Source organism: Amblyomma maculatum, chromosome 1 (genome assembly GCF_055883805.1).
Source record: "Amblyomma maculatum isolate TAMU_Amacu chromosome 1, ASM5588380v1, whole genome shotgun sequence".
Classification (NCBI taxonomy): domain Eukaryota; kingdom Metazoa; phylum Arthropoda; class Arachnida; order Ixodida; family Ixodidae; genus Amblyomma; species Amblyomma maculatum.
The window spans coordinates 78,712,745-78,784,833 of NC_139344.1; the positions used below are offsets into that span (position 1 = coordinate 78,712,745).

A 72,089-nucleotide genomic window follows, 5' to 3' on the forward strand; every position below is an offset into this window, starting at 1 on the left:
CAGACCAGCCAGCGTACACTGATCCACGAATCAGCCGTTATACCAAATATCCTAAATGTCCCGCGCGTTAAACTCTCTGTTTAGATACACTGGAACTATACTCTGTTTCGCAAGTTGTTTGCTGCACTACGAACGGTAAGGGTGCCAATCAGGGTGGCACGGACTACATGGTTGTGTCCGTAAGCTTCCGCCGCTGACGGCGGCACAGGAGGATAGGAGTACGATCATGTTGTGTGTGTCATCCTGGTTTGCTCAGATCAATCTTACTTTTCGTATTGATGCGAAGCGGAGTATAGTTTTGCGGCGAAACCTATTCTGTTGTGATTAAGCTCGCAGTAATTTTTCGGCGGGTTTTAGCACCTTACGTCGGCGCATTTATGTAACGACCCACACATCTGACAAGTGCGTCGTAATCCTTTGGGACTTAGCGATAAGTATTCCGCATTGAGAAAATTTACCGTGTAATGATTCAGAAAGCTTCTGTGTCCAATTTTTAATTATTTTTCTCGGCTTTCGAAGTATGCACAAGCGGTAAACCGCTGTGCTTCGCGCGCGTTGCCCATGTAAGCAAGTCATTGTATTCGTCTCCCAGCGCCAGCAAATCTCGTCTATCGAAAAGAGTGATTCGAGGGCGCTCGGGTGAACCTGACTCCGCTTCGAACTGAGCCGACGTGAAAAACCAATAACACAGATACCACATATGCAAATAACAAGTCCAAGAATATGCATGCGTGTGATTCGTGCGTCCTTGTTTATTACGTGCTTGTCAGTTCTGAACCATGTTCTACCAAATAAGCGAGTCCCGTCCTCGATACTGACTGTTCAAAGTGGACGCGTGTAACGTAACAAAGCCCCTCTCGACGACGCTTGCCAAACCTACCCGCAAGATTCACATGCACAACATGGAAATAGAAAGGATCGAAAAACCGATGACTGAGGGGTGGGAGGAAATGTTATATATCCAGCTTAGACCCGGACGTTCAACACGAGCTGACCGAAAGGGCAAAAGTGGCTTAAAGATCCAATGGACTCCCGGAATAGGGAAATCGCCCACTAATTTCAAATCCGGTAAATAATGTTTCTGCTATCATCATCACCATGTAGTTTGGCAATGATAAAGAACACTTAAGACCGCACGTACACGATTAGCCAAAATGAAAGTGCGAAACCGGAGCTCGTATTTTCCTAGCGCGGCCGTAGCATGTACCGAAAGCTTGCTTCACCGCACGCGGCAATGTTCTGCAAAAGAGCCGAACCTAGTTGGCACTTCTTGCGAGTCATTCGGCGTGCGCGTTCTTGAACGGCAACACTATCGGTGCGAAGCCACAACTTTGCGGCGAGAAATTGAACCGAAGTTATGAGAATAATGCTGAGCTCATAATCCCCGCAGCTTCGCTGGACTTAGCTCGGAATTTAGTCGAATCGACGTGCTACCGCGCACTAAAGGCAACTAAAGTAACGCTCGTATACACCGTGTGCGTGCATGCCGCGTTAAAGCGTGCGTGCATCGTGCATAAGCGCTCGTCGAAGCCAACTAGAACGTTTGAGAATTCCGTGCGCCGGGAGGAAAGGAGAAACGACTGTCAAAGGGCCACGTACCTGTCATTTCAAAAAGAGTGATTCGGTCTACAAGTATGGTTACAGTTGGTCTTCTAGGTGATTGAGTTCAATTTTCTTCCTGTTGTGGAACTTTCCGTAGTGACAGTGGTGGTGGTGGTGATGCTGATGGAGATAACCTGCGCCCAGACATAGCGAAGCGCGATTTTCAACCACCCCGAGAGCAACGGCACGACAGCCTGCGCCGCAGCAGCATTTTTAACGAAGGAGCACAATGAAAACGCTGTGAACCGCCCTCGACACTTGGGCGCTTTCAGACAGAAGCCGTCGCAGCTGAGGAATAATAATAATAATAATAAAAAAAGGGGTCCGCATGAATGCGAGAAAAAAAAAAAGCGAATATTACGACTGCTCGAAGTCTGTCATCTGTCACGAGAACGCACATTAAGTATCATGATAAGTGAGTAATTGCTAATCGGCATGCACCCGAGCGTAGCCATACGTACGGCTAAATAAAAAAAACTATACAGCTTTAACTACGAAAGATCTGTAGCCGTATGGGTGCGCTTGAGTGGATGCCAATGAATAACCCTCGTTACAAATCAACTCCACCTCGAGGGATTCCCCTAAATATTCGATCATCACAAGGAGTATGTGTGCCACACATAATACGAGTGCGTGGACTCAGTGCATTATTTTGACGAAACACCGACACATGCGATGATATTCGCTGTGGTGAACAGCGAAAATGGAGGTCATGTTTACTTTAACTGCGAAACAACTACATACAATATCTATAATTAAGGATAGCTTCTAATAAAAATGCCGTACAGGCGTCAAAAATAGCAAAACTTAGACGCTTCGGTGCAGGAAGTTCCTGTGTTATGTATATTGTTTATGACTTTGAAGTAAGTCTCACTGCGTCGGAGAACCATTCAGGAGCTCCTACGTGGTTTTAGCACAGCACCCCTTCACAGGAGACAGTCGCACGCGCCACACGGTTTCTCACATTCTGTTGTATCCATTACATGTAAAACCGCAGGTCCTGCCGGCGCCATCTCGCCCTCGGTCGCATTCCGCGCGTGTTTATTGGAGAGTCAGTAGTCAAAAGGCTGACCCTTTAGTTTTGTTTTTTACAACAGTGCGCCGTAATTGCTTACTTTAGGCGCTTCCAAACTTTGTTATTAAGAAAATTTTTATTTAAAGCAGAAAAAATAAAAGAGGATATATTTACGAAGTAACTATAAGACCCAAACACGTAAAAAAAAAAATAGAGCTAAGTTTGCTTAGCTTAGCTTAGTTCACGAATCAGCGAAAGATGCCATAGCTTTGGTTTATGGCATCTAATGCCCCGCATAATGCCGTGGAACCGCCACCTTCCTCCGCCCGGATCGTCGCAGTCTCCTTCCACTGTGGCCACCCTCAGTAGTTCTTCCAGTGACCTTCTGGTCGAACATTCCTCTGGTCTCATCATAACCTCCCAAGCCGTAAGGCAACTGTCGCAATTCTTTCTTTCTCTCTTCTTATCTTCCACTCTTCTGCACTGAAGTGGAAAGGGGGAGTTCCTGCCTCCACTCTGCTCACATGCTGCATGTGGCAATTAAATTAGTTAACTAAATAGTTAGGGCTTTGCGGCTAGAGCTCAAGATTCCACGGCACAATGCAGGACTATATAGATAAGAGCTCCCGTTGTAAAATTGGCTCGCAGCCTTCGCCATCCTGGTGGTGACGACGGCGATGTCAATCAACAGTAAGTATTAGCCCAGCATTAATCATGTCGGCGACTGTTGCGGCCGTGTCTCATAGTCAGAACGGAGACATACTCCACGCCCCAGAAGGCCCGTGCCCGATAGAATCTTCAATGGTAGCTTTGCTACTGCTCGCCCCTGAGTCCACGGATTATCGGAGAACACAACGCAGAGAACGCTGCCCAGCGGCACGTTCTATTACACTCTCTCAGGTTTCCCAGAAATGTATAACGCCCCGTTAGGGAAAAGTGCTTGGCGTCACATGCAACGGCACGTCTCAGGCAGAGAGGTGGCGCGGCACGGTGGGTGCTGTGCGACCATGCTGACGTTCAGGCAGAGTTGGGGCGTAGGCGATACCAGAAAGCAACTTCCCCCAACGATAGACCCTGATCATTAAAAGACATCCAAAGGCTCCCTAAGCGAAGTAACGTGCCCCACCGTGCTACTTCGAAAAAATTCTCGCGTTTTGGTGCAAATTACTGATACTGGCCGTAACCGAGCTTCGTATGCAACACAGTCCACTGCCGTGCTACCATCCAAGGGAAGCAAAACATAAATATCTAACGGTTGAGTTTTGTTAGCCAGATTAGCGATTGAAGGTTGAACACGTTCAAGCCATCCCCGCGTTGAAAGCGCCAAATTTGCGTATGTTTGAAGAACGGCAATCTAAGTTTTGCACATGCATTACGAAGTGTGCGAGGCATAAAGACGCCACTGTATCCCGTTTCTTAAATTTACCTAGGTACCACTGCTTGGTCTCCTGCTCATAAAGTACAATTATTGTGCATTTGCGGTAAGGAAGACTAATATATATATATATATATATATATATATATATATATATATATATATATATATATATATATATATATATATATATATATATATATATATATATATATATATATGAGCAGTGATAGGCCGCAAATTGAAAACGTACGCTGTCCTGCTGCACGACCCTTGGTCACAAATGCGCCGCTTTCCGTTCTCTGTACTAATGACCACGTACTAGCCCTTAGCACGCGTAGTTGATAGCAGCGCTGTCCCGTGTACGCCTCGGTCTTGTGTTCCCGTCTGTTTGGTCTGTGGTACCAATATGTGTGATTCGCACCAACTGGTCCGCATGGTCACCATGTTAAAGTCAGTAGTGGCGGCGCAGTCAGAGCCGGTCGCATTTAACCCGCTGAAGCATCGATGATCACGAATGCCCAGAAATATCTCGACGCGGAAAGTTCGTCGTCTGCCACGCTACCGCGTATCGGCGAACAGCCTCTGATGTTCAGTCACCGCGTTTTTGACGTCATGGTTTTTGTTGTGCACAGACTACGTCACTCGCTGTGATTTCAGCACGGATAAAATCGTCGAAGATCACAGACGCTGCCCAATATTGAAAATAATATTTCCACTAGATGGCTGCGATTGAAGATAAGATTATATCTTCCATCGCACTGTTAAAATTTCCAAGCCTGTATCCATCCAAAACGTTCAAGGCTGCTTGCTATATAAAGTTATATCTTTAATCCGTTCTGGAATTTTTCAAAGTCTATGTATCTCTATAAAACGCTCAAGGCTTCTTATGCGAGCGCCTTCAAGCTTGTTCGTGGTGCTGTCACTGCAATTTAATAAAAAATGTCAAAAAGAAGGAAAAACAAATATATATGCTTGATGCACTCGACTATGAATGTTTTGATGTATTTTACAGCATGCTTCATTGCTGATAAAATATCAAAACATCACTTCTTTTTTCTTTTTTTTTTTTTGTCGAATTCTTTCTGTGCATCGGTATTACCTGGCTACCCAACCATAACGCGAGAACGTTTTGAAGCATAACCCTGACCTTACACAATGTCCATACGGGCCAGTAACATGCATCAAACAAAAAATAAAAGCTTCTTCCAGCGCGCTGGCTAGCCCCCAAAACGTGGTATCCCATCCCGTTCTGCGGAGGCCGCACATCGGCGGAGGCGAAATGCAAGAACGCCTGTATGATGTGCGACGTCAGCGCACTTTAAAAACGCCTTTTGAAGCTAATATGGAGTTCTCTACTACGGTGTCTCTAGTAATCCACGTGGAGATTCGGAACTTTATAACCACGCATTAAAAGCTTTTTATTCTTTAGCAAGACCCCAATGTCCAATGTATTCAGCTCAGTAACGACAGAAACCATTGTCGATGACTAAATCGTACAAGTAGTAGCAACTGATGTGGTATGAAATATTTAAAGGAAAATGCCTACTTTGTTCCACTAACGTATCGCACGCGTAACACCAACTGCAAAGTAACTGAAACAGTCACGAACCGGGAAATACCTTGGCACATCTAAATTAAAAGAAAAACTTAAGTGACACCGCAGCCGCAGGAGCGGGCCCAGGACGATTGCTTAATTTTCTCTAGGAAAAAAAAAATGTATTGAGGCGCGGTCTGTAGAAATGAAATTGGGATATTCAGAAATTTTATGACAATTAGGACGGAGAGCAAAATCCTCGTACGTAGAACGCGTCGGAACATTCACCGCCATGCAAAGTGAGAAGCCCGCCATGAAGCATCTTTGCTATTTCATGCATTGACAGCCTCGCCGAGATTTCAACTGCTCGATTTCGAACTGCAGTGCCAAAGCTGGAACTTTAAAAAAAAAAAAAAAAGTCAAAAGGACTCATCACTAATTCTGACAGCCTTCAACTTCTCAATTCAATCCTGTGCTTCAACGCCAAAGGTAAAAAAAGTCGATTAGATTCTTTTAATTTACCTGCCGCCTTTCTTTCGTACTATGTCACGTAAATAATGGTCCGCCCTAGAGCACACTCAACCTGCACAGAAAACGGCGAACTGTCTTACATGGTTTTGAAAATGCAGATGCGCATTTAATAATTTGAAACGCCCAGTATATACACAGATGACCCTTAGAAATAGGCGGATGGTACAACCACAACCGTTGACGCTAGCAGCGTATGCCGTATACGCATCACGGTATTACGATCGTCGTCACCGGAGCGACTACCCAATGTGTGCACATCCTGTGCAGTGGATTTTCTGCTGCTGAGGTTACGTAACCAAACCCTAGTCGCGTCTGCCCTAATTGGTGTGATGTGCGGGGTGAGTGCACGGAAAAGCTTCAGGAGGTCGAACATAGAACGTAGCAGTCTACTACCGGTCTCTATGAGAGGTCATTTGCGGAGGAATCTGCGAAGATTGTGCGGCCACGGAGGACTTCCTTGAGTTTGTTCGGAAAACATAGCGCGGGTCAGTATGATTTAGGTAAATTTTGACCCAAAGGAGAAAGCACGGTAGCCACCCATCCGTGTGTAGCATCCGTCGGTAGCTGTCGTTCTTAAACCCCCCCTCGAGGTCATCCTGGGCGCACCGCAGCCGCACCATCAGCAGCAAAACACCGCTCACATCACGTGAATTTCTGAGAAAACGTGGCGAAGTGGAGAAGTGGCGAAGTGACTGCTCTACGCGTCACCCGTGACCTGTTTTTTTTTTTCCCCCAAGGACTGAATCAACTGAATCCGGAAGTGAATACTGAAGACTGAAGTGCCGTTGGAACCACGTATTTCCTTTTTGTAGAAAAAAAAAAAAAAAAGCCTTCAGCGTGGCTTTTCAATGTAAAATTCGACAAATTGAACCAGACTAAGGAGTGCTTAGCGCTCCCAATTTTAACGCTACTTTAAAGACCTCGTTCTTTCCAGCGTCGCGACAATGTGAGCGAAAAATGTGTTCTGGCACGTGGTAGTTGACAGGTGATACGGCTGGCAACTGACTGGTCGGCGGGTTGTGTGACGTCACGAGACCAAATGACATGGCGATTTGTCAGGAGCTGCCAACTCAGGTAACTCCTTTGAGAAGGGAGTCGAACCCACGGAGACCTTTTCACACCGAGTCAGACATGCTGCTCCTATGCCACGCAGGCACGTTCAGAAGGCTTGGTTAACGCGGAGCTTTATGTCGGCTGGTCTTTCACATAATGTGTTAGCATTAGTCAGATAATAGAGGCGCAAATGAAGGGAGTAATGAGGTAATGACTAAGCGAGGAGCAAAGTTCGCGCACTCTCACGAGGATCACTGTAGAGATGCATAGGGAAAGGCGAACCTGAAGTATCCCCATATTTTTTTTTTTTTGTTAAATATGCATTCGCCGGGTTCTTTCCGGACAATGGTGGCAATACGTCGAGGCAGACAAGCACACACAGTGTTCTAACAGCAGGCAGTGAAGGGCTACAATGCGAAACGGGGCCGGATTGGATTCCGTCGGCCATTTTCTTATTACGCAAAACTGCGTACATAATATGGCAGCCTCCGCCACCTCGCATTCGCCAAGCCTCACGATCTGAATTGGCGTAGTCGTATTTTGGCGCAGCCACTGATGCAACTTCATCAAAAACTAGTCATTTGTAGCAGCATGAGCGAGGTGACTGCAATCGCGAAGGTTGCCGCAAATGACGCAACATTCCCGCCACTGCATTTGAAACGTCGTCCACTAAAATCATTTCGTGATCAGAAGCAGACTAAATATACAATCGCGAGCATTCGGAAATATATATTAGCGTGTAGCTGTGTTGACAAAAATGAATACACGCAACAGTGCATTTTCTAGGTGCACATGACTGCTGCGATGACGCAAACAAAGTGATTACTGTTTATATAGGAATAATTTAGCCTACAGTTTGAAATAGAGACGTTAAGGAATATACGGCGACTGCATTCATGCATTAGTTTGCTGAAGGCATTAAAAGACACCATACGAACTGAAACAGCAACATATTAGGCTGTGAAGCCTAATACACACAACACAACAAAAGCTCTGATAGCTTCTATGGAATGACGCGTAATCCGTAAGCTATGCACCCCACCCTGACTGAGGGAAGATTGAAAAACCTCGCACAGCGGAGTCAGAGCGCCTGCCTGAAGAGGCGCTAACGTCATCGAAGAGCTGAAGTCACTGGAACTCTTGAGTTTAGGATCGAGACTCTGCCCGTCAACTTCACGAGGTAGCCATGGACACCACGTCGGAGAAGCCGAGCGGCCGGCCACACTGCAGAGTACAAAGCAGACGCCATTGCGGTGCCCTGTGCCTGAGCTCCTTGCGCACCTTGTGCTGTGTGTTCTTCGGTATTTTTTGTGTGCTGCTAACGGCTTCTGCCCTGTAACAACATCAAGTGTAGGCCATTATGCACGTGATCGTGACACGCGAAAACGGGCCAGTGAGACGTCCAACCAGGAAAATCGCTTGTGAAACGCAAAACGGGCCTGTCACTCCACGCCTCTCAGCCGTTGATGCCAACCAACTTTCGCCGATCAATGTGCTATATACATAGGCATGTAACCTTATACTCAAATATTTTTTTTTTTTTTTTTTACAGCGAAAGCTGTCATAGCTTCGTTGGCGAGCTAAAGCCGAAGTGGTATAAAGCACTACCCTTTACTCATGTAGGCTCACTAGAAAGGAGGAAAGCATCACGTAGTAAATTTTATTGAGGACATTTATCACCTAGCGGAGTCGGAGCGCCTGCCGGTAATGAGAGCAGTCGCATTACTAAAGCCCCTCCACGACGTTTTCTTCCGACCTAGCTAACAGGGACTTAGAGCTAGAGCCGCGGAAAGCCGAGCAGCGGCTAAACTCAGGCGGCCTGCTTTCAGTTGAGTGTGGCGTGGTAGCCGCGAGAATTGAATGCCACGGAGCGCTTGCCGTTTGGTGATAGTTGTTACACGCTACTTGCGATTATTGAAGCGGAAGCTTCGCTAAGCCATGTATCAGCCAACGTCAACCTATCCGGCCGCTTAACCTTCAAAAAGGTGGTGTGACCTTGACCTGATTAAGTGTAGGTGTCCACCATTCTGTGGTGTCTACCCAAAAGTGTACTACACCTTCCTAGCTGAAAAAAAAAAAAAAATGCGGATCGAACAGTCAGTGTTACAGGAGTTTTCGCGTCTACCCTCAAGATGAAGCTCGAGCGTCCCCCTAATTCCAAGCCATGCATAATCATACTTAACACAGCTTGAGCTTTCAAGTTATGCTTAAGCCCCCACAATTTTTATGCTTTCGGAACGCGCTGCGTGTTTGGTAGTGATGCAACCCTTATTACGCCGGCAGTCGGTTCACGCCTTGTCGCCTGGATTTTTCAAGCCTCACCCAGCCGTCACGTACGTCCATCCGATTTTAATTCCCACCCGCTGCGAAGTAGCCAGCCTCTGGAAATGTGAAGTAGCCAGCCCCACCCTCCCGAGACTTTTCCGTGAACCTGTTAGCCAGCCACGGACTTTGAACCCTCCTGGACTGAACCTGCCAAACTGTGTAGACATTAGCATATACAGATTGTTATGAACCGCGTATACCATAGACTATTTGAGAACAGTATATCTACATCGCGTTTCTCACTTTACGCCATCATACTGTACATAGCTATGCGCATGCGTTTCATCGCACGAAGCGCTAGGGGAGGGGAGCCTTTGTAGTGGCGCTGCCATCGGCTTCTGAGCCACCGACGAAGTGGTTGAAGCCTGGCGCCCGATCTTGTGCGCTCGCGGCTTTCGGAACAACGGAACAACCCAGCACTCGGCCACGGCAACATCGTTGATGGCTGGCTCCCATTGCTCAATTGCTACGAATCCCAGGCTGCTTCCATAAGCAGCGACGGTCTCAACAACAGGCTGCCTTCCACAATCAGCCCTGGGCCTCCACACGTTCTGTTGCGTTCGAGCACAAGCTCGTCGCCTCCATTGTGCTCGCAACGTTCGCGTTTATCTTCGAAAGCGACAGTTTAACAGCGGAAGATCTACATGCCAAACCTGAAGGCCATCTGGCGCCAGACATTTGATCTTTGAACGGCGCATCGGTATGTGACGTCATACCACGTCACTCGCCGCGCCTCCTCTTGCAGGAGCAATGCGCGGAACCAGCGGCGCTGGGTCGCCTCGCGGTAGGGTTGATAGCGTGCCCGAAGAGGAGCTCGCGCATCGAGGTACCCTACCTCGCGGTTGCGCTTGGTTGCGCTCTAGACGTGACTCGCCGCACGCCTCCGCTGCAGGTGCGACGCGCACAGCCGGCGACGTAGCTCGCCTCGCGAAACCACGGATGTGCAAAACGTTTAAACCAAACACATCAAACGTGTCTAACCATGCTTAACTGAGCTTCCGCTCTGCATAACTATGTTAAGCCGAATTGAACCACAGCTATTTTTTTAGTTGGCTTGTCGCGCGTGTGTGTGTGTCGAGTTCAAGCGCTATCGCCCTCGTGGCTTGCATCCGTGAGACCATAGAGTTCAGTAAGACCGACCTCACCTGCCAGTCGTGACTGAACCAAAAGCGGAATCGGGCCGAGTAGGTACGTCATTCAATGACACGGGGAACGACTGCCCAAGCGGGCAGTCGTTTCTGGAACACCAAAACAGGCCTGCCTCTCGGAGCCTCTCGGCCGCTAATGCCAACTGGCTTCCACTAACTAATGCACTATCCCGTAAACCTGGCTTTACTCATTTTTCTCTTGGTTGTTGCAACAAAAAAATGTTAAATGCTAACGGATTAACTTCATGGATCATAATGGGTAAATTTCATAAATTTCAAATTTTATATATCGCTCGTCACTTTCCCATTGGTGCTTCAAATATAGTCAGAAGTTTCTGCAAACAAGCAAGGGGGGGGGGGGGGGAGAGAGAGAGAGAGAGAGAGAGAGAGAGAGAAAGAAAGAAAGAAATAAACTCCAACTCCAAGGTGCATGTCTGCGGTGGCCGCCCAAGCATGACGCGGCAGCCTATGCGAATAGCACATCGTTCAGCGACGGGCCCGCCAGCGTCAAGCCATGGTGACAAACTCTCCAGACAAAAGCTCCAAGCAGATCCCGCAATTGAAGCAATAAAAATTTTCTGTTTTGTGTAGTGCTCGACAGGGCAGGTTATGTACGGAAATTTCGATCTGTATCATCGAATTGATACGGAAGTGTTGGGCACCGTTAAATGTACATACTCAATACGAAATGGCTAGTCGGTTCATTGGAAATTCATTATATCCCATTGCTGCAGAGAAAATTTTGCTTCGTAAAAACGAGGCCCGTTTACACGGGTTAGTATGGGAGCTTCAAATGGGAATGACTATCCTTTCGTTAAATCCGTTATTTTGTTGCTACAAAACATTTAGATGTAGCAAGGTTTTACTGTATACTCCCAAACACTTTAGGAACAGGCACATTTAATGCGAGAGCGCTAAAGCCCCCCTTCCAGTAAGAAAAAAAAAGGCTAGCATTGGCAGAGTGAGCGAAAGTGAGATGGGGCATTGATTAGTCGTAGTGCTATGCGACATTGTGTGACCACATGGTGTAACCGATTAGGCAGGAGCTGCAAACACGAGCTTCTCAATTCAGATGAGAGGGCAAGAGGAATCGAACCTTCCAAGACTCTTGCTTCCCTTTGGCCATACAGGCGCGTTCAAACGGCTTGGTTAAGTGGGCTTTATATCTAAGCAGGGTGGTCTTTCACATAATTGCTAGCTTACTGCTGTATGCTAATGAGTATGTGTGCGATAACAGAGGAGCAGGTTAAAGGATTAGAGAGTAAGCGAGTAGCAGAGTGGATGTAGGCAAACGAGGATCCAGAAAGGGTGCCACAAACAGAAGCATCCAAAGGCCTTTGGGTGCTTCTCTTTGGGAGACTCCACCTGTGGAGTTTAAATGTCTCCCAAAAGTTTTCTACATGCGCTCAGAATAACAACACACTTGGAAAGTCCTCAGTTCTAGGCATTAGTGCTATAAGGAATGCTACCAATGAAAGGTTTACTTATTATGGGGGTATAAGGTTTAACATCCCAAAGTGAGTCATATTAGGAAGGATGCCGTCGAGGAAGCCTACGTAAATTTCAACCACCTGGGGTTCTTTAACGTGCACTGACATCACATAGGATACAGGCGCTTTGGTTTTCACCTCCATTGAAAAGTGGCTGCCATAGCTGGGATTTGTCCTGTGTCCTCGGACTCGGGAGCCCAGTGCCGTAACCACTGAGCCACAGCCACACGTAAAATGTGGCGCTGGTTTTTGTGGGGCCCCGCGGCCCTTCTTAGTGCTTCAGTGCGCATGAGCGAGTAGTCAATAGAGATACTTAGTTTATCTACCGTGACCCTCTACCGCGCGTGGACGGGACGCACAAGCTGATTGGTCCCGACGCGGCAGGTCATGGTGCCGACACCTAGGGCAATCTAGGCACCCTAACGACATCCATCTATCGGTGTCCAGAGGATCTGGGCAAGCGTAGTGGAACGCGCGGTGGCGGATCACGGTAGCGGATCACGGTAGCGCGGAGCGTTATCAGCGCGGAACAAGGGTAGATAATGGCGTCTGAAGCCCTTCGAGGGGCAGTTTGCGCGGTCGGCGAGCGCTATGAACAGATGGTGGAGCGAAGCCTTGCCCAGAAGACTGAATAGGTGTCTCCAGAAATGGGTTAGTAGTTTCTTCCTGAGTTGCTGCCACGCGACAGGTGACGTTCATTATACCGCTCGGAATCCTTCGGCCGCGCTGTATCGGGCTATTCGCGCCTGTATTTTATCTTGCCGCGTTAAAGCCGTGGCCCCCGTTTTGTTTTATTAACGTGTTAAATTGGGCGAGTTGGTGCATGTCTTGAACAAATATATGGCAGCGCAAAGAAACAAGGACAAGACGCCGACATCAGCGCCGTTCTTGTCGTCTCGTCTTGTCCTTGTCTCTGCGCTGCCATATGTTTTATTCTCGATATTGCGTTGTCGCAAGTCTCGACCGCATGTTTGTAGCGCAGTGGTGTCCGGTGTTTTCTTTGCCGAGTGTCTTTCGTTTATCTAGAATAAACCGGTGTTTTGTTGACAGTCTGGATTTGTCACTCATCGGGCGAGGCCATGGCTTGCTGACTCGTTCTCTAAAATTCATCTCAGCCCGGCTAGTTCAGTCGGTAGAGCATGACTCTCTAATCTCAAGATCGCGGGTTCGGGCCCCAAGTTGGGCGCCAGATGAAAGCCCCACCACCTAGAGAACGGGAAAGGGTAGAAAATGATGCTCTATGGGCATCGTGCAGAAACCCACTCTCGCGGCTAGAATCAATCGATAATTTTCAGAGTACCGCTATTCTTTTCTCCGCGCCGCTGCGTCACTGATTGGTCAGCATGGGTCACGTGGTGCGCTTTCGCCATCTAGCTTCCAAACAGTTGCAGCGAGGACGCCTTCCACCGCATTGCATTGCGGAAGTTGCTGTATTTCGAGCCTAGGTTTTGTTGCTCGGGTTTTTTTTTTTTTTTTTTTTTCCTTGTAAGAATTACTTAGCGGCAGAATGCCAGGCTACATACAGCTGCGCTTTCTGCTGCAGCAACCTGCATGAGTCCGAAAAGCTTTTTAAGGCGAAAACCTTTATAGGCTAGCTCGTTTAGCGAAAATGTGTGCGCATGATTTGTGCACTAATGCGTCGCTCGCAAATAGCGGACATGTGAGGAGGGAGATAAGGAATGAAAAGGATTGACGGTGATAAGTACGAACAGAAGTTATAGACTCGATATGTTTAATGACTAATAAAGATGGTCAATCATACTTCTAATGACCAGTATGTCAAACTTCAACTTGTAATGAACGCACCTCATTGGAAATTAGTTAAATGCTTAGCGATGTGTGGTAATGACTACAATTACTAGTCATGGCTCATCATGAATGCTAATGATTACAAAACGACCAATATGACAAACGATGGCTTGTAATGACCGCAACTGAAAATCAGTAAAAATGCCTATAAGTGGTATAATGACTCATCATGACTACGAAACGAACAATATGCAAAACGACGACTTGAAAAAAAAACGCAACTGATGAGAAATTAGTAAAATTGCTTATCTATGAGTGGTAATGACTGCAATGACGAGGCATGACGCATCATGACTTCGAAACGACCAATACGTCAAACGACTTGAATGACCGCAACTGACTGGAAACGAGTAACAATGCTGAGCGGTGAATGATAATGATAATTTCGTTGCGTCAATAAAGATGTCTTACAAGCAGGCACTAGTGAGCTTGCGTCAAAGTGTACGCGTATGTGCGACGACGTACAGTTCGCATCTGCATCGTCATAGAATCATTCAATATGATTATTTAACGGTGGTAATCGAGGAAGACAAAAAAGTGCGAGTGATTACAATACCATGAAAATCCCAACAGAATAGCAAGGTGTCGAATTAACCGATAGAGCTCTTTTTCAGGACTGGAATGATCCGCATGCAGACCACCGCTCAGCCTTGCAAGGTTATCGTACACAGTTCGCGAATTCTACTGTTTCTAAAGCAGCTGCGGTGCTCCACAAGGCAATGCACAGGCAAATGCTTATGCCGCTTTCAAAATGTCCTCTGCGTTTGGCGAATATAGCCGCGCCAAAGGCGCGCCTCGAGCAGTTGGAAGCTTGCTTCTTCTAGGGATTCTACTTGCTTCATGGCCGCGCCGGTCATGGTTGCCAACACGCGAGGGGACCTTCGCTAGCCACTGTATCTTCGCTTCGCGGTACTTTGAAAATTACCGAGTGATTCTACTCGCGGCGAACAGGCAGCGCCACTAGTGAACGCCGGAACACTTTCGTAGTGGCTCACGCGGCCGCCTGGGCAGGGCGCGCGCTTGAAAAAGGCGGCCTGCGCAGCGAAATGGTGGCAGTTTCAGCCAGCTGGAGCTACGTACCGAAGCACAAGCAATGAGCCACAAGACGGAGAGATAGGGACGAGCCCTGGCCGCCCGCTGGGAGTTTATTTTTAGGCTGGAAATAAGCGACGACAGGAGACGCGCGCGCAGTTGGAATAGGCCGAGCAAAAGACACGGTAAAAATGTAGCAAATACAAAAAACATTTGTGGCGAACAGCCCTCCTACCAAGTGTGGTACAGCTTCACAAAGGCCAGCCGCGAACACTCCAGCTGGGGTGGCTGAGAAAAAAAAAAAAAAAGCTGCGGGGAATCAAGCGGCCGAGGATGTAACAGTAGTATGGGAGAAGAATAGGAATTAATGAAGCTGGAGTCGAAGAAGAGAAAAAAAAAAGCCTAAAAAAAAGTGACAAGCCTGAAAACTCGAGAACGCTATTACCGGGGCCTGAAAATGCCGTAGGAACTTATATTACGCAGACGGCTTTTGAAGAACTTTAGTTGTTTTCTGGTAAGGCGGTTGCCACTTTTCTCGACGATAAAGAAAAGGGTAGCAGATGGCACACGGTCGTTGATGCAGCGACACAGCTATGAGAATGGAAACTCCCTTACAGCACGGCACAATAAGCCATCTAGTTTCTAATACACATGCATGTCTTTCTCTCAGTCACATGTCAGAATTGTAGCATACCTAATTTTCTCTTTCGTTGAAAAACGTCCTGCCTCAAATCCCGACTTGAATGCTAGTTTGCTTTCTTTTTTTTTTTTTTTAGCGATCCTTATTGCCTTTTTAAGGGTACTTTCAAGTCTTCTGGCACAAAGTTTTGACAGAGGAGGGTAACTGGTGGCAGCCAGCCGCTCGGCCACTTGTTTGCAGCAGCTAGGATGGCGTGTAATGAATGCAAGATCTGTTCAGAGCATCCACGCATTAAAAAAAAAAAAAAAAAAAATGACGTTTATTCTTTTTTTACTTATTTTTACTACAGTCCCGATTGAGCAGTATGGCATGAGAAACAGCTCATCATTCGAGGTTCAATAGCTCAGTAGACATCGAAATGTCATTAACACAACTAAATGAATAAAGCGTAAATTCACTCAAACGAGTTTCCTACGTGGTAAGGAAGTCGTGGCGAACTATGCGGCGTGTTAGTGTCGCTTAGGTTGCTAAAAAAAAAAAAAAAAAATGCGCCGCGAGCTCCTCATGCATGAGGTCCGACAACGACACATGGACAGCCGCTAGTATATGACGGGATCCCAAGGAAATATGGCTAGCTATAGAGTCGCACAGCGGAAAACCATCTCGGCTAAAAAAACTGACAGAGCAGGCAAAGAGAAAAGTTTACAGTTAAAAGTGCTTACTTTAGTAAAGAGCGGGAAAGGGGGGGGGGGGGGAAGCGAAGGATAGCGAGAGAAAAAGAAAAAAAAAAACGTCAGGCTGGGATACGGACAAAGGAAACCGCTCAAGAGGAGAAGGAAAGTAGCGGCATAAGCGTGGAAGGAAAAAAAAAAAAAAAAGGAACGAGCTGAGAGGGAGGAAAACAATGAAAGCAAGCAAGCAAAAAAAAAAAAGTTGCCAAGCCAAATTCGAGAAACTAAGCGCCAGACAAAGTAAATGCGCAATTAAAATGGCCCCATGTAGATAGCGCTGATGCCTATGAGTTGCCCAATTTATGTAAATATATCTTTTTTCGGGGTGAGAAAGGAATATAATGCAGGTGAAGGTAGAGTGTGCTCTTTCGGAAAAAATGTTTCGCGGTAAATCTGGAAGCGGCAATACCCGGGCATGACTGCCAGCTCATTGCTCGTTGGACGGCAGCGATCCAAACTTATCGCCGCTTCGCTTCGTAAAGCTTATTCGGTGACATATATATTTTATCAGGCCAGTGAAAATGTGTGCAACAGCAGCAACCCAGGGACTGCAACCTAGCAATTAATTTGTGACCATTGAATGCCGCGAATCGAAAGAACGAACGGCGAATGCGCCCCACGCACAGCAGATCTGCCGCGTCTCCGCTGCACGGCCGGCACACGGGCCACTACGAAAATCTCCTTCCCGCCACAAGGGAGGGGCGCGTCGCGCCAGGAGTTGCTCCTGCACGGTGCCCATAGAGCATCTTTGATGGAAATCAATGCTCCCTTTGTGTTGTGATAGTGCTTTGAGCATTTCTTACTAGATGGTGCCACAGAGTTTTGCATTTCTTTGTAGAAACCAGTCTACTAAAACTTATCGATGAGGCATACATAGCTTTGGGTATAGGAACCCAGGCGAACGCTCTGTTGTACTTACTGTTACTTAGTATTACCTTTCAGTACTTCCCTTCTGCTGGCACGCAATCGCTGTCACACTTGCCGATCATTATTTCCACACTGAGGATATACAAAACTGGGTGCATCCAATTATAGAAACATTCATAATAATTTTTCACCTATTCACAATAAAACAGTAGTGGAATTGGACATCCTGGTGACATCAGTCTTCCACTGGTACAAAGAAAAAAAAGTCACAACTAAGTTGCCAGTTCCTTTAAAGGTTATAACGCTATTTCTTATGTAGGCTTTATATCTATGCAGGTTGATCTTTCACATAATGTGTTAGCTAACCATCACACTAACCTGTAATTTACCGAGACTTAAAACTAGAGCAATACTTCACGTCAAAACTACACTCTCCAGACAGTATTTCTCATCAAATAAGCACTATCGCTGGCTCTCTAAATTCAGAAGAGATATTAGAACTAGATTTTTAGAGCCAGAAGTAGAAAAAATAAGACAATTTGGCAAATTTTTTACGAACACTGGATACAAGGCTTCACATTGCTCACACTGCAAAATGCTCAAGTTTGCATTAGCAGGAGGATGGAAGAAATCTACCACAGCTGCAGCACTCAACTTGTCTGTGCTTTTCACAATGCAACATACATCAGTTACTTTTCTGGCACCACTGTGCCTCCCAGAATGTGTTAAAGCCTGAGGTGTTTGTTTTTAATAATTTCACACACTGCATACAGAAGATACAAAAAAGCAATATATTACAGCAAGCCCTGAATTAAAAAAAGTTGCATGTACTAACTAGAACTTGGACTGACAAACCAAAAGTAACGCTACTTCTCTAACATACTTGTTTCTAAGGGCTGCAGTTCACACGTGTAATTAGCCCACAAGCTGTTAAGTCAGCCCTGAAAAACTGCATCCTGAAGCCACTTGTTTCTGGAAGGCAAATGAACTTCAATGCCAGTGCTGCCAGCAAATCATGCGGAGAATGTTCCGTCTGTGAATAAAAACACAAATGCACTTGAGAAAGGAAACAGAACAGAACAAAATGTGTAAATCAAACAGTTTATTGAAAAATCAAACAATGTCTATTAACGGAAACAAAACATACAGGCTGATGTGAAGAAACAAAACATTCAACTGGTTATACCAGATATTGAGCCACCTCATTCCTGTCCCCCCCCCCCCCCCCCCCCCCCCCATAAAAAGAAGTAAAAACGCTTCTCTTCACAACCAAAGGAACCCTTCAGCAGCAGACACTATAAAGCCCCCACAAGTTCCCTACAAGAAGTCTGCACAGCATTTGGCAGCATTTCCATTTGGAGGCAACATTTTTATTTACCCATCTCTAATGCCTTGTTAAGACCACTTGCTCTAGACTGTCACTCAAATTTATATGTGAACAGAAATAGTTTTCATTTCAACAACTGAAACTGTACGATATCATGCCCATGTAAAAATAAATGTAAAATTTACAAATGCGGAGAGTTCAAGATACTGCAAGCAATACGAACAAGTCACTTATGTGATGGGGTTCTGAGAAGCAATGGAGTTGAGGCAGAGTACTATAAAATGGGGCTGGTGAGGAATCTTGAAGTTTCTTTAATACTGATTAATTGAAATGTTAGTGAAATGCATCAGATGTAGCCCATCAACTTTGCCATTCTTTAAAAATATAGTTTTCAAAATGCTTCATAATCAATTGCAAACCAACTGGCCCACTTATCTGCTTTACTAAAAATATTTGAAAACAGTCTTCTTCATGTGTTCAAAATTTCCTCTTTTGCATCTTAAATACAAATGGCTATAAAAATAAAGCACTTCAAACATTAAAACAAGTGCCAACCGCACCAGCCTTGATATGTTGCAAAGCAGGAAAAAAAAATAAAATTCAATAGTTTTAAGCCACTGGACATTTGAAAGTGTTCAAGAATGTGCATATTGGTTGTGCACAAGGCAGGTTTCAAGATGAACATGTCTACAAACTGAAATGCACTTCAAAGGTACAGGTATGTAAGACAAATATTCATAACCGAAATCTCTTAAGCTACAAAAGAAAGGCAAGCCTCACATTTACAAAAATGTCCTCAGCACTTGGTATATTTTTTCACATATTACACTGTCAAGCCTATATATTGTTTTCATCATATAGGCGTATATCCTACAACAAGTACCAAGGTTAACTGTGCGAGACCTGTGCTCAGGAAAAATCACTGGCTACTTCATTTGTATCTATGGCAGGATCAAGGTAGACTAAACAGATATAGAAGGGCAATGCTGGAGATGTACAGCCTTTATCAAAAGTTTACAGCCCAGAGGGTTTGCTTTTAAGTCGTATAATATGACTTCTGTAATAATGGTGGAAGTCCTAGCCATTGGAGAAGGTAGGACGAAAAATCTTCTTGCCTTCAGCAAGTATGGAAACCTGAAAATGCATTACAAGCCACATAGTATCGTAAACTTTTGATAAAGGCTGTACATGTTACCAATACAGCTGAAGTGGTCAAACTTTTTCACTAGGCCTTTGAAGAAGGCAGTAATGTTTGCTTCGTCCAATGAGCTCCCTTTAGTACCAAGATCTATGCCTGTATTCAGTATATAATTGAGCATAAATTTTGTTTCTATGCTCACCAGCTAGCTAGAATTCTATGGTAGGAGTATTAAATATTTCTTACCGACAGTGAAAATCAAGTATGCTAACAGAGCTGTCAAAGCTCAAGTAAAGACTGCACACTGAAAGGACACTACCTTTATGTGCAGCACCATCCCAGCCATTACGTACAGCTTACTGTAGAGGAGTAGAAAATTTTGTATAAATATGTAAATTATGTTCAAACTATTTTGTAAATATAGTGGCTAAGGATGAGCGCAACCAACAGATTACCTCTAAATCTAATTACTGTGTAAAATTTCAGCTCAATCAAGCAAGAGGCTAGGCTGAGCGAAAAATTTTCTGTAAGCTGCACAACGGTTAGTTATAAAAATGCTATGCCCGAATAGAAGCTACTTATTGGCTTGTCTCGACATGTACCAGTTGCATTCACAAATTTCTGCCAAGTGTACAGTCTGGACAGCAGCCTCCGGGTGGTTCCTATTGTTTGGAGGACAGAGGGAGGCACAAAACACACACAAATAGTAGTTTGTGCTATTTGTATGAAATAGATAATTGTGAAGAAGCTGCCTGCAGTACTTGTACCCTAACGCTTTTGTTCTAGCCAAATGGCTGAGGTCGTTTTACTGCTACAGATAGTAAATATCTTTCATTCTGAAATCAACTGCCCTTTGAGGATTTCTTCTAAACACATAGCACTGACTGTGAAAAGTGGAATGTGAAAAGTGAATTCTTGTTTCTACTGAGTTGGTGCAAAATTGGCAAGACTTTATTTGTGGAATGCGCACGAAGAGTAGACATCACAAACTAGTTGTAACTCATGTTATCCATGAGCCATCTAGCACATTACAAGAATTAAAGTTACGCTCTTCTTTTACATATATAATTCAAAAGCAAAATTCAACTCATACATGCTATATATTAACTATAACAAAAAATGTAAGAAACAAAGAACAGACCCGTGTAAAAAATGTATACAATGCGCAGTCAAAAAATAAACCAAGTGAAGACTGCAGCAAAATGTAATACCTTACATTTGAAGTACATTATTTACAAAATGTTCAGGAAAATCAGCATGCTTTATGGCTTAGGCTTGCATTAGGCAATATTCTGTAATTGCCTAGCTTCAGGAAGCGCACTTGCCAACATGAAATGTAAAGATCTAGTAATCTCATAAAAGCAGGTCATGTCATAAATGAAAGCACAGTCCTGTCATGTTCTATGAATATATAACATCAAGTGATGCAGATTATATGGGCATTTGGCATATTGCAATGAACAGTACCACAAAACAATCCCAAATCTGTAGCCAAAATTTTGATACCTTTAAGGGATAATATACTGCATGCACAGCAATATGCGCACTGGGCAGTTTGCATGGCTTCAGCAGGAAGTTCACTTTTATTATTTGTTCTCATGGCTTATACCTCACATTCTGTGTGACCGAAATGTAACTAATTCATAAAATAAATAGAGATTGAGTTGCTTTTCTTAGTTTTTAGCACCCATAAGCAGAAAAAGAGTATTGCGCACAGAACATAAAATGATCAACATAACAAAAATTCCATGTTATTGTATTAACTGGGAACCAACTCAATATAGACTGCTTAGAAAAGCAGCTGTTTAACGTAACTATATAAACACAGCACGCACACACACAAAAAAAAACATGAGCTTGGCACAGTTCGCAGAGTAAAAATAAAACATAACGCACCCGCCACTTTTAGCAGCAAAAGAAGCCTGCATTCGTTGCCACAACTGATTTTCCTAATGCTTGAATCAGGGACAGCAAGTTCCACACAACTGTACATACAATTACACCATTTAAAATACACCAAAAAATTCTGAATCCGAAAGTAATCTTGTACAATTAAGCTCATTCTGTGAATGTTTACCAAGCAACAGTAGCACCACTGAACGTCTTCCAGATAAGCAGAACAAGAAAAAGGGAATGGATGTTTTGTCTAGTATGAAGATTAAGAACTAAAGAAGGCATATAGCCGCTATTGTTGCTGTGAAAGGAAACAGTGGCAGATAAGCATCAAGGTTTTAATCAAATGATAGCACTCTATCCAGGCTTCTCTAACCTTATGCACTTCATCCACAATATGGAACATTAGCTCCAAAATTGTCAAAGCTTTTCACATTCAGTGAAACGTCTTTTTCCTTTATTGACTGGCTATATGGCTATCCCTTGCAGTGATCAAAACTAGTGATTTGTTTAAACTTGCTGTCTGTGAACATAAAGCACTAATGTGTCTGTGCTGATTAGTAAGTTATTATTAGTTACATGGTAGCAAGAAAATATGATCTCAGCTTTGTTCTTCAACAGGTTACATCCAACATATCACCTTTTACTCCTTCGTGTTGCCATTCACAGAGAATTTCATCAAGCAATACAGCTCTACCAAGATAAAATTATAAAAGAAACCCAAGATTCCTGTAACAAGGAAAGCAGTATAAAAAAATGAGCAGAAAACATTCAACCTTTTTTGAAAAATCTGCCCAAGTACTTTCCTGCAGGGACAGATTCTGTTATGCAGTTGAGAGGTATACAATACATGGACTTCAATGTTTTTCATTAAAATCTACAAAAATCTCATTGCACAATGTGCACCTATGTGTGCCCCTGCTGCAAAATATGCTTCAGGATCAGAAATAAATTTCCATCCACCTTTAACAAGCTTTAGGGTAAAATTGACAGCTGCAAGAGTTTTTCATGCAGACAGGTATCGTCAAGTGGCATGCAGCAGAAACATGTCATCTGTTGTGTGGTATTCAGCAGGACTATAACTTACATGTCTCTGGCTTTTCCTCATACACAGCATCCTGGCCAGGCGCCAGAGAGTTGCGCCGTGTGCCCATCCCATTGATGCTGACTACGTCGTCCCTCCTGAAGAGGGCAGCGATTTCCTCGAAAGTTCTGTTCTTCGTCTCTGGAACTTTTTTGTACGTGAATGTCCAGAAGAAGCCCAGCAGTAGAGTAAATGGCAGGAAAGTGTAGTTTCCAAGAGCTGCCTACAGATTAAGAAAAAAAGCAGAGATGATGTCAGGATTACACAAGTCATTCACTTTCATCGACTTTTAAACTGTTCAAAAAGAGCATACACGATTTATACTATATACACTAAAATCTTGTTAATTTGGCCCATTAGTTGGAAATTCGGATAATTCTGACTAGGAGCACGGTCCCAGCCGATGCCCATGCAAGTCTATGGCATCTGACTCGCTTCAGTTAATTCGAACGGTAGATCACGCCGAGGTACGAACCGCGCGGCCAGCAATCACAGAAATACACTGCTTCGAACCTGCTCAAACATCAATTGCAAGAAACACTGCTGCCCACGCACATTTTGCACCATATGGAAGGCACGAAGAAGACTGGAAGTCCCCGATTTCCAAAACATAGCGCAGTCATATAGTTTAGGTTCTTTCTGTAACTTCACGCTATCCCGTGGCTATGATCAGGCACGCGCAACGGCTATTCACACTGTTTGAGATGCTCCTTGGCATGTCACTGTTCTCTTTTCATATTGCAATGGCGTCATGCTGTTTCTAATGGCTATGCATATATGCTTCGCGTGCATCCACATGCTGCATCCGGTATGCTGAAACTGTGAGATGGGCATGCAATTTCACCGCACTGCACGCTTCACCTCAACGCTTCACCAAGTTTACTGTGCGTTGAATCACCTTAAAACGCGATGGGGCTATTTTGTAAAGAGAACCACTACTACTGCATCACACAGCAACAAGGGTAGCAGAGGCCTTTATATGATTTTGGAGCACTTCTTCGGCGTTCTTGACAGTGTGTGCAAAGTAAAGCGCTTGACGAAACCGGGAAAAACGATCATTGTCGCTTTGGTTTTATTCTAAATGTAGACAATCATCACATGGGTGTTCATCACATAAAAGTACTGTGATGAAAACCATTTTTGGCTGCTTTTTCAGGCCCATTCCATAATTAGAACGTTCAATAAACTTGGACATTTTTTCAGATTCCTTGAAGACCGAATGAACGAGTTCACTATATGCTGTGTAGCCAAAGCGATGCTATGTGAGCACCATGTTTTCTCTCATTCAAACTTCATCTCACTCTTCTACAGCCCTTGAGTCACATACACCGTGAGAAGCATGCGTATTTCCATAAAGCGTAGCCACGGCCGCTCAATGGAGGAGCACTTGGGTGCGGCCCGTCGCGTCGCCCAGAAGAGCCGTATTGCGCCTAGTTCTCATCGCCACCGCTGCGGCGCCACCGCTCCGGGACGAGTCCGGGCGGAGAGCTGCGCGCAGCGGCCGTGGCTGTACTTTCGTTTCGGCGTCCGCGTGGTCGGCGCTTGCTCAATTTAGGATTTATGAGCGGCGTTTCACACATTATGTGATGCTACGTGGAAGTTTGCTATTGATAAGGTGATAGCGGCATATCATCAGCACTGGGCTTTTCCAAGTCATTCGTGGTCTTCCGTTTACAACGAGAATCGAGGCAGTCGTGTGCTTCGCTGAGTGGGCACCCATTTAGTTTCGTTTCAACCACTATAATAACGTATTAGATATTACAATCTTGAAATCGGGACAAGGTTTGGGGCTATTTATTCAGTGCGCACTTTTCTGGAAACTTACAATTGAGGACGTAGCGTTCAACATTATTGTTCAGCCAGTTCCTCCGATTTCACTGGAAATAATATTCAAGTGGGTACCACCACCTAAACATACTAGCTAACACAAACTGTTGCAAAAGAAACAACACAAGACAGCCAGTTCATCGACACGCCCGCAAGCTCAGGCATTTTTTTTTTTCGTTTGATTATGAAGTCGCGTGATGCACAGAAGGCACGCAAGCTTAGTTTACAAGCGAAGAACTTTCCTCGAAAAAGGTTTGTGTGCAAGCGTGATTTTTTCCACTGTCAGATTGATGTTGCCTGTCCAGTTGGTCAGCAGTGGTCGCATTAGTTTGGTTAGGTCCTTAGTGTGACTGTAGTCTTCTCTCTCGCAAATCAACTCCGGAAATTTCACAAAATAGGGAAGAAGGGATGAAACTAACATGTTGCATAGCTTGCTGCTTCTTATGACCTCCGGCCACTTCACCACCTTGCTAACAAAGGTGCATGGTGATTTTCAGATACCTTAGGCATCCGTCATCAAGAATTTTGATAAGTCGAGGGTTTTGCAAAAATCACAAGGCACAAAGTTAATAAATGGATGGGGACTAATAAAATAAAATTATTGACACTCTAAAGTAAGCACTAGAAGTTATTTAAACTTTGGTAATATATCAATAATGAAAACATGGGCAGGCACTGAAAACAATAAATAAAAATGTTTCATGAGATTCTGTAAAACTATTCATACTTTCTCTTCAAATGGACGTGCAAGGTAACCAGCCAGAAATGCAATCGGTGCTAACTCTATGTCAGCTGCTGGTTCAGACCACACATGAATGAATCCAAGCTGACTCGAAAACTCTCTCGCAGCAGACGTGATATGGCAGTTGGCAAGGTACGACTTTCATAATCACGAATTCCAAGTTTTATAGCTGCCTATTGTTGATAGGTGCATTTGCAGACCGATGCTTGCAAGTTGCCAACGTGCACAAAGCATGGCAAAATGTGTATAATCTCAGTCGATATATTTTTTTTTTCGCTTGGTACCTTCAGTATTTTCTCCGAGGGGAAAACGGCAGCCCTTGTGTCAACTTTGTTGTTCCCGTCTTTGAATTCCCTTAGGCTGCTAAAAAGCGATACTAGAGGCCCGCTGTTGAGGGCTTGCTTTAGGGCGTATCGGAAGCTGAAAATAAGATTCGGTTAAATGCAATGCACTAGCGAGGCACACAGAAGACATTGTTGCAAGATACTTGATGGGATTTAGAAGGTACTTAATTTGCGCCACTGTGGATCTGGTTGTCATGATTGTTGCTTCGTACGTTTGTTTGGTTAGCCTTTGCTTCGACGTGCCTCCTTGGACCTGAATGTCTTCGATATGGCAAAGTCCAACTCTAACCAAGAGAGTCGCTCGTCATCTGACAAATAGAGCGGCTCCTCTTAGTGTCTCCATGGCTTCACTTATGCGATGTTGGGCAAGGTATACCATTTTGATATCATCGTGATAAAAGTGATTGTGGCGCAGCTATCTTGAAACACACATGCTTCAGGATGACACGGGGGGTTGTCCAGGAGGAAATGAAGTGTAGCTATAACAAGTGGGGAAAATAAAGCTATTGACCTGCGCACATTAATTTTTTCAAGGTTGTTTGGCTCAACATGAGCCCGCGTGAGTAACTTGTAATGTGGGCAGTTCGGGAACACGGAGGGGACAGCTGAAGGAAGCAGGATCTTCAGTTTTATGTTCTTCCTGTAATCGTCATCTGTGAAGTGCAGTGAAGTATACCAGTGACTTGTCACTCAGCTTCCACCGGCTTCCTTTTCCGTCCTAGCCCTCCCGAAAGGTGTTTTTCAGCCATGCTGCTCGACGTTGTGAATCGCACGGGAACTCATGGTAACCGATCTTTTCTTGCTTTCGTGGTGCACAGCGGCACACAGCAGTTGTCTGGCATGGTGCTGCATACGCTTAGGACGCTGTTATGCTGAGTAATCAAAACGATAAGATGTGCCAACCCAGCCAGCGCTCTCCTTCCGCGTCGTCTGCTTGTCCGTGCCGGCGGCGTCTTGTCCTGGAGTGGTGGCGCCCCCGCGGAGAATGACGGCGGAAACTGTAACTTCTCCCAATACGCGCTTCCCCAGCCATTGAGGCTCGACGCGACGGGCCGCACCAAGTGCGCCTCCATTGAGCGGCCGTGGCGTAGCACTGACTCTTTGAATGAACATCCTTTCTTTACCATCACTGACTTGTCATTAACGGCATATAATCTTGCATGCAATCCCCTGACAATGCTCAAATGTGCTAGTAAAAACAACAGTCCTTCGGGACTGTACACGAAGATGAAAAGCTATTAGTATTTAAAATGTTCTGAGCCTCGCCTAACTACAGCACAGCCAACAGTCTCGGCCAGCCCTATGACAGCCCAGTATGTCTCATTAACACAGCTGTCAAGCACCTGGTAGCACATGTGCATGTTTTTCTTTTTTTGGTAGCATAATATACAGAGCATTCATGCAGTAAATGCCATCATCAAGAATACCAGCTTCCATGGTTTCATGCATAGGACAGCATTGCTTTCCTAGGAGAGTCATGCATCAAATGACCCGATATTTCTGGTCTGTAATGCCCATGAATGAAAAAGGTCAGGCACTTTCTCTCTTAGATGCAGTTTCACAGCAAATGCTGTTTGCTAGGCCATATAATATTGGCTCCTATTTTTTTTTTTATGTCGATCATAGGTGGGTAAACACAATGCTAGCTACTAGTACATATAGCCTCTCCTACAGCGCCTGTGTGTCCTTGCTCATTTCCTTGTGTCCGTCAATTGTGCTGTCCCTTCCCTATGCAGAACCAACTAGCCGCCAATTCACTCCTACAATGAATTCAGACTTCGTTGCAGAGAATGATAGTAGAAATTGCAACATGCACTGCAGTCCTTTCAAAAGCAGTCCTGCTGCAAATTTAATTCAACTCCATCAGTCCTTTTGACAACTAGTATCACTTAGTAACCGTTTGTGCCTCAGTTCAGATGCATTATACACTGATAAAAATTGCTTATTTCTGTAGAAAATAAGTTTGTAGAATTTTCAATAATGTTTTTTTCACCCACTTCTTTAACATCCTACAAAGACGATAAAATAAATTTGAAGAAATTACAATGTGCACTTTGGATGTCATCTGAAAGGGCCACTGTTTTAAGCTCTCAGTTGATGATTAGCTGCTCCCAGTTCAGTAACAAAATGGACCACAGATGGTTCCAGTTGCAGGTCTACTTGGAGCAAATTTCACGGAAAAATTTACACAGGGCTGGTTGGCACTGGGCTAGTTTCGGCTGTGAAGTCTATTATGAAACTAATGAAAATAGTTAAATGCAGTTCCTCTGACACCATTCCTGCCTTAACGGCACCAGCTTGGCTACTAAAGGAACCCCTTAATAACAACCTGTTTACTGAAACTATTCTAAAGGACATTGGTGCGATAAACCATGTTATGGAACATCTGAATTACAAAGGAATAGTCTGACTTAAGTACACTTGGAAATGACCATGTAATAATGTGATAATTGACTATAGCAAAACTGTAACAATAAATTCAAAGCTGGTTATTAAAAGTGTAGCTTTACTTCATTTATGTGTCTAATCAAACTGCAAGATAGTGCTCGAAGATCGGGAGAAAAAAAATCAAATAATGAAAGGCTCTCTTGAATTAGGATAGAATGCTGAACAGGTTGAAATCAAGAAATTTCACAAGTCACATGGCACTCCGGTTTTATTAATAATGCTACTTCCATACTACATGTATCGGCGACCAAAGCAACAACCCAACTCAATCGTTTATCGGGGCAGCGCATCCCCAAGTTCCCAAGGTCAGGGTCCCGGACCTGCTGCTAAACATGAACGGCCGCAATGACGAGACCATCAACAAGATTACCATTAAGGCAATGGACGCCATCCGGCTCATACAACGAGTTTAGACACAATGGGAAGGCATGCGTGAAAGCAGTCTTCTGCGCCTCGTCCAGTCGTTCGTGATCAGTCACATCGCCTACGTTGCGGCCTACCTCAACTGGCAGGTCACTGACAGGACAAAGATAAACATGCTGATCAGACGGGTTTACAAGACGGTGCTGGGATTGCTGGAGTGGCCATTCCGAGTGGTGGTTCGAAACAAAGGACCGAATGACCAGTTACGAGGAAGTTACTAAGTGTTACCGCCTAGCTCAATGGACAATGCCGCCTCCTCACCCGGCCCTTAGTCGGGAGGAGGCGGTCATCCTAAGGCAAATACAAACCGGGTCACTCCTTTCCCCGGCAGTGCTACACGTCCTTCAACCAGACATCTACACGAGTGATGTGTGCGGTGTATGTGAAGTGCGTCTGGCAAACCAATGGCACATCATGTGGGACTGTGCCAGGTTCCCGACTGAAGCTGCATCCAAGACATACCTGCCCGAACTTCAAAGTGCTGTGCAAAGTACAGACAAGGACTGTCACCTATGGGCCGCCCAGCAGGCCTGGGGTGCGCTTGAAAAGCACAAGCCTCACGGCCCACCTCAAATGGGCCAAAATGAGGTAATGCAGAGTAGGGCATAACCCCGGGTAAAAGCTGGGCCAGCGTCATGACGCATTAAACCGTCGTTTGCCGGCATCTCAATAAAGTTATACATGCCATACCATACCATAGCAGTAAGCTTACTGCGAAAGCTCCTATTACAGGAGTGCTGGAATCTACAAGGATATAAAAAGTTTGATAGTGCTTGTAATGCTTTCTTGTAACAATCACCAATAGTAGATCCCAATGCAGAATTTATAACTCAGCAGCAATCACTGAAAGATTGTTTTCTATGATATGGTGCTAACTTCCTAAAGTTCTGAACCTATTGCAATTTATGGAAGAGCACACAAATTATAGCAGTTATGCTAGCGCATTTTTATGAAGAATGAAAACCTTGCCTGTCATCTTTAAGTTTGTCTTCCCTGGTAGTTATTTACACGACCTCAAATCTTTTCTATGTACTCGAAGCATCATGTCAACATAAAATTAACAAGCCTTAAAAACTAAAATGCACATATTGTGGTTTGAAAAGCTCACAGCCACAACTAGGCGCAGTGAGACAGATGCAACTCTCTTGTGCAACCATAGCGTTTAATGCAGCCTCAATGCTACCTGGGCGGTGTGCTTTATGTCAGCTGCTTAACACTATTCGTTGTTCTTGGGCTACTAAATGCAATGAATATTGCAGTCTCAAGCACTTTTCTATGCTGCTTTCAAATGCTTAATCACTTTTCTGCTAAGTCAATTAGCATTCAAGATATTACATTTTCACTTTGTCCAAAACTGAAAAAAAAAATCTTCTGATCAGGAAACTATCAACATATGGCTAGATAGTATACAGTAGAAGTAATAAAAGGAGACGAAAATTTTCATATCACCCGAAATTTCGTATCACCAAAAAACGAGCAAAATCCGTTTTCAAACCTTCCAAGAGGTACGAAATATTTATTTTCGTTGAAAGAAGTCGCGTATATCTTTCTGCACCTTCTTTTCCGTGAGATCTGATAACAGAGTTTTGAAAACTGAAAAATTGGGCCTGCTGTCTTCTCCCGCACAGACTCTGAGGTCACTGCGCGCCACAGAACATCGATGGCGTGCATCATTTCTGCTGCAGTCGGCGGTGGGTCATCAACGCTTTGGTCGTCGTCATTTTTGTCACTGCATGGAATGCCAGGCTGTGATGACGCTTCCTCCGCAATATCTTCAACCGTGCGGAGACCACGGGTGGCGAGGTCATCGTTCGCGGTGACGAAATCGTCAACGCAACAGTCGACGTCAAGTTGATTCCAGACATCGATGGGAATCAGGTCTGGCGCTTGCGAGGCAGTAGCCACAGCGGATTTGAAAATCCCACACTTCATGAAACAATTGGCGATGGTCATAGGAACGACGCGATCCCAGGCAATTGCAAGAAAATGCACAGTGTCCAGAAGACTGATCTGGAGATTCGCGTCCTTCCTTTCAATCTTCGCGAGGAGGCGGCGCACCAACAAAGCTTTGAAATGGTGCTTAACATTCCTTATAATCCTAGCATCCCGTGGTTGCAAATGACTTGCTGCGTTCGGGGGCAGGAACACCACCTTAACACTCTGTAGTGTCATTTGTTTTGGATGGGCGGTGCACTGGTCCTGCAGCAAAACAATTTTTCTGTTGTGGCAAGACATCATGCGGTCGAGGTATGTGACGAATTCCATAAACAAAGAAGACGTCATCCATGCTTTTTTGTTCGCCTTGTAGACGCAGGGCAATCGACCGGCTGCCTTAAAGCATCGGAGCTTTCGATACTTGCCAATGACTGTCAGTGGCATCTTTTCTGATCCGTCCGCGTTGCAACAAAACAAAACTGTAATACGCTGTTTGCTCTTTTGTCCGCCCCAGGAGGCATCGCCTTTTAAGCACAAACTTTTTTTGGGCTGGAGATTGTAAAACAGCCCTGCTTTATCTACATTAAAACATCACGTGCTCATATCTCGCTTTGTAAGACGGCAGTGTAGTTGTCATCCAGTCTTCCACGACGGAGACGTCGACTTTTTTTCCTTCGCCACAAACAGTCTTGTATGAAAGATTATGACGCACCTTGAACCGGAGAACCCATCCACCGGAGGCCTGAAAGTCATCAATTCCAAGTGCGAGTGCGATGTCCGCTGCCTTCTCACGAAACACTTTTCCGTCTATGTTGATGCCGGCCGCCGTGACCTCTCTGAACCATGTTAGTAGAACCTCTTCCAACTTCACATGGTGAGCAGTTTTGGCTTCTTCAGAATTCATCGCAAGGTGCTGCACATTCTGCATAATTTGGTCGCGCTGACCAACGATCGTTGACAACGTTGACAGTGTGACATTGCAGTATCCTTTCGTGTTGCCGAGATGATCACAAAACGACGCACTATCAAGGCGTTGTCAGCCTCAACAAACGAGAAAATGAAGCAACGTGCTGCCGCTGCAGCGGAGACTCCAGAAAGCGGAAGAGCGTGGCCTACGGCTACGGGGCGGCGGAGAAATGTGGAGAGGGCCGCAACGCCGTGCGCACAACACCAATTGGCAGAGAGCAACAACGAGATAAAAAAAATGCGAGGGGAGGGGAGAGAAAGAGAGAGAGCGGGAGGGGGGGGGGGGGGGGGGGGGGGCAAGATATCCCCGCCGTCAACAGTGCTCTTTCGCCAACTTCGCTGCTGCCGCGGGTTGCCAAGCCGGTTCTTTCCTGCTGTATTTTTCTTTCGCGCGTGTGTGCATGATCCGTGCTATCAGTGCTAAGCCGCTGCGCACGCGTTTCTCGCTGTGCGTGTGTGCGTGGGCTTCGACCGGTCGTGATACCGAAGTTCGTATAACCCGTAGCGAAGAGAAAAAGTGTTCGGAACATCCGTGTTTTGCCCACTGAACGCAATGCAATTCGGCCGGGGAATTTTATGAATTCGTATCACACCGAATTTCGTATCAGCCGAGTTCGTATCACCGAGATTCTACTGTAAGTACTTTTTGATTAAGCCAAGATTTATTTCACAACTCGAACCTCAGTGCATGGAGGCTTGCTTGACGAGCAGTTTTAATTAAAGAGCACAAAAAAATTAGCAAGCAAAAATAATAAATTCTGTTCTCAACACTGTATACTTAATCACTTAGTTGCATGCTGCAATAAAAATTATTTCTTTATCTGCTCTTGATGAAAAAATAACCTTTGTGTTTTGAGGAAATAAGCAAAAACAAAAGATGTGAGGTTCGTTCAGCCTTATAAAATAAAATTACAGCAAAAATACTGACCCAGGGAATCAAAAAAATTGAATTAAATTTGCAGCTACGCAAAAAAAAGGCTGTAGATTTTGAAAATGCCATTTTCAAAGCATCAATCTTTTTCACAATTTTTGCATCCTCAAGCAGCCCGTCGCCCCCTACAGGGACCACAAACAGGTATAGTTACAAAAACTAGGAAACGTGCGCGGACTATCAGTATTCCATCAACCCTCTTCAGAATGCAATAATTTTTAAACTTCATTAACACCGAAGGTATCTGCAATAAGAAACTATGCTTGTCACTCCCCTCAACTCACTGCATATCTGTGCACAATTAAAAAGGAGAGAAACTGAAAGGGATGGGGTGCCCAATTTGGCCGCTCAACTTGGGAGAACCCAAAAAGCCCCTTTGACATCAACTTGAAGGGGACAGCTCCAAATGGGTTATGAGGAGTCACCAAAATTGATTGTGAGCAGTCACCAGAAGCACTGTTTAGACTATTTTTACATTCTAGAGCACGTGCAGAGCTTCTAAATTGACTAATATACTAACATATCAGCTATACAAATCTTCTGCATTAGAATATAATTAACAGTGTTACAGTGTCCCTTTAAGTTGCCTAATGATGTTACATTAAATACCAGACAACACTACGAAAACTGAAATTCCCAGCAGGAAATTCAGATTGATTTTTCATGTGCCCGAATAACATTGTGGACTATGAGGCACGCCAAAATAGTGGGATCTGAATTGACTTCGATCACTTGGGGTTCTTTACTATGCACTGAAATCGTCCAACACATAGCAGCCCACTTCAATCTTGCCTCTCTGCTCTCCCATACTCCTTGGCAATAGCAGTTTTTCATCACAAAAAATCAGGCCCACCGGACCACCACTTCAACTTCAACTTTTCAAAACAATGACTCAAAGATCTGGCACACTAAAGTTATCACACTTTCCACTAAGCGAGTGAGAGGAATAAAAGGTGTGAGGAAGGGGGAATACACACCTGCATTGGGGGGAAAATGAGGCTCACGATGAAATTGGCTGACCAGTTAATGAGGACACCTATGCTCATGGCGGCTGGCCGAGGCCCCTGGGAGAATAGCTCAGCCATGAGCATCCAGGGAATTGTTCCTGTGTTAGAGGGGAAAAAAAAAAAAAATTATTTTCTACCTTGTTGCATGCCGCTCAGAGCTGGTTACGCACAGTTGCTAACCCTGCACATGCTTCCAGAATAAACCTAAGACACAGTTATACAACTTGACCTCGTATAGGTGCCCTTTTGCAGCTACACAAGTCTAAATAAATAAATTAATGCTAAATTAATGATTTAGCATGTCTTTGGTAGCTGTGTATATCGTAAACAGGAATCTGCATATTTAGCCCCTCAAGTTACAGCAATAGTGAATGTGAGCAAGCTGTTAGCAGCAGGGGTGCACGAATATTCAGAACTCTGAATAGCTTGCAAATAGTATATTTACCATTGGATTCAATACACACTACATTTTCACTACATGACCCTCCTAGACATTCAGAAATTACCAATGCATTTGTTTAACTTGAGGCAAAGCGCCATAACATTTCCAACCAGCAGTATCTACCACTTGTCACAAGAGTTACTAATTTGCTCTTGATGCACAGAGCCAACTGCCAACACATGGCGAAATCCTGTGCATAAGAATCCTAGACCTGGCACAACATCTATGCTCTGATGTCCATCGACAGCCGCCACCGTGCACTCAAAGTCGAGCGTCGAACATGTACATTGGACAGTCGCACAGTTTCGGACACTGCTTTGTGCGTCATTGGTCTTTGTTTTGCTTTGGCATGTCGTCTAGCAGTTCTTATGCCTACGCGCATCTTCTGCCTTTGCTGCATCCACATGATCACTCTGCTGTTCAAGTGTTCTGAAGTGTCGCATTTTGAGGATGCTGCACCGCACAGTGAGCGGTGAAGTGTCGGTCAAGCATCTTCCAAACGCAACGGCACAGTTTGTGAAGAGACACCACTGCTACCGCATCGCACTATGAAAAGGGCCGAGGAGGACCCAAGATTTTGAAGCAATTCTTTAACATTGCCGACAGTGTGCTCAAAGCAAAGCACTTGACCAAACCATGAAAAATTTTCGTTGTCCCTTAATATTCATTTCAAATGTATAGACAACTGTATTCCAAGAGTTCCTAGATAGAATTACTGTGATGCAAATGGTTCTCAGCAGTTATTTAGGTACAAACAATAATTCGAACATTTTTTCTGATCCCTCGAAGCCTGAATTAACAAGCTTTACTGTACATGATTCTCTGTTTTCTGAACGCCTAATAGGCCTTACAGATCAGTAAATTATGTCGACTGTCAGAAACAAAATTTACAATATCTCTGCATTTCTTCTCCAAATGCATGTCTTTAGTTTAGTGTATGGTTCCTAGGGGTTTCATGTCCCAAAGCAACTTTGGCTATGAGGGGTGCCGTAGTGCAGGGCTCAAGAAATTTCAACCACCTAGGGTTTTTTTACGGTGCATAGGCATCGCATCGTACATGAGCATTTTGCATTTCACATACATCGAAATGCAGCTGCTGCAGCTGCAATCGAACACAAGCCCTCCAGCTCAGCAGTCACATGCCCTAAAAACAAAGCCACCATGACGGGCCTTTGTCTTCAGTGAAGCAGTAGCAGTGATTATCAAAGTTATTCGAAACTATTTGAAAATATCAGAATCGATGCGCAACCAAATTTTATTATTTGCATTTGCGTTGCAACTGAAAATTTTATGGATGTGCACACCTTTAAATAGTATACCTCAAAAACTGCAGACGTAGAACAGACATTCGTATCTCATTAGTGCACTAGAGAAGTGGGCTTTGTAAGGCGTGGAACAGACATTTTGTATACTTTTCAGTGCATACAACAGGCTGGAGTCAGAAAAACCATGAACACACAGTCTCAAAGTCATACTTTGCAGACATGCACTAGAGTAATGTATCTCACACTGATGTCTAGGTTTTTCGGTTTTTTTTTTTTGGAATATGCCACCCTTCCTTTGGCATGATCACTGCAGTCATGCCTCAAGTACAACCCTGGTTTACCCGTGTGACCTTGTCATAGGCTGCAAATCTTTGTCGAAGTCCAACGTGGGCAAATTCGCGACAGAAGCTTTGCTCTTTACAACACATTCATATAACAAATTACCTAGATGGGACCTCAGGCCAGAGCTTGACTTTTCACTGAAGTGAAAGCAGACATGAATATATAGTGCTCACAAGATTTGGCTGGTCGACTACTACACCAAAGCCATAACAAAAGCAAGGCATTGGTGGTATGGTGGAAGCACCTGGGCAAGTGTGTTTTTTGCCAGACCTAAGATTCCACCCAAAAGAGAGGTGACAAGTGCACCTACACATTTCTTGGGATTCCAGAACTTCAGCTATGTTCCTTCCTGAGCTGCAGGTGACTTTGGCAAAACGCTAAGCCAAGCACTACCAGATGCAAAACACGCAAGGACTGAAGGTAGCTACCTCTAAGTAAGGACAAAATGCGAGGCCAAGTAGGCTCAACTCGGAGCTATGAGGATATGTAGAGCGAAAGTAAGCCCACAGCAATGGCTTGAAGTTTGGGTCTCCAGGGGTACTTAGTGTTGTGTAAGTGAACCGACGCACAGCCACCCCATCTCCTAGCAAATGGACACACGGCTGCTCCAGTTGCAATGCCTCCTTGCACGCGCAAGCCGGCCGCTTCGGAGAGACCAGCCCCCCTTGCCCACAATGACCACGAAGTGCGGTCAACAAAACCTGAGCAATGAGTTTTCTTGAACTCGACCGTCCTTGGACCGTGTGCACGACCAAGGCATGAGAAGCAATGTTTTCTTTACAAGCGCTAGCATTTATTTTTTCTCTCTTCTCCTCTCTCCCAAAGGCGCAATAAATGCAGTCTCTACCCAGCAACTGAATCGAGAGGTTCCTCGCTCATGGAGCTCCCATGCCCTGAACATAACACTTAGAACCAATGACAATCTCACGTTTGTAACACAGGGTACATGAGAGATCAATAACTGCAAAAGATCATAAATAAAAGAGTGGGCAGCCTTTAATGCAGAAAGGAACTGCCACCCACCGGCACTGGAAATGTCCCCATAGTTTTGCAAGTGACCATGAAGGTATGATGTAGATACATGTAATTGCAGTATAAACGATTAATGATTGAGCTGGAAGCTTGCAGTGCTAATCAAGGCATTAGAGCATGAGGTACAGTCCCACAGTGTGCAAACTATGAAGCGAATCTCACTGCTGTCCATTTGCAGAGTGACCGCATTTCTACCTTCGGTCCTTCTACACAAGTATACTTTCATCAAATGGAGGTAAGCAGAGTTGTTAAAGAATGTCTAGTGCAAGGACTCACCTTACTTTGAATAAACTGAAAAGTTTGTATATTTAAGTGTGCCATCCAATTAATAGTAGTATAGTACGGAAAGGTCTATCCAGAAATTTGGAGAGTACTAAACAAAACAAATAAAAACAGATTTTAATATATACCTTCATTCTAATTTCGTTTCCAAGTGCTAAAAAAAAAAAAATTCCAAAGGGCCTTTCTTTTCTTTTCATTTACTGCACTACAAAACTTTAGAATAAAAGTATCACTATAAAAATTTTGCACCTAGATGTTACACTCAATATTGTGCAACTCGTTAAATATTTCAATAAACACATCTTCGCCAGCAGTGGGGCCAGAGCCCAGCACAGACGCGTTGTGCAATGTGCATATCAAGGGCTTTTAAAAAAAGACTTATTTTAATTAATAAAGACTAATGCAGGGCAGTCCCCTCCCAATTACAGCATTACATAACTAATCATTAGGTGCTGACCAACTCCAGTAGATTATTTACATTGTGTTGGAATGAAAAGTAAGGATGAAAAAAAGACTCACCTGGACCAATTGCAAAAAAGACTACAAAGCACAAAGTGCTCACTACGCTCATGTAGGTGATCCACTGGTACAAGAACTGCAAAGAAAGGATTCACAAGCAAGTTCTAGTATGCACTCCATGAGAAAAGATAAAGATCAATTATCACAATAAATGACTAAACTGTCAAGAGCAGATTCACTATAAAGCTTTAGCTGTCTCTGTTGTTCATCACAGATGAAAACCTAATGAGACTATTAATGCATGAACACAAGAATGCAAAAATAACTACAAAGATTAAACACAAATGTAGGTCATTGTTAATCTGGAAGAGCAGCCACTGCACTTTAAAAACAATACTATGCAATTATTTCATTCTTCTTTAGTTAAAATCCCCTTATTTGCTGCTATTGTCCACTGATGTGTTCATGCTTCGTCTGATGTCAACAGTACCAAACGAGCATTGCGCAGCTTTTTTTTGCTCTGTGAATGGCATCAAACTTCACACCGTTAATGAAAGAAAATCTGCTCACATGCGTGCTCCCATGCAAACATACATTACTCAAATATGTGGCAAACCAACATGTACTATCAGAGAAAAAAATTAAACCAATTTTTGCATTTGCATTCACTGAAATGTCATGCAGAACGTGCAAAGCATGCTGTGTTCACACCCAAGCATGTCAGAGGCAAGACTGCTCACAAGTGCACTGCACCTCCTAATCAACACAGCAATCCTAATAAACACAGCCTCAAGTTATCCAACACTAATGTGACCCATTTACCTGATTTAGTTAAGGAAGCAGCATCACATAATAACTAATACCAAATAAACTAACATTACTCAGACAGCATAATGGGTACATGCATTCACTGCAAAAGGAAAAGAAAGAGGTACCCACGAAAATTCTTGAAACAATGAAGACAAAATAAAAGAATACTTCTCACTACCTCGAGACTGGGACTGACAATGAAGGATGCACTGTGCAGACTGTGTAGAGGAATGCAGAGTGCATGCTTCAGTTCTTAGCTGCATGCTTACAGTGGCAAGCAGTTGAGCTTTTTTAGCAATTTTGGTGTTCCAAAACCATTTGCGGGGATCTGTACATATGAGCAATAGCATCATGTCTAAGATGATATCTGGAGCAGCTGATACGAGGAGCACAGTGATCAACAACTGCAAACTTGGTAGCACTTTGCATGAAAGAAGACCAAGTGACAGAAAGCAGCCTCAAATACAATCAGTCAGTGCTCTTCAAAAAGAGCCTAGAAAGCCAGACAGCCTCGCCTTACCTTGACCAGCAGGGAGATTGTGATGAAGATGCTGAAGATGAACATGCCCCCCAGGCCATACAAGTGGAGTGTGCGCCGACCCGCCCGATCCATCAGCGGGATCGAAACTAGTGTCATAACCACCATGACCACACCAACTCCAATGGTGGCATACTTGGCAGTGCTCGGTGGCAGGCCAGCTGCCTCAAACAGTCGCACAGAGTAGTAGAACACCTGGGGACAGAGCAAACAAAGAGGCGGCTGCAACCACTGCAAAGTCAATGCTTGGGGAAAGCATTGTAGGTACAGCGTTGCAGCGTGCAACTACAGAAAAATTTTTAGGCGTCTGGTTTGAAGAAACCATGTCGTGGAACACACATGTTAGCAAGCTGGCGACAGAATTAAGCAAAACAGTTGGCTGTCTCTATAAGCTGAGAGAATTACTTCCAGTGAGGCTCAAAAAAGCAATATATTTTGCTAATTTCTACTCTCGTCTTTCATATTGCATTTTAGTTTGGGGAGTTACAACCATCCATAATTATAAACTCGAGCGGCTACAAAAAAAGGTGTTACGAATTCTTGAAAAATTTTATGGAAACCCTAGCCAGCTATCTACTGATCCCTTGTTTACTAAACATAGTATGCTTAAAGCAACTAAATTATATGATTACAAAATGTCTCTCTATATGCATAAACATAACCTTCCCAATGATACGCACCGTCCCTTACATGCTTACAGCTTATGCAGGGAACTAACGCCAGTGCCACATACACGAACAAATTATGGCCGGGCCACTCTTGACTACCGCATACCATCATTTTATAATAAACTTAAAGCCCACATTGACTTTACTGCCCCGCTTAACACATTTAGACACGAATTAACAAATTTTATGATGAGGCAATGAATAAATACTGCGATGTTCATATTCATTTCTGATATCTGATGTGTGTATAATTCTTTTGATTTTGATCTCATGTACATATCCATTTTTTGACTGTGTTGTGAAATCCTCTGCGATATGCTGCCTGTAGGCCCCCAGGGCCCAGTCAAGCTGTCTGTGACAGCTTTTTCCCTGGGGGCCCCCAACTTGTAGGTTGGAAATAAAGTGGATTTGGATTTGGATAAGTACAGAGGAAAGCCCTAAAGGTGGCACATGCCTAAGTTTTGCAAGATCTCTTTGACATCAACGTTTCAGCAAAATGTAGCTACTGCTACTTCACACACATGTTAGTTTGGTTTAGTTTTGGAGTTTAATGTCCCAAAGCGACTCAGGCTACGAGAGACGCCGTGGTGGAGGACTCCGGAAATTTCAACCACCTGGGGTTCTTTAACGTGCACTGACATCGCACAGCACACGGGCGTCTGGCTTTTTGCCTCCACCGAAAAGCGGCTGCCAAGACCGAGATTCAATCCCCCATCCGTGGGCACAGTAGTCAAGCGCCCTAACCACTGTGCCACCCTGCCGGGGTCACATATGTTGATGTAAGAATCGTAGTGTGGGGGAAAGAAAAACCTAGGCAATAACTTTGAAGACACAAGACAAAACTTCAGGTGGTAAGCTTGACAGGCACCCCAGCTCTCACAACGGACAAAGAATTAAAAAAACGGCTAAATAGTGGCAGCTGTGCACTCAGCTTCTAGTAAGAAAATGTGATAAAATTGATGACTTGAAAGTGGATGTGAAATGACCCTCTTCTGCTTTTCTCTGCATTTCTTCCGCTCTTCTCTTACCTCCCTCTGCACCATTTTTCAAGATTCACTTGTATTCCATCAAACCACACAGAACACAGCCACTGGCCAGTGTTACACATGCAGCTGGTTAATCATCGGGAGTGTTGCATGTACAGCACTGGGTTGTACATGAGCTTGGGTTTTGTCCCAGACAAGTTCCGTGGCTGTACTTTCTAACTCACACTAATGCTGAGAGGAGAAACAAACATGAATATGAAGAAATGCCAGAGTCTGAGAAGCATGTTTCAGAACGTCTTCACAATAGTGTGCTTTTTTATGAAAATGCAGAAGCACCACATCCCAGTGTTTTTTGAACATCATCAATACTATACCTCTGTATAACAATAATTTTACTTTATCCCTCCTCTGAAAAATTTTGCACTGCTTTGTCTGCAACTTGATGGCATGGCTTTACCTCTAGCCACAATACAGCTAAATTGGCGGCATAAAGAATTGCATCAATATGCATTCGCCCACATAAGTAAACTTGCGTGTGAACACACATTTTCCCAATTTCACCTTTAGCCCCTTAATTTACAGCAGCAGTTTAATGAGTAACTAATTAATGCTTTTGTTGCATCCCAGTTAAGTATTCCCATGCTGCTCCAGTTACACTGCAGTCATGATGGTAGAATGGCCTAAAGACAGAATAGCAGAAGACTACTCACAGCAATGATGCCAGAGAGCTGCTGTGAGAGATGCATCAGCACTCCAATCAGAAGTGGGAGCTGGAGCGACCTGGTCGTTATCACTTGCATCATAGTTACCTGGAAAAATTGTATGCCTTTGCATGCAGTCACACAGCAGCAATTTTTTTAATGTTTTGGGTTCCTAATAAGTCATGCTATGCATTCCTGTACTCTAGTTTCTACCAAAGAGAGAAAGCACATGAAACACCAAAATAGTTTCTCAACTCACGGTTAATCATACAAAAAATTCAAGCGTGAACATACTTTAGCCTCTTGCTGTTGAGCTTGCTCCTCAGTTTTCATCTCTTCAATGTCATCTTCAACCACACTTGAGCATCTCAGCTTTTGTAGAGCTGTAAGTAACAAGAAAAGTTTACCAAAAAGGCCCATTTCAAGTACAAGAGATAATGTTCAAAATATAGTGCACATCCTAAATTTCTGTGAAACACTGGTATATATAGCGGTGCATGTGGAGTTGAAAGCCCAAACAGTACACAGACTATGAAGGAAATCATACATAGTAGCCAGAGGATTCGGGATTAATTTCAGTTCTAACACTGCACAGCACACGGGCATTTTGGATTTAATCTCCACCAAAATGCGGCCACTATAGCCAGGCCACTGCTGAAAACAGCTGCTAAGCCACTGCTGCAGGTACACTAATACTATATGCCTGACCATGTTGAGAGGTTATTTTGCTCTGCAAAGTAGAGGTGCAGCTTGTTGAAACTGCCGAGAGCTGCTGAAAAAATTCGCAACTAAGGCACCGTGGCTGCTTAGCCTCTAGCTATATATATATATTGTTTATGCACAATACTGGCCTTTCACGATACCTTGGTGGTTTTAGCATGCTACTGGTGAGAATGATGTCACAGATTCAAACCAGGTTGTAGTGTTTAGATTTCAACAGAGGTGAAATGCAAGAGTGTACTAACTGATTTCAGTGCATGTAACGAGCCCCACAGGGTGAAATCGGCCCAGTGTTGGCCATTAAAGTGTGCCTCAGAGCCCACAGTGCAGGTCTGACATGTAAAAATGCCAATTTAATGACAAGTACCACTTGCATACATGTGCTCAGAATCATCTGAATAATATAAGCAGCTACCAGCAAAACCAATGCTGTTGCCATTTACTATCTACCACATGAGAGTTTTTCACTAACTGATGCTTTGTAACAAACTATCACTGAATCGTCGTCAGAGACGTCCAAATAATATATTTGTCAAAATCTCTATTCCGAACTTTGCATGACAATGAACAAAAGTATGAGATGGAACAATAAACTGAATAGAATTGTCAGGCTATGTATGACATTGCCAAACAAATTTCCTATATTTTGAGAGTACATTACCACTTTTCAGCTTATTAACATGCTCACAGGACTGTGAAAGGTTTTCTACCCGCTGTGGTGGCCCAGTGGCCATGGCGTTCGGACGCAGAGTTCCACGTCACAGGATCAAATTTCATCTGCGCCAGCTACATTTTGATGAAGGTGAAATGCAAGATAACTAGTATGCTGTGCAATGTCAGCAACCACAAAAGAATCATGGACGACAAAATCAGTTTGGAGCACACCACCAGGGTGTCCTCCTAACCCTACTGCACCATGCGCAACTGTGGAACATTAAACCTCCCACCTCACATAAAATATAATACAAAGCAGGTTTGCAAGACAATCATTTTTAGGCTTTTCAGAAGCATATCAGCAATAGAAGCCAGCCAGAAATTGAAGACTTACCTTCCCGTGCTAAAGATTCTTGCTGCTTTGAAATGAGCAAATATCGTGGACTTTCGGGGCAGAAGGGCAGCAGCACTAACTGCAGCACAGCTGGAATGACTGCAATTGCTGGAATTTAAGCAGAAGACGAGACACAGAAGCCCCAAAAGATAGTGTGTAAGGAATGGTAACCATATTTTGGAAGTAAAGCTACGTTTATAACTTCATGCCTCTGCAACTAAGTTTGTACAAATAACTAGCAAGTTCAGAAACTATTGCTGCCCTTTACTTATAACAAGGCCAAGAGCACTGTTTGTGAATACCGAAAGTTAAAATCAATCGGTTTCATTACAAAAAATCAGATTAAAACATTCAAGATTAAAAACTTGCACAGACCCCATACCAGTGACGGCAATTTTCTAAACATGCTGAAACAACATAGCATATCTCACTACTTATCAATGTTTCAGCCAATCAATCAATTTCCCATTGAACTATATACATGCTCACCTTCCCTTTAGTTTTTCTAATGTAGCTAAAGATAACTCACTTTGCTCTTGACTACCTTATTCCCAAACCCCAACGTGAACAAATTAACATCTAATGCATGTGGAGGCTGACTGCTGTTTGGAATGACCAATGTCTTGTAAAATGCTCTGCCCTTTCAAAAGATGCACTTCTGTAAATAATGACACACAGTGACCTCTAATTGTACCAAAAGCAAGTGCAGTTAAAAGTTACCATTAATGAAGGCAACATTAGGAGTTCTGCCTATTTTTGAATATTTTTCTTTAATGAAAATGGTGTGTTGCATGTATATAAGTAGGGTTGTTTCTAAAAGCGCTGTATGTAAACAGAGCATCATGGACTTACATTTGTTTTATGCCAGTGTTCTGGTTCACAGCAACAAATAGTGCAATTAGGCCTACAAACTACAGATTTCACTTCTTGGGCCACCTTCATTTATTTTTTCTGAGTGTCAGAAGCAAAGCCCTTATGTAGGCCAAGGCCCACGCCTACTTCATTCTTGCTACTGCATTTCTAGCTGCATTCTGAACTGCAATGCACGAGACTATTTTCACACATCTTTGCTAAATGCATGCAAAGAACAAATAATGCCAGGGTCTCTCACCAAGCAGGTACGGCCACCCTTCTTCTGTGCCTAAGATGACTTCAATACCTAATATTTGAGAAAGCAGCATCCCCACTGTGACTCCTACTTGACTGACAGTGCCTGTAAACAGAGCCAAGTGGGCCAAAGAAATAAGTTTCATAAAGAGCGATGAAAATGAGGACAAGACTGAATTTAAGCTGCACTGTCAGGACCACAATAGCTAATGAACACGACACTTGTTAGAATATGCTGTTTGTTTCCTTTGGATGAGTGAAACAAGGTCACACAAACTGTAAAAGATGTTTGATAAATTTGGCAACCCTGTAAGAAATGCCACCACAATTTGCACAGTAAGATTATGGCTGGCAAGTGCTGCACGGCTCACATCTGATGCATTTGAACCAAGCCTGTCAGCACTTTCCATGAAAATGGAGATGAGTGATAAACATCTGTATTTTGATCAACTGGACAGCCATGCAGAAGAATGCAGAGTTGGATGAAGTTCATGAAAATTGCACTAACACTGAAAAAGCTTTGTTTTTGACTACTGAACTTGGACATAAATGGACATGGACTAGGGCAGAGAATTCTCTACACGTGGAGTTACAGGGAAAGTTTATTTACTTTTCTACAATCGTTTTTTTTTCTAGCGTCAATATAAAGCTCCTCATCCAATTAAGCAAATACCCAGCAGTGGTACTGAAATAACAATTTAAATCAATTTTTCCACGTGGTAGTCTCATTTCCTCATTGGTATACAGCATCTTCAAACACTGACATCGGGGACACAAAATGTATCTGTAGTATAGAAACTCTATGCAACTATATGGACACGACTGCCCTGCATGCAGTGTCAATAGTATTGAGCATCTCATTAGCCAATATGCACTGATTTTCTTAAAGCTACAACTGAAGGTACTAAGGCAGTTTCAAATAAAATAAAATGAATAAATGAAGTACCTAAAACTGATGATATTTATCACAGATACCAACAAGTTTTTGCCTGTAGCATTGCTGTCAATGGCAGTGCCCCTATAAGCATAGCAGCATGTTCGGTTGTGCGATTTCTATTTTGAAAGAATTAACTCTTTCACTATTGCGCCCATAGGCCATCCGACATAACCATCAAATGACCTCACGCACTGCAATCAAGTGGCACAATTTTATGAGTACCTGAACAACAAAAATTTTTTGTTTCAAGAATGCACATTTTTTGCACTTTTGTTATGAAGAACTTTATCAGAGGCAAATCTTCAGTCCGTTTATGCAGCTTTTGTAAACAAACACTGTTTACTACTTATACACAGGCACAAAATGAAAAGTACACAGTCAAAGATTTCGTGGTGCTTCAACTAAATTTTTGAATTTAAGTGGCAGCAAAGAGCCTATTGATGATGCAGGAAGCACTGATTTCAATTCACATGCTGAACGGATAAGACTAGCAGCTAGCTATCAGCACAGGAACGTATTGAAACTTGTGCCAGAGACGAAGTCTGGGTGCCCGCCTAGGAGAGGCGACGCGAGCGGCTCTCAAGAGCAGCCCCTCCTCGAAGGCTCATGGAGATGCCGAACGGCTTGGGCGGGGGTGCTGTCTTCGCTCGAGTGGTCGTGAGGTCGCTTCGTCGTGGGGTCGGTCCGGTCAGCTTTGGGCTCTTCGTGGTCGTCGTGTGTTGTGGTCAGGGCTGCGGACAGGGCTGAGGAGAGCGGCTGGTCGGGTCGGAGCAAAAAGGGTTGGGACAGAGCTGGGCGGCGATCTCCACAGGCTTTCGGCCAATGGACCCGGCGTACTGTTGGCTTCGACGGTGCAAGGCGAGGATGGGGATGAACCGCACCTCCAACCAAATGTTACGTGGTGACATGACAAGCGATGTAACACGGCGACACAACAGAAACAGAATGACGTGATGACATGACGATGAAATATGCTTTTATGGCCAGCGGGCCTAGCGCGAGCACTCCGCCTCGCGCCACTGCCCGCTTCATTCTCTTCGTAGCAATATATACGAGCGGGCCGAACATGGGGACATGCAACACGAAAAACTAAAACAGTGCCGATCACCCTCCACGATGCCTTCTCTGCAGTGCTGAGTACACGGGGAAAAGCACTGAAGAAAAACGAGAAGCCAACATATAAGAGGCTCGTTCCCACATGACTTGAAGAGGAGAAACGCAGCAGCTTCTTTGCAGTGCCTTAAGGGCAAGGGGGCACCACTTCAGAACTAAAACTATGCGCTTACATAAGAGTGGCCCCGGGTGAAGGGAACATATCACAAAGAGCAAGCCCACAGTTAGTCAGCCATCGCAATGGCTTCTCCGTGCAACATTTACTGTAAGGGGCTAAGCCTCCAGAAACAATGCTGAAGCTATTTCAACTCCGCATCGCAGTCAACATATCAAATTTACGGCTCAATTTCCTTCACACTTAGGACTACGCTAGTGCGTGTGAGCACTAACGAAGGAGCTGTTAATGCTTTATGCCAAGAAGTTCTAACTTACACTTTCATGCTATGAAAGTGTAAATTCTAAATGCTTTTATAGCTCATTTAATTGCTACATTATTCAAAATCAGACAGCTTGGATCACAGGCTTTCTCAGGTAGCTTTTTTTTTTCGGGTTGTTGTTTTTTTTTTTTTTTTCAAACATAGGTATCAATGTTGGTTTACTGTATATATAAACTTACACTTAAATTTCGTACTGAATGGCTTCACACATACCTAAGCCTCCCCTGAGTGGCACAGGAGATATCTCTAGCAGGTACATTGGCACTAGTGCAGTGTTGAGACCTGTAAAATATAAACACTTTCATAAGAAGCTGCACTCCTATAAAAAGGCGGCCAGAGGCAAATTTCGCAAAACCCATCTGCAGTGCAATAAACAATGAAGACAAGGAAACTTACCACAATTGATTCCAATGATAAGGCGACCAAAAATGAGCAACTCTATGCTTCTAGAGGCATTGCTGAAACCCATCAGTGAGCCTCCAAGAATGCCCAAAATATTGTTTATGAGCATACCCCCTTTCCTGGAAAAGACAGTAACCAGGCATAATAGTCAGGCATGCCACTATGCATAAGCATTTGTCTCAGAGCTGGTAAAACGATATGGTCTTCTAGAAATTGGTACAGTAAACAGTGCAGAAGTAATCATGCTATTATTTCTGCATCCTAGTATCCACAGCACAGAACTGAAAACATAGCTCTTGTTCCACCAGTGTCATTCACTTTCCAGTTCTTATTTCTTTTTGTCCGTTTCAGCCCTGCATTACCTAATTTTGTAAGGGTTATTCATTTCATTCTTTTTCTAATATATTTGCTCAGCAATGATCTTCCTAGCCTTTCCTAATACACTACAGATTAATGCTTCAGGAACAGCCAATTGCTATACATACATTTCCTCAGGTAGACACTGATGAGAGTTTTCTTTTTTTTTGCACTTCTCTCAGCGAAGTTACTCCTCATGAACCTCTCATAACCACAAACAGAACTACATAACCATCACAACGATACAACCTCAAGTGTAATGAACATTAGAAGGTTAGAGGTTTGGTCACACCTAATGCAAGGCCTTGAAGTTTTGGCAAATGGCCAAGTGCATGAGTGGTCAATGTTAAGGAACTTGGACTATGTACCATAGTGCATCAGCATATAAGTACTATGATCGAATATCAGCAAATTGCACCTCCTAAATTATGCTCTATGTGCATCAATACAGCTAAACTACCGCATCATTATTTACTTTTGCATTCACTTGAATACGGTATCAGTGGAAAGCGCCAAACTGTAACACACCTCACCTTTCACATGCATGCATGCATACACACACAATCCCAGTGCTCAACTCTTAGCAGTGCTCATATTTGGCTTGCATTGACTGTCCCCACCTCTGCCACCTCAAATATAAAAACTCTGAGCTTCCCCCCCCCCCCCCCCCTTCCCTGCCCAGAAAGAAATAAATCATGGTAACATGTCCATCAATTGTGGTGCCACTGGCGACACAATGACTTGGTTCCGAACTTTTAAAGCCAATATGTAAAGGGTGTTCCATTCTAAGACTGTCAGCAATTTTTAAAAACAGCCTTTTTGATATAGAAGAACACTGTCTTTGCCATAGCAGTGTCAGCTGTCACGTGCATCAGAATACAGCTATGACATGTCAACTAGCAGGCTGGTTAAATAATATTAAATAACTTTTTTTAACTACAACTGTTAGGCTCTATTGAGAGGCTTGAAGGCCATCATAAGCATCATCCGTATCAGCTTTTATATTTTCAAAAATGTCATTCACGTTGCCACAGTTTGAGGAATTTTGAAGCTGTATTTTGGTAAAAGTGAAATTAAGCCACCAAGCACACACAGCAGCGCACCTGTCCTGTGGCCTCCTTTCCCAGCGTCCACGTGGGAGCAGCGGGCAGGCGAGCACATTTACATACATGATTACACATGTGAAGCAAAAATTCACTTTTAAGGACCTATCTCAAATATTTTTTTCATAGCTTCAAATTCTTTCAAGGTATACATGCAACGGAGAAAACCTACACCAATCACATACACACAAACAAACAAAAACAGCCGTACAACTTACCTCCCAAAACGATTTGCCATCATACCTCCAGAAATGCCACCAACCATGCCTCCAATAGCAAATACAGCAACAGTGATTGCCCACAACCAGTCTTTAAAGTTCTTGGGTATTTCTGCATCCATTCGCTCAGCATATACAGCTGAAATGAACTCTTCTAATACCTGGGCATGGAAAAAGAAGTCAGAAATATGAATAAATGCCCAGAAACCTAACAGAACACTGCAATTCCTGGCCCCTTTTAATGATGCTCTGTTGGCTCTAAAATACTGTGCAGACATGCCAGTTTTCCACTGTGATCACTATCTGTCTCATTTCAAAAGCAGTATACGAATGCAAGATGGCAATACAAAAAATTTCTGCATCAACCAAAATAAAACCACAGCAACAATACAAATACCAATGTTTGCCAGCATGTAATACCTGAAGACATAATTACTACGAAAGACACCTCTACCCTGTCTCAGGCAAGAAGTGACATTGCTGGTACAGCTATTGTTTTTTGGCTCAGTGTTGCTGCAGATGATGGTACGGTCGATTCATTCAGATTGAATCAAGAAAGGACCATGCCCAATTGTAATATCAAACAGAACTGGTCATATAGTGACACCTCTATGCGAAAATTCAGTGCGAACGAGCCGGCAGTTTAGTTGGGAGGAGCGTTCCAGAAGCTGTGATGTAACAGTCTGTAAAAATTCAAAGTAGTTCATTCCAAATGGTACAAACTGTGCACACACATCACCAAGGGCAATGCCTTAAAATGCCAAAGCTCAAGCATGCAAGCTATAAACAACTTTATTTGATCCTAAAGTGGCAAATGCTCTGCACTTAAACATTCGTGATCTAATAGGCATTGTGCATTACTGAGAGCATGCGTGAGAGACCTCTGCCAGCGCGTGCCGACGCATGCAGGTGCCAAGCACCGCTGATGAGGAGAGTGGGTGCAGTCTACCACCTGACTAAGCACTCACATGTGCTGCACTGGTCTAAACATCAAAATTCTTCGTCAGGTGGTGCACACGTGCAGTTTGATGTACATCATCTGCATGCACTGGCAGGGGTCTCTTACTTTCCATGATAGTACATGAGAAGATTTTGACCACATCAGTACACAGCTTGATTAAATGTTACTTGACCCACAGTACACCACCAGCCTATGCTGGTGCTGCCACAGAGAAAAGACAAGATGGCTATTGCAAGATTCAAGCAGCCAATTGTGGGACAAGGGCTAGTGCAATGAAACAGATGCTATCTGTGCATGTGTGATGCTTCAGTAGGGCTTCCAGACCTCTTCAACAAAAATGAAGATTAAATACTGTTAATCTAGACACTTAATTGGGCTACCTTTACTACAGAAAGCTCTCAATGCAGTCTATTAATGTAAACTGATAGCAACACAAGGCAGTATTCCCACAGCTATTGTGCCTGACAATGTTCATCCTCTGTAGAACTGCCCACAGCTAAACCTCCAGATTTTTACACTTAACAATGAAATGGCCAGACAAAACAAGCTGTGCCAACATGAAAAACCTGAAGAGTAAATGCAAATTAGATGGGAACAGCATATAAGTGGGCCTCTGCAATTTAAAAAAATGCACAAGTAAACAACTGGGGTCATCCACACAGAAGCTCCTCAGCTTCTCTTCAGATAAGAATGTTACTTTCCATTAGACAAACCAAAGCTATGCTACACATGACAAATGTTTATAAGGCTATAGCTTCTGCATGTTCAAAAACATGATGTGTCAACCTCCTTGTACTGTGTTTATGCAATGTTTCCTCTCACAACGTTTTTATATCAGGCTCCATTATTTCGATTGACCTTGTTCGCATACTGTGCAAGCTTGGAAGGGCCTCATGACCTCACAAGATCTTAGTTTATCAAATGCAACTATATCTTAGCTGGTCTAACTGGTTTAAGGAACAAATTCCCAGTTGATCCCAGTTAAATTCCAGTTGGGGATCCATTGTTATTCAACTGAGAACCAATTGGGATGAACTGGAAATTTGTTCCCTAAACCAGTTAGACCAGCTAGGATTTTAACCTGGACTGTTCTTACACACAGTACATTAATGTGCCAGTGCTGAGCTGCTCAACCACTAGGTTGAGCAGCCCAATACTGAGACTATTAGTAACACTGTCAAGCCAGAATGGTATACTGTACGTGTTCAACCATAGGGTGTTATCCACAATTATACACACATTACTACGTCTTGGTATCAGCCACCATTTTGTATTTATGCAATTATCATTGCCTTTTATGCCACATGGCTGATGCCAGCCCTAACAAGAAGGAATCTATACCTACCTTTTGCGGAGCATTGATTACACCTAGATTATAGCCGAACTGGAACATCCCTAGGACGGAAGCGAAAATGGCTAGGACCAGCATACATGTCAGGCCCTGAAAGTATACATAGAGGCTACAAATTCGAGCGCGAACCGGTAACAATGCACCAGCAAGTTTCATTTTCATTCCAATTGCAGCATATAGCGTGAATCGTGAATAAACTTTCAACTTACCTCTGGGCACCGACAGCAACTGCTGCACCTACACCAACACATGAAGTCCCCGGGATCCTCGCCACTGCCTGGAACAACGTGCAAACATTTATTACTCATAATGCAAACCTCGCAGCTCAGCTCGCGCACACGGATGCGTTTTCGACGCCTCACGCAAACCTTGCTTCCTATATTTCTCAGCACACGCCTTACATTTCAGCTACTGCCAGAACGAGCATAACTAAACACGCAATACGTTCACAGATGCGTTGTTGGTGACGCAACTCGCGAAACGTAGCCAACGCCTGGGGGCATCTGAATGGGTGGCCTCCGCAGGTAAACAAATCACAGGCGCCTAATTTTGCTTGTCTTGTGTTGCTGACTCCCAACTATCGTGTTCGGTTGCAATCAGAGCACAGAGAGAGACAGTAGCTACAACGCTATACAGTCAAAGCACTTACTTTATCTGCCAGCGCCAAAACAGCCCACCGCGCGACAACTTGTGTGCCCTGCCCCAGCGCGCAGCACACGCCCACCACCACCGCTCCTCGAACAATTTCAGGATAACGCGCCCATGTGACCGACCGAAACACTCCCTCCACTCCATGTATCACATCGGTTCCAGCGCATGGCCCAGCGCATAGAATGTAGTCGGGCTCGGCCGAACTGAGCAGGTGGCCGCGAGCAGATAGGAAATGGCGGGAAAATTCAAATTAGCAATCGGCCAACTTGGATAAGGTGCTGTACTAGGTTCTTTCCACGTGTATGTTCCGTTCATTCTATTTTTGCACATGCAAGACAGTGATTTCATTCTTCTTATACGATGGTACTACCTAATACGAAAAAGAAAAAGTATTAATAATACATTACAGCCATACCGAACGTAGAGGGCACTACACTGCCTTTGCGATTCGGGCGGATGTAGTACATCAACGATCTTGGATGTGCATATCGAATAATAAGGCCTTTCTTTTTATGTAAGCAAATGAGTTCGATAGCAATGAGCGGAGTGTAGTCATTTGTGCGTTTGTTCATATCTACGTGGAAAGGGAAATTGGAATGATCAGCCGCAATTATGGAATAGGAGGATACTGCGGATGCGCCCTCGGGCACTGCTGGCGCTGCTTGGGACAAAATCAAATAACGCCGAGTGCAGCTGTAAAAAATATTAGAAAAAACTTGGTCCAGCTGCTCTATGTCCGTTTTGTAGCCAAAAAAAAAAAGAAAGACAAACTATGAGGAACATAAAACGATGATGACGTTCACAGCGGAATATATTGCATATGCCTTCGTGTTTTCAACTGTGACTTGCATGCGCACACTGCCCCAGATGCACAGAGGCAGCTGTTTCCCAGCTACAATAGCATACACATACAAGCAGTTTATGGTTTACATGGCAGTCGAGCCAAGATGGCTACCGTGGGAAGGATCCTGGGCGTAATGTGAATTAGTTTCCTTGACTGCCTGACCCTGCTTTCACTTCAGTCTTGAGCAGGGTCGGCAATCCGTTATGGCATGGGCAGTACTGCCCTTGGTACTGCCTTTTGCTCCCCGTGCCTGCCTGGGTCAACCACAATGAATGCAGAATAAATTATTATTATTATTATTATTATTATTATTATTATTATTATTATTATTATTATTATTATTATTATTATTATTATTATTATTATTATTATTATTATTATCATCATCATCATCATCATCATTAATTGTTTGCAACGCTGCAGCGCTATGCTGCGGAAAGAAATCATAGCACATGACTGCCTCGTTAACTGCAAGGCGCTTATCCCTTGCGTTTATTTCTAGCTCCAGCGCATGCACCAACCGCGAAACCCGACACCTGCTGTAAAATTTTGCTTTGTTTAATCTGCAGAGGACGGCGCGAGCCGTCAACGCAGTAGTGTGGCGGTAGTCTGCTCCTTCTTCCACTTGTCAATAATCCGATTCTAGCTGTGGCGCAAAACAGGTTGGGTGAAATGTACCAATCGGGTCTAGCGTCTAAACCTACCTCCCCGCGGCGCGTTAACTCGACTTGCCTTTCCGCTTTGCCGCTTTTTCTTGCGCACGCGTCAACTCGATAGTTTCTCAAATTCGCTCGTCTCACGCCGCTCCGATCTCTTTCATTTCATGCTTTATTTTGCGGACCATGAGACACGATCGTTCAGAATAAACAAGCGCAGATATGAGAGAGTATAAACCGCAGAGAGGAAAAAAATGAAATCCCGCGGTGCTTTTATTGCAGCTCGGTTACGACGAGGCAGAATTTTGCAAGCGTTACGGTTGGATCGCGGCCGCATTTACAGCGACCAGTCAAAATTATCTCTCCACTCGTTCCATAAAAAGAGAACGAAGTTATAAATACGCCAACGAAAATCACTCAAAAAGGAGCACACAAGCGGGATTTAGACTATAGTTCGCTGCGCTGCCGCAGCGTGGCGTCGATCAGACAGACGAAACAGTTAAGAGGCGACTTGAGGATTAGTGGAAAAGGTCAAGGGAGTAGTGGACTGTGCAGAGGAAATAATCAATTAACCTCAAAAATATATTGAGCACTCAACATATTACGAGCTAGATGACACTTATCTCCCCTCCCCCCCCCCCCCCCCTCGTTAAAAAGGGAATGCTAATAATTATCTATCTATCATTAAATCAGAAGCTGTGGGCAGGTGATAGCGGATAGGGTCTTGGTGATGATGGCGGGGTCATAACGGTAGAAGGCCTGTTGCGTTGTGCGAAGCTGCAGAAGTCTAAAGAGAATGCAGAAAACAAAGAAAACATTATAGCCCGATTGCCCTGAGGGCAAAACACCCGTCCCAAAAGACCCGTCCATGCGGCGATGACTTTTCCAGCACGCAATTCCTATCTGCCAAAGCAACGCAACACGTGAAAAAAGTCCCGTACCAGAATCTCCGTGACAAATGCGCCAAATCGAAATTTTCAAGCGACAGCCCTGCAGCCCCGGAAGGCTGTGTGGGTGTATGCTGCGTGTAAATGCCTGGTTTCTTAATTTTTGTACACACCCACACATAGCGAGAGAGATAGAGAGAACGAAACTTCATCGACAGTTGGCTTTTTTTATATGCCATGAAAGGCACCTATTCAAATTTGTGTCATTGAGTGCTATTCACTTGACTTTTCTCATTGTCAACAGTGTAACGATCTTTCCTTACTTATTGCTGCGCATTTAATTTTTATACGTTTACGGTTTCAATGCTGTTGCACCATGTGCTGTTCATTTAGTTTTTTTCTTTTTTTGGTGACATTGTACGGCTCGTGTTTTCAAAATGTGCGACCCATTTTAGTTGGAAGCGCAGTTTTGTACGCACCGTATATTGGACCCATCGAGGGCATTTTATGCCTTTATACCTTTTTTTTTCTTTTTTTTTTTTTTTTTTTTTTTGGTTGTGTACGCCTGCTTTTCGAGGCGGTAAGGGATCTAATGCTTTTCTTACTAAGGGTTTCTGAATTATCAAAGCAGAACAACACCGTCCTTCACACAAATCCACTCAAGAACATGGGGCACACAGAATTACCTCCACGCAGCTGTCATTGTATACGCGTAGAGAACGAAAAAAAAAAAAGAAAGAAAACAGTTGCGGAGGAGGGCAGCCAGCGAACACGAGCAAAGCTGGAGAACAATTATGTGCGAGAATAATTTTTTTTTTTGTTTATTGGAAAGACGATTCGAAATCACCATTTTTTTTTTACCTTTTTTTAGAGGCAGAAAGTCACTGCAATGCATTGAGCAAATAGAATAACCTCCCCACCCTCCACCCCTCCCACCGCCTCCTCCAAGTTTCGCCCATAAATCCGTGCCTGCCGCACCGCCGTAATACATATAGCGTATTGGTGACATCATGTAAAGGCTATTGAACTCGGAGATTCGACAGCCCCGGACTGCCCCTCCCTCCCCCCTCCCTCCCACGCACACACACAGACATATTATGCTATATAATTGAAGAAAGGGGGCGCTTTTGAGACAGTTATTGACGACGTTTCGGCCAGAGCCCGCCCTTTGTCAGGACTACGGTTATATCGCTTCAGCTTAGCTTTTTAAAGGGTTCGAAACTGGAGACAAAAGACAAACAGACAAAACAAGGAGAGGACGAGAACGGGGAAAAGAAAAAGTGGGAGGACAGCGGTGCGGGCACGAGCGGCTAAGCCGACCGTGGGAGAGGGGAACAGGGGGAATTGGCCACAGATGAAAGCAGAAAAAGGAACGAATAAGATGAAAAGACTATTCGCAATAGCTCAGACGCTCGGCTACTGGACCGAAGTACCCGGGTTCGAACCCAACCGTGGCGAAACGGAAAGACGTCCTTGTGTTGTGCGATGTCAGCGCGCGTTAAAGATATCCACGTGGTCTAAATCTTTCCGCAGCCCTCCACTACGGCAACTCTTTCTCCCTTCTTTCACTCATACCTTCCTCCCTTCCCAATAATTTCCTATAAGCCAATTTGCACTTACAATAAAATAAAAAAGACGGGTGGTCGATGAGTGCGTATATTTTTGAGCGTGACAAATATTCCGTAAATATATCGTCAAATATACAACATTCGAAACAATACAGTCGTCTCCACGTTACCCAAAAAAGAAAAATCTTAATAAAGTCTACTGGCATGCGGTAGAGGTATTATGTTGCTTGTACGTGACGTCACTTCGGGCTCGCTGCTGCGGCAGCTATGCTTCCTCTTGGCTGCCTAATGCGCTATAGACGCGATAAACAGCCTCGTTACGTCGTCATAAGCGATAATCAAGGTCATGGCGGTGACAGTTCCTTGCTGCAGCCAGCTCCAAACCATTCATTCGCCTAATTTTTTAATTTTTTCGGTTGTTTGTGCGTGCGTGCGTGCGTGTGTGTGTGCGTGTGTGTGCGTGTGTGTGTGTGTGTGTGCGTGTGCGTGTGCGTGTGCGTGTGCGTGTGTGTGTGTGTGTGTGTGTGTGTGTGTGTGTGTGTGTGTGTGTGTGTGTGTGTGTGTGTGTGTGTGTGTGTGTGTGTGTGTGTGTGTGTGTGTGTGTGTGTGTGTGTGTGTGTGTGTGTGTGTGTGTGTGTGTGTGTGTGTGTGGAGGGGGGGGGCGGGGGGATTGCTGCCTTTTCCTCCGAGTGCGTAGCCCTTTCATTAGGTCTACAAATAGAAACTGATTGTATCAGCGCGTGTTCGGAGCGAGGAGGAGATTTGATATGCGACAACATCGACTCCTCTCGATGCGCCAGAAGCAAGTGCCTTGTTTTTTATAAGCCTCTTTTGCCAAGGTATTACTTAGTCACATGCTAAGCTGCTTTCTCATCCTTAAATGAATTAACTATATCTGCATTATATTTACCTCTTTACTGCGGAGGTTTTCAGAATTTCAGCTACCGGAAGACGACGGAATGTCCCTACGCGGAGAGGTCAGCGAGAAAAAACTTTATTTCTTTCTTAAAAAAAAAAAAAAAAAAACCTATTAAATGGTTGTACTTATCTCGAAAAGTGAGCTGCTGTACATCACTGCCCATAACTGTTAGCTCCTTTTCAGCTCGCTGGATTCTAAAGCACACTTCACAGAAACGTTGATTTCGCCAGTCATGCCGATGACAGTTGTAATTGGGCTTTATAGGAGCTTGAAGATTGTTGCCGTTTTCGCGGTCGAAGTTGCACACGTTTCATGCGCGCACGCGTGCAAGTTCCGTGATCAGCGCGCATTAGTTCGCACTGGCGTTCCTCGGATATACCGTGCAGAGAACGCCATGTTCGTCGGAAGCTTCCCTCCGCGATTACCGCGGCGCTTGGAGCAACCAAATATCGTGCACGGCATCCGTGCTGAAACGACGCGGAATGCAGCTCTGGTTCATAAACGTGGTACACGCATATCCCAGGATTCTTTTCAATGACGTCAGTTTGAGCTACATAGTTAACACTAGGGCTAGCCAAGCGAGTTGCGTGATGATAGATTATTAGGGGAATAACAGTGCAACAGACTTGACCGAAGGAAGAAACACAGGACGAGCTTTGATGTGGGTTAGGACAAGTAATACAATCCGAATTAATAGAAAGAAGGGCTAGTTGGTGATGCATCATTAGGGCAACAACACAACAGATGACAGCGCTCGTCCTGTGTTCGTTCTTTCGCCCACGTTTGTTGCGCTGTAATTGGCCTAAAAGGAGGTTCGTAGTTCCCTTTTTTTAAGCCCCTTTTTTCGTCTATCGATTTGAAAAGTGGATGACAGATCAAAGTGGATGAGCGAGACCGAGAGAACACCGCGTTTATAACACCGGATGTCATATATGAGTTCAAGGTGATGCCGTTTGGCTTATGTACAGCGCCCGCGACATTTCAACGCGTCATGGACACTGTTCTCGTCGGACTGAAGTGGCAGACGTGTCTAGTTTATCTTGATGACGTCGTTATCTTTTCACTTGTGCGCCTCGAAGCAGTTCTTCGCGCTATACGTGACGCCGGACTCACTCTCAAGCCTTCGAAATGTCGGTTCGCATATGGTGAGCTGAAGTTTTTTAGACATATAGTCAGCCACAGAGGCATGAAACCAGATCCCGAGAAAACAGCTGCCGTGGCGTCCTTCCCACCATCGTCGGACAAGGAAACTGTCAGAAGCTTTCTTGGTCTCTGTGCTTACTTCAGACGTTTCGTTCACAACTTCGCCCAGATCTCAGCGCCGCTTATCCGCCTTACGAAAGACAGCTTCGACTTTGTGTGGAATGAAGAGCAAGAGTTAGCATTCAGGCAACTAAAGCGAGCCCTTTTGTCACCACCTATATTAGGCCACTTTGATCAAAATGCCTACACTGAACTCCACACGGACGCCATTAACAAAGGACTAGGGGCAGTGCTTGTACAATTCCAAGCTGGCGCTGAGCGGGTTATTGCGTACGCAAGCCGAACTCTTTCCAAGGCGGAAGACAATTACTCGACAACAGAAAAAGAGTGCCTCGCCGTCATCTGGACCATAACCAAGTTTCGACCTTATCTGTACGGCCGCCCGTTTCGTGTGGTCACCAAGCCTTTTTTTAAGCGGGCGATGGAGCCGATCGAGTGTGTCGTCGATTCGGGGCAGTGGATATACATCCTTCTTTGTCACCTTGTTGAGTCGCCTGTAGTCCACACAAAACCGAAGCATCCCGTCTTTTTTCTTTACCAGCACAACAGGTGCGGCCCACGGACTGTTTGAAGGCTGGATAACATCGTCATGTAGCATTTCATGCATTTGTACTTGTATTGCTTCTCTTTCCTTCGAAGAAACTCGGCACGGCGGCTGGCGAATCGGGTGGGCCGCGCCATCGACAATAATTCTGTTTCGCGACGGGCGTCTGGCGAACCCTGGACGTCGTTGAAAAACACCCGCGGTAGCGATACAATTCGCTTGTCTGGGACGACTCAAGGTTTTTGTCGATGTTCAGTTGCAAGGGGTTTTCCTCGTGCGGTTCGGGCGGAATATCACTCCCAGGCAACACAGCAGCCTGACGAGCGAACTGCCCCTTTTGTCACGTACTGCGGTTCGTTCTTAAAATTCGTCACGAAGATGTTGGCACGTCCTTTCTGAACATTGGCTATTCCCCTCGCAACACCAATTCCCTTCGAAAGCAACATTTGTACATTTTCTTCCAGGAGGCCTTCGCCACATGCGGAGGTTTCGGCTCGGACAGATAGAAATACTGTCGAAATCGGTGGCAAGTTCCCATGCCCGGCATCAACTTTAAGCGCAACTGGAGTGGCTGTACCAAACCTTGGCGATGGAGAACGTGCTCGGAGGGTCAACTTATTCTGCCCTAGATCGATATGACTGCACCATATTTACGGAGAGAGTCCATTCCGAGAATAACATCCTTGGAGCCATTCTCTAAGATCACAAATTTGGCGGGACACGTCTCACCATGAATTTCGACGCGGGCGGTTCATTTTCCAACAGGAAATACGAGGTGACCTGCTGCGGTTCGTATCGGAGGCCCATCCCACTTGGTGGTCACCTTGCGACGTCGGTGACATAACTTTCCGCTGAATACCGAGCAGTCGGCGCCAGTGTCAACGAGTGCAGTGACCGCGTGACCATCGATTATAACGCCTACATTACTAGCGGCCGCAAAACTGTTTTAGTTTCCGCGTGTGCCGCCCTCTTTAATCCCCTTATCCCTTTTCCCCAGTGTAGGGTAGCCAACCGGAGGCCTTTCCTTCCTTCCATCCTCATTTCTATCTATCTTTAAGGGGAAAACCTTTAATGTCCCATACTGCGTCCGTTCGGTCACACTATAGCTGCCAATCATGATGACTTAGCCACGCCGGGCTTGTGAGAAACTTATCTTTTGTCTAGCGTCATGCCAGCGCGGTTGCCATGGAGATAGCCGCCCCTAGTTAGTAGTAGATAGTGACCGATATTGATAGTTAGTGACATTGACAGTGATGATGATAATGACAGAGATGACCATGCCTATGACGCCATCCCCTGGTGACGTCATGACAAGTCGTGACGTCACGACCGGATGTGACATCAGTGCAGTGCAGCAGACATCAGCGGCGTTTCAAATGATTTACAGGAAAGAAAAGGCGCAGTATCTGTCACAGTTCTCCGTGGACACCTTAACCGAGCCGTAAGGAAAAAGAGGAAGGTGGGAGTAAGCCGTAGTGGAGGGCTTCGGACCAACGAGAAATAGAGGCTTTCGCCTCATCGCAGTTTAGGGATCCAAAGTGCCCCCGAGAATTTTCCAGAACGAAATAGAATACGATTAGCGTAGATTTGACACCAAATCGGTTACGAATAGTTCAGATGAAATTGATCTGAATACAAATTGAATAGTGAGAGAACGGAATCGAATACGAATAGATAATTTTTACGTAGATTTGCTACTTGTGTGAATATTCAGCGAGAAAGCGGTAGCGGTGGCGCTGCGGTGTGGCGCTATTACGTATGCAGTTATAGATTAAACACACAACGCTGCAGACTTTCATTAGTGGGTCGCAACGCGACGTCAGTAAATTGATTCTATCATCGGCGAGGTTACCAGCATATAGGAAATAAATAATGATAGTATCTACGGAAGAAGCGCTACGTATCAGTACACGAGAGGGGCTAAAACTACGTATCAGTCATGGCCTTCGATATCTTAATCTGATGAACCGCCCTGAGCCCTGACGCGTAGTCCAATATCTATGAGAGCATGCATGAGCATTACGAACCCTCCACGTGAATGGACCGTGGCTCTGAAGTTTTCACCCCGTACATACCGATCGCGGAAGCATGAATGGGAAGACGGGTATGGTCCCTGGTTTTGGAGTAGTCGCGGAAGAAAAAAAAAAAAAAAAAAAGCAGGCGTTATTAGAACTTTAGAACTTCAAATTATTCGAAAAGTGTTCGAAAAAAGTAATTAAATTGGTTCCTAAAAAGGAATTAGGTCAGCACTGTTTGTTTCGTTCAATGAACTTGATACAAGGGCATTTGATTCATCATTGGCAATTTTTGAACGATCTCACGGACGTATCGAGCTTGAAACTCAGAGCATAGTTTCAGTTGAACTCGGTGGCCAAACTGTAATGAAAGCATATAGAGTCTCAGTTACTCTCATAAGGTTGTATTGTCCGAGCTAATAATAATAATAATAATAATAATAATAATAATAATAATAATAATAATAATAATAATAATAATAATAATAATAATAATAATAATAATAATAATAATAATAATAATTGGTTCACAGAAAAGCAAAGGCGCAGCATCTGTAACACTTGTTCTATGGACACCTGAACCGCGCCGTAAGGAAAGGGAGGAAGGTGGGAGAGAAAGCGGAAAGATAGGGAGAGGGGGGTGCCGTAGTGGAGGGTTCCGGAGTAATTTCGACCACCTGGGGATCTTTAACGTGCACTGACATTGCATAGCTCACGGACGCCTCCATCGAAACGCAGCAGCCGGCGGTCGGGATCGAAACCAGGTACTGCGGCACAGTAGGCGGGCGTCTTACCATTAATCAGTCTAAATTTATGGCGGCTTCGGTTGAAACGCGCTGCATGTTAGTAGGACGCCCCTGCTTACGCGCCTCCGCTGAACGAGCGAAACACTCGCACAGTGCCCTTTTGCTCACAGCGCATATATCTCTGAGGCGGCCGACAACAGCAGTTAGAGATTTGTCCAGTTACCAAGGAGTACCTTTTTGGTAACGCGACTTTATCAGCTGAGTGCATATTTGTTTTCTTTTCTTCACTGGCTGCTGGCGCGTAAAACTGACTGCACAGTATCATGATGGCTGACGGCATTCTTGCAGTTGTGTAGTTGTGTAGCGCACTTGTGCGATGCCGTACGTTCGGCTGGTCATCACTCGTGCGACGGCTGCTGAATACATTTCCAGCGGGCGGCCGTGCTCATGCAGTGCCGTGAGTGCAGCTGCGATACGATGGCGGAGCTTTGGAGCGCGGTGCAGCCCTATCATGCAGCGCACGCTGTCAGACGTCTCGAGCAGACGACGCTGATGGCGCACCTGTTTTTTCGTTAAGGCAGGAGAGGGTCCAGAGATATGCTTCGGCGAAGTATCTCAAGTGGAAATTTTAAAGGAACGTTGAATATGATAGTCTCTACGACGAATTTACGAATTTATATTTATTTTAACTGACCTCACACATCAACCCATGTGCTTTCAGGGTTCGAGTTAAAATATTTTCACACCTTAGCTGATGCAGTGGTCAGCTTAGTATTATGTTATGACACCGTGCTTTCAGACAACGTAAACGAGCGTAAATGATGTAAAAAAAAAAAAAAAACACTGATAGTGCTCAATCTCCGTGTATGTGACGCTAGCATAGCTCGATATATCCAGGGTGGAAGACTAATGAGTAAACACAAATGAAAATGAGGAATGAAGCCTCAGAGATGAAGCGGATCGCTAATTGGGATTTGTGACCCTCCGCAGAGCCCAGAAAGTGTCGGATGACCGGCAAAGACAGCCGTTGTCTGTTAGCAGAACATTTTCGAAGCCTATGTGTGCCTGGACGCCAGTTAAATTTCGCGGTGGCTCGACGTCAACAGCCAGACGAAAAAAAAAAAAAAGAATTCTAAAGCACCGATACAAGCAGTCTATACGTGTTGACAATGGATCCTTTGTGAGGCTGATATCATTTAGGTGAATATATCTATTGCTACTCGGCCCCAGAATTCCAGTGAAGAAACGAAGCTTCAGACATGTCAGGAACGCACCGATAACCGATGCCCCTGGAGATTTCAAGGGCAATAAATACGAAACGATATTGGCGCAACGCCCCTCAGCGAGTGCGGGGCTCAGCGCCTCAGGCGTTCGGCTGCTCAGTAGCGAGGTTCGATTGTCGCCCGCTATGGCTGCATTTAAATTACTCTTATAATGAGGGTTTGGTTTGATTTGGCTTATAAGACTTAACGTCCGAAGTGGCTCAGGCTATGGGGGACGCCGTAAAGGATTACTCCAGAAATTTCTACTAGCAGGGATTATTTAACGTGCATTTAAGTCGTTCAGTACTCAGGCATTTTGTTTTTCGCCTCCATCGAAAAGCGGCCGCCGCTGCCGGGATTCGATCCCGCGCCCTTGGGATCAGCAGTCGAGCACAGGGGCTATTGCTACAGCCGCCCTAGTGGGGCTAATGTACTGCGATTTATTAAAAAAAAGATAAAAAAAACACAAGAGCCCTTCATTACGGTGTGCTTCATAGCGCTGTTGCTTCAACAGGTAAATATTCATTAATTAATTGATTTGATTCTTGCTGCCTTTCTCAAGCCTCAGATCTGTGTGAACTTTAGATTTTGAAATTTTTCCGCGTCATTTTTGTTTACTTTTAAATTGTCCCATTTAGTTTTCAATTTATGCAGAATGAAACCGATTATTGCAAATGAAAGTAATATTGTATATAGCGGAATGACGAAACAAACGTACATTCAAGGGAGAGGAGTGAATTTCGGCCACGTTTGCTTGGTTTCTCGCAAAGCTGCGCGAGTACTTTGGGCCACATATCAGGTTAGAGCTCAAAACTCATAATGTTACGGAGGTGAAGAAGTGTCAAGCAGAGCCAGGAAAAAGGAAGAAGAGCATCGAAGTGTGCTCGTTCCGTTGGACCTCTTCTTGTGGTGCCTGTATCGCTGTTGCGCTGTCGGTGTGAAGTTGGCCTGTCAAACATGCCAGGTATATATCCACGGTCACGTTACGGACGTGAGAATAGTATATTCAGTCAATATCACAGTATGGGAAGAACAGATTTTCCAACTGCTTTTCCCGCGAGAATCCTCAAAGAATGTCCCCGCACTGGTGCATCTAGACTGCTTTTTATTCGCATGTGCCTTGTTCTCATCATATTCACGTTATATGGGACCACACAAGTTTCAATAAAAGATCGATCAAAATGTTAGGGCCGCCAAGGTACCTTGGGGCCGCCTTTACTAAAATAAATACTAGAGAGCAAAATGTTTAGTGAGCATCTTGTGTCACTTATAAATGACACAGAATGGGTGACAGATAAAGGGAGTAAAAATCTTTAACTGAGCGTGCATTGCTCAGGAGCGGAACATTTCATGCGCTGCTCTCAGCATGCCTGTGTTGCGGAAACGGTGTCCTATCCGCTCTGTGTATGCCGAAAATAACGAAGGTAACAAGGCAAAAGAAACTTCGTCCAAAATGGGTTGAGAGATAGTGGAAGGTAATATGTGCGGGACTGAAATCATAAATTTATGTACAAGACACGACTAAGCGAATCGAAGACAGCCGCAAGGAATTATTTTACAGCTTTGCATCATACCCCAGTTCTGCCCTATCTAATTACAGTTCTGCAAAATTATGTTTGAAAACCCAGAACAGTTATCTGTTCAAATAGTTGGTTGCAGGCTTGCCAATTTCGCACTAAAAAAGGAGGAAGTTGCCTTGGTTTCACCTTGCTTTATTAACGAACCTAACTAAACATTTATTTCACTGATACTGGGCGTTTTGTTGCCTTTCTATTTTTATGTTTCACTCACAATTTCTGTGTGGCTAATCATAACATTCAGTTAACGATGCTAGGGCCGGTAGGTACGCTCTAAATATTATTCCAACTTTTATGCTTGCCGTGAACAGGCAGCTGCATTTCTTGATAATAATTGTCAACCGAGGTAAGGGCCCCTTATCTTCCTCTATTTGCATCAACGATCTGCCGTATAGTCTTGCATCTTCAAAATTTATATTTCATATACAATGATGACACCCATAGATTTTTCACCCGACAAATCTTTAATATGTTTACTTCTAAAATGACCAATGAGTTTGCGAATTTTTTGGTAAGGTTTAATCCTCAATCCTTGTAATAATCGCTGCATGACGTTTAGGACAGCTGACACACAGTGTTAATTTCATCGGAAGCAAATTTAAATGGTCATCCCTAAAAACCTGCATTTCAAGCAATACTCCATCTGATCAGCGTATCTAGTCGAGCCACTTTTTTTTTTTTATCAACATGAATCAGGGATTTACAATACGTTGAATACTGTCGGTATTTTTTTTAGTGCTTATATGATAATGATAATGACATTTGGTTCACAGGAAGAGAAAGGCGCAGTATCTGTCACACTTACTCTGTGGACACCTGAACCGCGCCGTAAGGGAAGGGAGGAAGGTGGGAGTGAAAGTGGAAGGAGAGAAAGGGGAGCCGTAGTGGAGGGCTACGGAGTAATTTCGACCACCTGGGGATTGGCGCAGATGCCTATATGGGAAAAGTTTCGACGTTGATAAATGAAAAAAAAAAAAAATCCTTCTGCCTAAAAGGGTCGTGGAAATATAATGTTGTTTCGCTTTCGGATTCCGTGTATGCATACGGATTACCTTGCCAATCGACTAGGGTGAGCACTGTGTCAATGCCGGCTTTTGTTAGCCCGAACTATGCATTTCATCATTTCATGTGAAGTCCAATGCACATTAGTACTCATTTAATGGCCTCATTTTATTTTCTCCCCTTTTTTATTTCTTTTATTTTACTTTTTCCGCACATTTCTTCTTCCGTCTTTCACGCCTCGATTCCCTTTCTTCTAAACGCCGACTGAAATCTTGTTTTTCATTAAAAGGTTTCTCCCTCCCTTCCTCCCTCCATTTCTCTCTCTCTCAATCTCTCCGTGTCTCTAACTAACCCATTCAACCATGTTAACCACGCTTCTACCGTGATATGAACAGCCGAGAAGTGCGAAATGTCCAGTTTACTGCTGCTCTCGTCATCTGCAATTCCAACGCTGAAGTTTAAAAAAAAAAAATAAAAATAAAAATAATAATAATAATGCTATCTTCGATCTCTCGGTATGAAGAGACTAATCCTTGTATTCGATTGAACGAATTAATTAGTGTGCTTCGAAAATTATTCCAATCAAATATGCTATGAACTGTTCAGATACTTTTCGAATAATTCGCATGTGGCTGGAATAAGGCCCACCGTAGAGTTTCCTTCTACGACAGTTCGAAAAACCGTCCACAGCGACGCTGTGCAACATCCTGCAGCGATCACTTTGAGCAGGATGAAGTGCTAATAGTCGCTGCGCGGTCCAATCATCTGGCAGCGTTAATAGCGCTAAATAAGATTTGGGGGCGCTCAAGCTCTGCCTGTAAGGGTATGATGTGACAGCGTTATTGGCTCCGGCTCTCCTCCCTTTTGTGCATCCTCGTTCGCGTACATTCCCTTTGCTGCTCGCTTGATCATTAATCCCTTAATCTGTGTCTCTGTCTTATTGCACATGTATTCATTAACATGTGGTCGCAAGCTACTACATTATATAAACTACCAGCCGATATAGATACCGTTTTTTTTTTGAAAGGCCCAAAAAGTTTTTTAAAAAGGTAACTGACTTTGGATTAAGTTTGTCCCTGGAGCTATATAGGGGCTACAGTGAACACCGTGTTAGAGGCAGAAGGCTTCAAATAGTTCACCAATTGCCTAAATACGTTAATTAACCTTTTAATATCATTTTAGGGGCATGTGGCATTTGAGGAATTAGTGATCGTCTTTTAACTAGTATAGCCACGAAAAATTATTTTCTAAAAAAAAAAAATATTGTAGTGGATGTCACGAGGTCCACAGTTGTGACCCTGACTGGTGGTTTCATCCACTAACACAGCGCCAGCGGCGCGTCCGGCGTAGATTGTTCGATCAATGCACGCTTTGAGGCCGGACTGCAAGCGCAATCTTTCATCACCAATCCGAAAAGATAATTTTTCTACACGAATAACTTGATTGTCATAAAATGAACGCATTGAATCCACGTTTACCGCCTTATGGAGATTGGTGTACCTTCATTTACAGATTTATACCTTGGCAGAGGTAGCGTTTTTAGTACAAATATACGACTCTCATCTGATTCGGTGCCATATACTATACTACTCGACTCGTATTCGATTCTGTAGGATAGTGTGCTGTTTGCACTCACGGAGGTACATTATTTGTATTCAATTCGGTTCAAAAAAAAAAAAAAACTACTATACCAACTAGCTCAACAACTAACTCCACTGAAGGACCGTTGCAATGCTGATGTAAAGGTAAAAATTAAAGCTATCAATTGGGGGATCGATCGTTACAGCCTACAACAACCTTATGCTTTCACTCGATGTTAAGTCATGTCTGCTATGGCATCCGAACAAAGCGCTGCGCGGCGACGCTCAAGAAAAGGATTGGTGGTGGATCTGCGCTTACATTTGCTACAGAGCACGTGCACCAGCGAGCGCGGGAAAATGTTACACGAATGCTTTGGATTGGTTTATGGGATTTAACGTCCCAAGATGACTCTGGCTATATGAGAGACGCCGTAGTGGTGGGCTCAGGAAATTTCGACCACTTGGGGTTCTTTAACGTGCGAGCGCGCAGTGGGTGGGTTCCTCGAAAAACGCAGACCAGCAACCGAAGCGCGCGGTTCTTCTCGCTGCAGAAAACGACTCAGCAAAAAGGCATGGTCCCAGCGCACAGGCGACCAGATGGTGGATGGTTCACAACTCTCGTCACGAAGGCTTATTGGCCATCGAAAAGCTTCGGCGCTTCTAACGTAGCAAGTGCACCCGTTTTTGTCACCGACGAAAGAAAACCCGGACGGGAGGATTGGTTTTGTTGAAAGGGATCGCGAGCAGGGTTTCAGTTTTTTTTTTTCTTTTTTTTTTTTTTCAGTTTCTCGCGCCAGATGAACGTTTTTTATATTTAACGAAGGCGATCATACCCACTCAATCTGCGACCTGCACTTGTTTATTTGAAATTGCCAAACATCGCCAAAGGCCATTTGAGACGCCCCTTCGTCACCACTGTATTTGCAGTTTTCCACCTTCTTTATTCTTGAACCCATAAACGGAGGGTAATTGTACACGGAAATAGCTGAAGCGCCAGCGCTGATAATAAAATGTAACGTTGTTGAGGTTCACTTCGAGAACGTGGTTCGCCTCAACGAGTCATCTTCGTTCTTAAAAAAAAAAAAAAAGAAAAGGAAAACAAAGGAGAATAATAAATGGCGAGAAATAAAGAGGGTGGGAACAAACTAACTCTTGAGAAACGTGATCAGCGTGCTTTATGGTGCGTCTTGCTGTCCTCAACGCAGAAAAATCATTTCTTGCTTGCCTTTCTATCATCCGTGAGAAGCCTGTAGGCGAATACCCGAGCGCTACACGAAGACAAACTTTTCATAATAATAATTAGTTCACAGGACAGGAAAGGCGCATTACCTGTCTTGCTTCTGCGGACACCTGACCCGCGCAGTAAGGGAACTTTGGATAAAATGTATTTGAACCCCCCCCCCCCCCCCAAAAAAAAAAAAAAAAAAAAAAAGAAGAAAAAGAAAAGACGCCGCCAAAATTCATAATACCTTACACGAAGGAAAATGAGAAAGGCTGCGTCATGGCATAAAGTTTGCTTAGGCGGCCTATCTGTCTCGCAACGATCCCGTAAACGTGGCTTGTCCAAATCATTTACACAAGCAAAGCCCGGACACAGATCTAACTTAGAAGCACGAGCCCAACAAGGCGGCTATGAAACATCTCTCAGAGGAATTGCAATATCGATTGAGCCTTGTGAGCGTTGACTTGTAACGCGTCCAGCCAGTTCAATACCTTTCGAGAGCGCCGGGCCGTTGCCCTCCGCGGGCGCTGAAGAAGAAGCAATGAAGGTAGCTGGCGGTATATACCCAGCAGTGATAGACGTCGTAGGCGATGAGCGACTAGCAAAAGACGAGAGCACCGCAGACAAATTACACGCGTGCTCGTCGCGACTTGTCATATACGGAGACATCCCAGGAATGGACACAACTCAGCGCACAGAACGCAGTGAGCGGGCGGAAATGAACCTACCCGGAAGGAGACTCTGACAGCTACGTGTCTATTTAATGTGAGTGGAGCAGCATAGTTGTATATCAGCGGACGTCTTCGAAAAAGGGAAAAACAAGGAACTAAACCAAGCGTAAAATGGGTTGCGCACGAACTATACGAACGGCGGTGTGTCTTTCGGTGTATCTTAGAAAAGGCGATGCTGAATAGATGATTCTATACGAAATGTGGCTGGAGGACAATGTGTTCCGCAGTGGTTGCAACCACCCATCTACAGTTCGCCATTTCTTCTCGTTATGCTATTTATCCAAGAAGGGGGAAACACAACAACACTTATAGGTGGAAAAATTGTTCATCGCTGCCAGAACGCATTCACTTTCCACAGTTGTCGCAAAGGAAAGACGCTCTGCTCGGACAGCCACAAGGAGCAGCTAAAACTCACTCGTGTTATAATCACGAGGTGGCGAATTTGAACTTTGGAAAACAAGAGGAAATAAATAAAGTGGAAATAACTCGTCTTTTCGTGTCGTCCCATGGGCGTTTACTTCGCGGAAGCGTGATCAACCAGCCCACACCTGTGCCCTTATAGAGCCTTTGAGGACTGAGCAGTTCTCGCGCCTGCGCAGTAAGTCGCCTGAGAGGAGCAGCTGCCGCAGCGCCGCAGCTGCGTCCGGCGGCCGGTATGACCGGCCCTCGCGCTGTCAGGGCTGTCAGCGCCGCGTCAGTGACAGATTTATTCCGAAGGCGACACTCGTGGAAAGCAGAAACCCGAAAGTTCTATGTTTAAAGAAGGTGCTTCAAGTGGCCGTGTCAGAAAATATATTATCGCCAGCAACGTTAATAGAAATATTTCTATCAACGTGGATCGCTAGTGCACGGTGCGCCCACTGCGCGCTGTGCGGCAGCTCAAAGCGTCTTTCTCGTTGGTCGCCCCGCTTCGGTGAGACGACTGCTTTCGGAATTTATCGCTCCGATTCCCGGAGTCGATTGACGAATTCGGGCCGTACGCTTAAGCAGACGCCGGCATTCTAGTGCACGTCGTGTGCTTACTGAAAAGAGGCTCCAAATATATATATATATATATATATATATATATATATATATATATATATATATATATATATATATATATATATATATATATATATATATATATATATATATATATATATATATATATATATATATATATATATATATATATAATCGTCCGCGGGGACAAACTAGTGACTTCAAATTCAGCACCCTGCTCTAGCCCTCTAGCGTGCGGTGTCAATAACAGTCAACGAACGTATTTTCATTTTGCTTTCGCCTACATTCTGTATGCAACCTCGGCTAGCCGAATGTCTAACTTGCAATGCCGTGCTGATCGCCGGCACAACGTTATATCCATGCTCTGAGCCAAGCGGCGGGTCTGTGGCATGCCACTCGCCCGACTGCCTTCCAAACAAAGGCGTTTCAGCTTCTCGAGGGACCGGAATAACTGGTAACGCAGCTGCAAAATGATGACTAGCAGATCAGGCAGCGCCTCACTTTCTACCTGTTTGCTTACCAGGGAAAAGAATGTAGCGTCATACTAGCGGGAAAGCAAAATAAAATACATTTTTTACGTTTGTAAAATATCATTTATAATTCGAAGATGTCTTCGTCAAGCTGACGTTATGATTCACGGTACGATTTGGCCTTCAAAAGTATTTTACGGCCCCGTTTTGGTGCCTGAGCGTCCTGTATACTAGTGTTTCAAGAAAGCCCACCGCTGAAAAAAAAAAAAAAAAGAAAGAAAGAAAACCACGTTTTCTGAGATATGAAGGCGGGATTCTTTGGAACAATTGTACTATAGTGTTAGCCGGCATAAAAGATCACACAAAAAAACAGGCGAATAATGTTAACTATAGTAAACTGGTTGGCTAAACTATGATAAATAACTTATTCACTATTACAGTTAGATGTTTACTTGAAATTTGAAGCCGACCGTTAGCAACAACCATATCAGTTTTAACAATTTACAAGCCTAGGAACTCTTGGCGCTTTAGTTCCCCAAATTTCTGCTATGTCGCGCCAAAAGACAAACGTTTTCAAAAAACCCGCGCTCTAAGCACCGCCCCCAGTGCCATCAATCAATGACACAAACGTCATGCCCCCTTCTCCGTCCCGCGTGGGCTGAAGCAGCAAGCGGCGGTGAGCACAGTAGCGCAGGCGGGACAGGGAAGGTGATGTAGCAATTGCGTTACTTTTTGAATGCTGAGGGGCAACAAAATTTGCATACCCTTTTTTATTTTTTTTTGCATTCCTTCACCTCAATGCTTGGCTGACACATGATCGTTAACCTAAACCGTTCAGTCGCAGTGGAAAGTCGTTGCAAGTGCGCGGGACCGCTCTGCTACAAATTTATGTCGCATTTTGGGATTTAGAAAAAACAACATAAAAAAAAACGGAATTTGCTGGTGTGATGTAACGAGTTACTTTTGAGTGTGAATGTATAGATGGACATATTACTAATATTTCATTCGCCGAAAAAATAGTGTGATCTACATGAACCGAGTTTTGCTAATAATCTGCTCTCTAAAATGTGCTGACAGTATCATCGGCCAACTGCATAATTATTCATAGCACTATCGATAGTATTATAAGTAGTGATACTATCGCTGGTGCTACCGATAGTAACACTACCGATCATAGCATCGATAGTGCATTCGACAATGCTATCAATAATAGCATTATCGGTATCTTACTAAAGAAAGTGAAGAAATATCAACACTGTAGGTAGTGAATTTACCGATAGTTTTGTGTCATTAAACCCTATTTATAGTAGTACCGTAGGGACGACCTATTGGCTGTGATGGGCAGGTATCTGAAATTGTTGGGTGCCTTGAAATTCTTTGGGACTCGTGAATTGCTCTGGCCAAAGGTGTGGTGTCTCCATGCCGATTTCGCCTGCTTTCAGATGTTTGCTTAGGTACCGGCAAGTAAAAGAAAAAAGTCACAGGGGCCATTTTGCCCATGTGGCAGAGCCCTTTAATACTACCAGCTGCGAAACTTCCCATTAGGGCCCATGTATATATATAAAAAAAGAACAGTGGTTTTGATTGGTCAAAATTCGGCTGTATACGAATAGTGTTTGCACCCGCGGCCATTAAATGAAACTGAGTCCAACTTGCAAACTTTTATTGTTGATAAATGCGCAACAAATACGGCACTAGCAGAAAGCTTCTATTGAACGCTTCCAGATGGCGTGACAATTCATAGGAACCCGAAAAATACATACAAAGACTAGTCACGTTTTCAAAGTGGAATACTTTTAGCGCAACACAAAAGGGGGACCAGACAAGCGCTAATGCGCTAGAAGTATTCCACTTTGAAAGCATGAACTTACTAGTCCGGAAACAAACGTTGCAAATAGTCGCGTTTTGAAGCAAAGTTTCCCAAGTGATGTGATCCGAAAGCTCTGACTCTTATAGTCTGCATGACTGCAGAAGCTGGAGCATAATAATGAAACAAGTCGCCGATATCAAAATTCACACTTTGTATAGGGAGCAGCTCTAACTTGATTCGCTGAATGACATCGCAATCGAAAGACCACCCTTGCAGCCCTTTCTGCGATCGTGTAGGCCGCTATTGGCTACTCGCTTTAACAAGTAGGCGACAAACTGTTCAGATGGTGTCACGGCCTGTTACGAACTGGTGACAGAACAAGACAAGGGGCCCCTGAGCATGCAGACACCGGGGTCTGAATGCGGCATACGCGCACCCGAGCTCCTTCCGCGCCGTCTCCAAACGCAGCGACCAAGCTAAGGAGCAAAGCGACTCGAGAGCAGTAGGTAATTGCATTAGGCGGGGCGTGTGCTCTGGTAAGTCGCTTAATTTCGGCCTTACGCATGCCTCGTGACGCGACCGTGGACGCCGCCACGCTCGGCCATGCGTCTTGCTCCGGCCTCGCGGAGCCCCAGTCCGTTGCGGCGGTGTCCCATTCGACCGCGAGCGGCGAGCGCGCGAATTTTCCCGAAATAGTGCGCAGGCGCGTTAACTGACGATTGCGGGACCGATAATTAAGAGCTCGCACGCCACGGGGAGCGTTTGTTAATGCGGGCGCCGGGTGCTGTGCCGTCCGAGAGGCCCACAAGATGAGGGCTCGGCGCGCCTGCGCGCGCCC

General features: G+C 44.3%; 1 protein-coding gene across 6 annotated transcripts; it reads right to left on the minus strand.

The window, feature by feature from the left end:
- Positions 1-17,930: 17,930 nt before the first annotated feature.
- Positions 17,931-51,360, minus strand: Glut1 (Glucose transporter 1). 6 transcript variants are annotated; one of them, XM_084588401.1, is made up of 15 exons: positions 50,901-51,130; positions 50,709-50,776; positions 50,494-50,589; positions 48,188-48,348; positions 46,504-46,628; positions 46,321-46,389; positions 43,625-43,726; positions 42,514-42,621; positions 41,040-41,128; positions 40,755-40,853; positions 38,373-38,585; positions 37,103-37,178; positions 33,191-33,318; positions 22,601-22,820; positions 17,931-18,188 (listed from the first exon to the last, which is right to left on the minus strand). In XM_084588401.1, exons 2-15 carry the CDS (start codon positions 50,748-50,750, stop codon positions 18,169-18,171), a joined length of 1,548 nt encoding a protein of 515 aa, XP_084444527.1. In that variant the 5' UTR covers positions 50,751-50,776; positions 50,901-51,130; the 3' UTR covers positions 17,931-18,168. The 6 variants fall into 6 exon arrangements, with proteins under 6 accessions (XP_084444527.1, XP_084444526.1, XP_084444525.1 ...); XM_084588400.1 differs by lacking the exon at positions 50,901-51,130 and adding an exon at positions 50,868-50,886; XM_084588399.1 differs by lacking the exon at positions 50,901-51,130 and adding an exon at positions 50,840-50,858.
- Positions 51,361-72,089: the final 20,729 nt, after the last annotated feature.

Coding starts and splice junctions, on each gene's coding strand:
- Glut1 (XM_084588401.1), bottom strand. CDS start 50,750: ATGTGTTGGTGTAGGTGCAGCAGTTGCTGTCGGTGCCCAGAG. Junction 46,390..46,503: donor TATCATTGGAATCAATTGTG/GTAAGTTTCCTT, acceptor TATATTTTACAG/GTCTCAACACTGCACTAGTG. Junction 40,854..41,039: donor CTCAACAGCAAGAGGCTAAA/GTATGTTCACGC, acceptor CAATTTTTCCAG/GTAACTATGATGCAAGTGAT.